At 31.1% G+C, this 55,449-nt stretch overlaps 2 protein-coding genes across 6 annotated transcripts; both read left to right on the top strand.

The window, feature by feature from the left end:
- The first annotated feature begins 4,545 nt into the window (after positions 1-4,545).
- LOC142333964 (uncharacterized) lies at positions 4,546-33,113 on the top strand. Of its 4 annotated transcripts, none has more exons than XM_075381614.1 (5): positions 4,546-4,626; positions 8,040-8,116; positions 9,382-9,771; positions 13,356-13,775; positions 32,919-33,113. In XM_075381614.1, the coding sequence occupies exons 1-5, from the start codon at positions 4,568-4,570 to the stop codon at positions 32,990-32,992; spliced, it is 1,020 nt and encodes a 339-aa protein (XP_075237729.1). In that variant the 5' UTR covers positions 4,546-4,567; the 3' UTR covers positions 32,993-33,113. The 4 variants fall into 4 exon arrangements, with proteins under 4 accessions (XP_075237729.1, XP_075237727.1, XP_075237730.1 ...); XM_075381612.1 differs by lacking the exon at positions 32,919-33,113 and adding an exon at positions 16,657-16,851; XM_075381615.1 differs by lacking the exons at positions 4,546-4,626; positions 8,040-8,116; positions 9,382-9,771; positions 13,356-13,775 and adding exons at positions 21,417-21,559; positions 24,936-25,012; positions 26,260-26,310; positions 29,663-30,082 and having other exon boundaries at positions 32,889-33,113.
- A 5,367-nt stretch (positions 33,114-38,480) lies between these two features.
- On the top strand, positions 38,481-51,851 carry LOC142333965 (uncharacterized). 2 transcript variants are annotated; one of them, XM_075381617.1, is made up of 5 exons: positions 38,481-38,593; positions 41,931-42,007; positions 44,931-45,320; positions 49,325-49,744; positions 51,618-51,851. In XM_075381617.1, exons 2-5 carry the CDS (start codon positions 41,950-41,952, stop codon positions 51,716-51,718), a joined length of 969 nt encoding a protein of 322 aa, XP_075237732.1. In that variant the 5' UTR covers positions 38,481-38,593; positions 41,931-41,949; the 3' UTR covers positions 51,719-51,851. The 2 variants fall into 2 exon arrangements, with proteins under 2 accessions (XP_075237732.1, XP_075237733.1); XM_075381618.1 differs by having other exon boundaries at positions 38,575-38,593; positions 45,158-45,320.
- The last annotated feature ends 3,598 nt before the right edge of the window (positions 51,852-55,449 follow it).

The raw sequence follows: 55,449 nt of genomic DNA, 5'->3' as shown, positions 1-55,449 counted from the left end.
TCAAAGAGTTGGTTAAGATTTAATTTCAACAATCGATAAGATTTTAAAACCGGGTGAAAGAAAAATAATCGCAACCGGCATTGCTATTTCACTGCATAAAAAATATAAAGCGCAAATAATACCTAGATTGGTTATGGCGATAAGCTATAGCTTTACAGATGTCAATTCACCAGGTACAGTCGATGCTGATTACCGTGGCGAAATTAAAGTCTGTCTTATTAATTTGGGCTATAAGGATTTTACAGTGCAGTGGGGAATGAGAATCGCGCAAATGATAATATCTAAATAAAAACGCCTATCGTTGACGGAAAAGTGAAACACTAGATGAAACTGAACGTAATAACAATGGTTTTGGTTCGACTGATTTTATATTTAGAGGGAGTGAGCGAGGCTTAGGTCACCTGATCAAAATACTGGTCTCTGATTGGCTAATGTGCGTCAAGCGGTCATCTGCATCTGTTGTCCCTGGATTTGATTCTTGTTCTGTCCGGTTGTTAGGGTGTTTGTGTCCGCATACTGACGAAAGTGGTTTTGCCTACTTTTTTAACTGTTTGTTGGAACGTGTTAATCTCAAAATTCTCTTCAAAGTTGGTGACAAGAACCTCGTTCTGATTTTTTACATGCCATTGACGCTCTTGCCAGTAGTTGGTAATGTTTTAGATAAGGTACTGTACTTCTGTTTGAATGAGCGTTAAAAAAAAAAAAAAAAATTGCTGATTGACTATCAGTATGGATTTGGTTCAGCCATGGGCACAGAGGGTGCTATTATATGTGCAAGGTATTTTTTGGATATATCAGGGTCTTTAAAAATTTTTCGATGCCAACTCCTTTTTTTCAATTACAAAGGCCAGGTTGCATGGGAATTAAGATCGAGGTACTCGAAAGTTATTTCGGAAACAAAGTCGTTCTTCTTGGGAGTGACGCTGGAATAGAAAACACTCAGTGTAAACATCTCTGCAGTGCAGTGTATTATCAATCCACCTCTGGATATTCCAATTCAAATCGCTGATGCGGTTGAGATTGCTCAGTCGTTGTAAAATCACTGCTTATAGATTTTCTGGTCGAATGAAACTTAAGGAAACAGATCGAGTTATGAAAACGTAACAATTTTTCGGGTACGGAAACTATCTTTTCTTTTTCTTGTTTAGCCTCCGGTAACTACCGTTTAGATAATTCTTCAGAGGATGAACGGAAACTATCTAATTTTTGGATTCCACACGTAATAACCACTAGCAAAAAAATAAAAGTTCCGGCGCGATATTAAGTCTTTCCCTTAATATGAACTTTCTGACATATCGGGGTTTTATTCTGATGAGAATCTTTGATTCGAGTAGTACTCTCAGTACTATCCATATGGTAGCAGGCGTGAATTTTAGAACCATATATGAAGGTATTTTCGAGACCATAATTCATTTTAAACATTACAGAAATACTTTTTTATGAAACCAGTGTCTTCTTTTTGTTCATTCGTCACCTGTGATTAAAGAACTGTTTCACGTGACGCTGTTCAGGTTATTTCTTGTCCGATAGCTGTCGATATCTTTACCACTAACCCAATTTGAGTTATATTGCCTGCAACACAATTGAAATAATTTTAATTACATTTATGTAATATGTATGTAAATTATTCTCACTTGCGTAAGATTATCACTGTTCCGTTCCTAGCTGAGGCGACTTATGATGCTTTTTGGTGTCTACTAGTACTGGCACGAGAGTCAAGCTAATACATTCACTCAAGTAAGAATGCCGCTGGGTGCGCTCATACACATTTAGTCGAAGGCGACTTACTGGTCTAATGTGACCGTTCTAGAGTCGGATCCCACTTGGAGCGGTCATGATTTGTTTAAAGTAACATTTCATTCTAGTGCAGAATAGTTTTATTTTGTAGTATGAAGTCTCATGTGGCTTACAGTATTTATTGATAATGTTCAATTGTATAATTTTGACTAATGTGTCAATTTATTCATCAGTCGAATGTGACTTTTATTTTCGATATTCAAAAAATTTCTTATGTGACAAATTAAAATTTAACGGTTCAAGAAGAATATGTTATAGTTCATTTCATCATCTGCACCACACGATTCCTTAATACTTTCCGTACTCGTTCTACAACTTAATAATGACATTTAAAGGTAAATGGCCCGTACGCTCGAAAATAATCTTGGAAGAACAGTTCTTGGAACAAGTACGAGTTTTTAATAATCTTGTTATTGATATCTTATACGACAGAAATACAAATGTCGATAAGAAGGTGAGCCAATTTGAGTTAGTCTGTGGTTCAGTACGCAGAATGTTCGGGAAACAGGCCAAAGAGGATACTCAGTTAAGATTCTAAAAAACAATGGCCGTGTCTATTCTTATCTAAATTAGTGAAGTGTGAATTCTGCTAAGTTGGGATGAGTCACGTATTCAGGCTCCTGAGATGACGTTTTTGAGAGCGGTCAAAAAATGTACTCGAGTAGACCGAATACGGCAATATCATAAATAACAAATATCATAAATGATGGAGTGATCATTTGATTCGTATGCCTCTTTGCAACTTCCTTCTCAAGTATGGAGATACAAACCGAGGGGTAGAAGAGATATAAAATGCCCAAGAAAGCGATGATGCAGGAACAAGCCAGTGAGCCTAATCCATGACGTATGAAAACGATGACATTTAGGTTATTAAATTCTGGTATGAAATATTCATTTTGATTCTACAAAATTTAAACTGATATTTTTTAACTCTTCTTCATGGTTCTGTATTCCGAGTCATCACAATACTGGCACAGTTCTGTGTGCCTCTTTCTGATCTTACAACTCGATTGCGCCCTGAGGGGATAAGATACCGCCTCGTAGCGTGTCTAGTCGCTACACCACTCCGTCCATATCTTACCAGTTGTGGCTAACGGAGGACACCTTCTTGCCCACAAACTGATCATATTCCACAGCGCTCAGACCGGCCTCTTGAGATGAAACCGATCCAAATGCCCCGAGGTATATCTACATCAGCAATTTCGCTCCAGTAAACGTTTTTTTGCCTTCTGAAGAAAGCAACAGACACCCAATATTACAACGCAGCCCTCAGGAACAACGCTAGAAGTCTACCCGCGGAAGATCGAAGACTCCGCGCCTACCACCACTTTAAAGGCTTAAATTATTAATACCCAATTCGTATAGAAGCAACAAGTATACCAGGAAAGCATATCAATCAGCAAAATTCAGTCTAACAGCAACAAGATATTGTTAATTATGGGAATTATGGGACCTCAGGTCTGGTCCGTCCGGAGCTGAGTACTATTTCTAGTTTCCCACTACAGCTCGACTTTTGAGGACCGTTCCGATTAACACTAGACAAATGAACTCTTGATTAAATTGTCGTCATAACTGTAGGTTTTTCTTTGACTTACGATCATATCATATATTTTTCCTGTAAGTTGCTATTACAGTACTTTTCCTTATACTTGATCCGTTTTTTCAATTATTTTAATTAATAAACAATTACGTATGACACTATTCGGGGTTACATGTAAGTATAATGGATCCTGAAGCGATTCCTTTGTACTATATATTGGGAAGCTTTCTGTAGACAAAACTGAAGATGCTGCGTCTTTATCTTACATCTAATTATATATTGGTTATATCTTCATAATTATAAAATAAATCTACCAGCAGAGGTTTTTACGGGTAAATCGGGTATTTTCGAGTTAAAGATAAAACTCAAAAAGAGCTTTTATTATAGAGTAAAACCTAAGCGCATCAAATTTCAAGTATATTGTGTTAAGTTTTTTAAACCACTTTTGGTCTCTACTCGGGAAGAAAATATTTTTAAAATGTATATATTTTTCTAATTTTAAGTGCCATAACTTTAAAAGTTTGTAAGTTAATCGTACAAGAGTCACTCACAACAATAATATAGCCTTCTGTAAGAATAACAAACATCGTTCCAGGTTTACTAGCAATCGCGACGAATGAATTCATTCAAATATATAATTACATTTCCCAATTCTAAGGCAATCGAAAGGCAGATAATATTTACCATTACAAACCTTAATTCGGTTCACCAATAATATCAAAGGAAGCCACTTAACTTTTACTTCACCTTACTTTATTTGCTTCACATTCATAAGAATGAACGTTATAAGGGAAGAAAAATATTTTTCGACGATTCAACAATACAAGTTCGAAGTTTGTCCATGCGGATTAGAAATGGAAAAAAAGTGAAAATTTTCCGTAAAGTGATTGTTGAGACAAATACTAAGTTTTCTTTCCTGTATGTCACAATTGAGTAATATAGTATAATAAAATATTTGGGGTTTTGTAAATAATAAGAAAAAAATATTTTTTTTTAAATTGTACAATATAGTGACATTAAAACGAAATACGTTGTTTTCATCAACAGTCTATTTTTATCTTCTTTAATGCAGGTACGCTTTTAATTATGCGAAATACACGTCAGTATATACGTTCTGACGTCACACAGAAACTATTCAAAATGGATATAGGGATATTTAATATGTACCTATCTTTTACGTAAGAAACGTACTTTATTTTCACAAAAATCAGTATAAAAGGAGGTGCTGCAATGATTAATTTACGATTTGCATCTGCTGCGGCTTACTACTTAAGTGTATTGGATTTCACGTAATTATTATTTTTATTATGTTACTGCTAATATTACACATATTTAATATACAAAATTTATTAATATTATTGCAATAATAAAATATGATTTTATTTCATAATAATTTAATATTTAAGTTAACATGATTATTTAATTTATATCTTATTATTTTTTTTGTAAATGTTTGATGAACATTGAAACGAATATATAAACTTATATATATATATATATATATATATACATACAAAGTTTATATATTAAAGAAAACAATGAATATTCTAAACTTAAATTTTTTATTAGTCTTTATTTTTATCAAACGATATTTTATTTCATGAAATATGAAGTAGTTCTTTGAAAGCAAAATTACTTCTTATTTTATTTCCTTATACCAAGTAAAAATGTATGTGATCGGAAAAATTACGGTTTTCAGAATTCAACGGTAATATGCGTTTTGACCATCCCTATATCCATTTTGAATAGTTTCGGTATGAGGTCAGAACGTATGTACTGACGTGTATCTCGCATGACTGGGTGTATCTCACATAATTAAAAAAGGATTAGCCGTAGAATGTTGAAATGTTGTATTTAGGGCTGCTGTAGCATCTAGTTTTGCAGCTTCCTTTTTTGATTGCAATCGAGTGCACAAAAAGTTTCCAATAAAGGCAAAACTAAAAAAATTAGGAGTTTAGAATTTTTCGTACCTTCAGTAATGCTTTTCAACGATAATTGGTTCCGGAGTTATAACCAAATAAAAAATTTAATTAATGAAATATTTGGATTTTACAAAGGGAAGGCACATAGGTTCGAATCCGACTTCATTTTTTTTCTTTTAATTTTTTTTTTAGATGTAAAATTAAGAAGTTATTTATGAAATTTAATGGTGGTTGGTATGAAATTCCACCACATCTCACCCCTATTACCAATTAACTGTAAACGCTTACTTTATTCATCCTTGTTTGAATCTGTTATTCGATACGGCTTGACAGCATGGAGATCAGCCGCCGAATATCTCATAAATAAAATAAATTTAATACAAAATAGGGCCCTAAAAGATATTGCTCGTTATTATTCTGATAAAAATTATGACACCAATTTAAATAATCTTACAAGGTTTCTGTTAGCTAGAGGTCTATTTAAATTCTTAATTATTTTTAAAACTTTTACAACCGCGAATACCTCTGTATTCGCGGTGTAGAAATGTAGAAAGTGGATACAATGGTAAACGATTAATGAAGTATGTTGTTCCTGCATTACTTAATTCATTACCGAATCACCTCAATAATGTAAAAATGAAAAAAATCATTTAAAAAACTTCTCCTTGAGTGGATATTAACTATACCGTAATTAGGAACTAATAGGATTCATGTTGGATTTATACTGGCAGTCCAGATAATTATATCATAATTGTCTGGACTGCCAGTATAAATTATAGTTATTATTTTAATGTTGATAATTATTATAAATCAATATAAATGTATAGTTGAATGGTTAAAGCTTAGTTATTTATTTTCTGCATGTAATTGTTGCAACAAGATATTAATTGTGTTATTAGTTGTTGTAATTAAGTATAGTTTTGTTTCTTAAATATAGTTTTAGTTACTAAACCTAATACATAACAAATATTTAAGAAATAATTTGTTCATTAGTTTTTAAATATATATTTTAATTTTGTTAAATTAATTTTTATAATTGTACTACTATTATAACTATTAGAAAAAAAAAACCTAATAATATCTTTAGTTGTTACATAAAAATTGGTTATTGTATTAACCACTTAATAATAAAATAAATAAAAAAATATATATATATAAATATAATAAAATAAAATTTTTTGTACTTTCGTTAAAAAAAATAAATATATATATACATTATTTGTTGAAAATCTATCGATAAACAAACGAATTACTGAAAAAACTTGGGAACATACTTTTCTGCCGGATTTCACCTACGTCGTTTTTAAAAAATATAATAATTAATATTTTTAAAAAATTTTATTTTATTAATATTTAAAAAATATTTTAATAGATAAATAAATTTATCTAATATTATTATTTATTTAAACAAAATAATACAATATACGTTTATACATTGCTTTTCTCAATATAATTATTTAAAACATATTTTAATTATACACTTGAAAAAATATACAACTATTTGATTTTGAAATATGTAGCATAAAATAAAAATATTATTTATTGGATATTACGAAGAATTATGAGAAAACAATAAACAATTATTGATGTAAACAATACTAATTAGTGAAAAAGAGTTAAAAGAAACATACCATTTAAAGATAGAAAATTCCTTTGAGCATAATAAAATAAATGCCGTGATGAGTTGGAAAGGATTTATATATATTTAAGTTATGTCTATTCATAAAAATGAATATTATTAAAAAAATACTTTTAATTTATTGTACTTCTAAATTTTACTAAAATAGATGTAAATGGTTTTATATTAATAATTATTATTACTGGAAATGCCTTCCAATAAACTTTATATACAACGGGTCGTGTACGACAAAGAGACGAACAATAATTGTACAAAGGACAGAAATTACCCTAATATTAACAATGAAAAAACATTAACAAAATGAACATTACGGATCTTCAAAAAATTTAACTAACTTTTTACTTTCCATTTACCCCTTTTCAATTTCCCAATTTTCAGATTTACCATATTCCTTTCCCACGTTTTCCCTCTTCCGGCCCATTTCATTCCAACATATCTCATTCTATTATTTCTTTTTAACATTTCCTTTTCCCACCTATCCGCTTTTCTTTTTCTCTTCCTCCTTTCCATTTTGTCATTTTGTTTTCCTTGTTTTCCCTTTTTTTTCTTTCCCATTTTTCCTTCTTCTCTTTTTACCTTCTTCCCGTTTACTTTTTTTATTGCATTTACCTCTTACAAATAGCACTGTTTTTCAAAAAAAAGCATAAGCTTACCTGTCTCGGATGTATTAACTTAGGTATGCAAATAGTAGGCATATAAAAACACGCGCGTATTCGAATACAACTTTGTTCAAAAATTTAAATACAATTCGTGAAGAACGTTCGGAGATTTAAATTTTGACAAACGAATATTTTTATTTTTATTTATGTAGATGATCAACTTATTACTGAATTCTTTTAAACTTTCTTGTATTAAAATTAACTGGTTTATTGATTAATTAATTTATCTATATTAAGAAAATATTAATTATTAATTTGATGTAAACAATCATGCTGTTTATAATTATTTATTACGATTAATGATTTATGCGGTTGTTTAGCGGCAGTTTATACTTTATACAGAATCGCTTTATTTTTTCTCGATGAACCGGTAAATCTACGCGCATACGTATCTAGTTTACTTTATGCTACATTTATATAAATTAAAAGATTATAAAAACGAAAATAAAATACAAAATGTCTGTTTTTTTGTTTTTTTTTAGATTTTTAAACGAAGAGAAAATGGTTTACATTAAATTGGTGTTAATAATATTACTTTCTGTCGTTTACTATAATGAAGGTAAATAATTTTAATTTATATTACAAAAATTGAACCGTGGGAAAGAAAACCTTTTATCCCGCAACACAAAATCAAAGGAACGGAACAATTATTATTTCCTTCTATCATAGTTCTAGAAGAGCGATCTCAAAACGATTTTGATCGCGAACCCCAAACACGCAAATAATTATTAATTTTACCCCATATAATATAATATAAATATATATATATATATATATATATATTTAAATGTGTTGTCAGGAACCCAGCTATTTATTTATTTGAAACAATATAGCAACATTGAAATTACATTTCAAATTTATATTTTGCGCCATTTGAAATTTAATGTGAGCATTTGATTGTATTTGTTTGGCAACATCAAAAAATGTGGTTTGATGTCCTCTGTTACTGCAATTTGAAGATCTGGTTTTAAATTTAATTTTTTTCTATATTTGGTATTAATTGCTGTTATTACAAAGAAAGCTATTTGCAATTCTACCCACCAATTAGAAAGACATTTTCCTTCAAAATTCAGATTCTAATATTGTTTTTTCTTTCGTGTCGATTATATACGACCATTACGGCCGTATATATAAATCGTATACTAATATACGTAATGGGTTTAGTTTTGGCTGGGATTGAGGAATAGACTTTATATTTTTGAATTTTATTTAAGGGAAAATGATTTTCTCAATTAATTTGATTTCTCTTAGTCATAAATTACATTTTCTCATTTTCACCATACTCTAATTCCCATAAAATGTTTTTTTTTTCATTTCTTTATTCATATTCTATTCCTTGTAATTCGATGATTTCATTACATTAAAATTAACCATTGGTTTTGCATTTAGGAAATTTCATTTAATAGTGAGAAATAATAAGCTCAATTTCTTTATATTTTCTTCTTCAGTATTCTTTTTTTTTTAATACCTACGGCTTAGTTTAACCGATTTGTATAGAACGTTGAATAATTACTTTTGATTACGATGCATTGATTTTATTTAATTTCGGTTATAATTTGTCAATCCCGACACCATATGTTCCGTATCTCATATATTTATTTTGATAGAATAATATTTTACACAACTCTTTTTTGTACGCATACATACTCTATTGATGCATTTAATTTTCCACCTAAATTATGGTCTGTAGAGAGCCAAACCGTCATTAGCCAGTTAGTTACATATTTTTCTCGGCAAACTGGAGTCTATGGTAGTTACAATCGAAGAATCTAATAGTTTTTTCTTAGCGAAATGAACTTATTGATGTATTTTTTTTGCTTTTAGCTGAAGACAAATTTTCTCTCGATAAAAACGATTGGAAGAGCTATTATTTAACAAAAAAAAAAGATATTACTGACGTAATTTACACACAGGATTTATATCATACACAGAGAAGCTGTTATCTTTGTATACTCAATGAAATAAATAGACAGTTAGAATTAATTAAAATTTTATATTATGAACAATCAGGAACTGTTGAAAAATTTAAAACTGACATGGAAAACCTTAAGAATAATTACAGACGTTACGTATTATCATGTGAAAAAGGCATGCCGACTGATATTACACTAACATTTTTTCAAATTCATTCTACAGCACATTACAAAAAATCATTTCAAAAAAATTACTCGTTCAATGTTAGTTCATGCATAAAAACATTTTCTAGTAATATAAGTAAGTATTCTTTTTCTATAACTGTATTTCTATTATTAAGCATATTATTATATTATTATTATCCTATCGAATGGAAATTTCTTCTTAATTTACCTACAGAACCAGTTAAATAATATATACATTATGGTAATTCTGATTAATTTTGGTGTTTATGCGTAAAAACGGATGAATTTCATTGATCATAATCAAATTTTGGAGAATTTAATACCGGTCTCTTTACATAAACTCCATATTAATATATTTTACATATTAAAATAACAACCATAAAGGGGTTCCGAGGGGTTCCGAGTAAATTCCTCGGTTATGCCTTGTTAAGTTTGACCTGGTTCCAACTTCAGGTCACTAAACGGACTGGATTTTTGGCTACCTGCAGGAAATGGAATAACAAACGATTTTGGAAATGGATTCATACCACTCTTAGAGCTGGCGATGTGGCGGCCAGGGTCAATGTTATTGCAGGTGTAACGGAGACCCTTCCGTTGTCCATATGCCCCCTGCGATGGCAAGCATGTAGCAATGGTGCCCATGTATGTCGGTGCATGGGAGCTCTGAAAGCTTCGGTGAGTAGGAGCCTGGAGTCAGTGCAGAGACTGCGCATCCGCTCTCTGTCAGGACATATGCCGGTTCCACCGGAGTACCGGATAGGACCTCCAAGGTTAGTAGCCCTGGAGTGGGGGTGTACCCCGGCGGCTAGCCTTGCTACAGAAGGGATCCACTGTTCATGAACATTGAACATTCAAACGTGGCAGAGGGTGCACGTAAACACCCTCGTTTAGAAACCTCCGATTCGCCGCAAGCGAAGAGGAAAAAAGTAAAGAATCTGATAGGATAATGAAAGATGCTGATAGGATCAGTAAAGAATTAAAGAAAAGTCTATTTGGCTATAGCGCACCAAAGCCAAGATTTTTAATTATTACAAGGGAGAATGGAAACTTTCAAAAAGTTAGTCCATTCCTTATCGCAAGAGAAGTTAACAATTTGTGCTGGTGGTCCTGTCAAGGATATTCGTAAAACTTTTAATGGATTGCATGTCGAAACCATCAACGACATGCAAAGCCAGAAAGTTTTGGCGTTGAAGAAGATCGGTGAGTTTGCGGGTTCTGTCCAACCGCATAGCACACTGAACTCATCCAGAGGAGTTGTTGTTTGTCGCGATCTTCTTAATTGTACAGAAGAAGAAATTGTACAAGAAATGTCGAGTCAGGGAGTAACTCAATGTCGCAGACTTACTATGAGAAGAAATGGTGAGATTCTTCCTTCGGCCTCGCATGTTTTGACATTTAATAGGCCGAATCTTCCTGAAAAGGTACGAGCTGGCATCCATCGGCTTGATGTACGAGCTTTCATCCCGCAGCCGATGAGATGTTTTAAGTGTCAACGTTTCGGACACACAGCAGCAAGATGTGAAGCGCAGGAAATATGTATATGTGGAGAGAAAACACATGAGGGTTACCCATGTAAAGACCCTCCAAACTGCGTTAACTGTAAAGGGCATCACAATTGTCGTTCAAGAAACTGCCCTACATATAAATTAGAAACAGCAATTCAGGAAGTTAAAACGCTTCAGAAGGTAAGCTATCCTGAAGCAAAGAAGATTGTTAATAAGCGTACACCACGACCATCGACTTCTTATGCAGAAGCAGCGGCTGCCCCTTCCACATCTAAAATTAATGTGGAGCAGTTGCTTAACACGATGGCACCAAGTCTTGCGACGATGATTGAAAGAATCATTGATTCAAAGATTGAGTCGACTCATCAGAGAAAACAAAGTAAAGATGAGAAGGCTCATCCCCGGACTGACGCCGTTGACATGAGAGACACACCAGCGCCGTTTAAAAAACCAGCTAAATCTGCGATTGTAATGTCACCAACTTGTGTAAGAATTAAAAATCTTGATTTATCTGACAAAGAGAAACAGATCGCTCCGTCGTGTAGTCACAAATCTAAAGAAATTGTGACAAGAAAACCTGAATCTGCGGAAACAGAGGTGCAAGTTATTATAGAAAAAGCACCAGGCGCAGATGAAATAAAACCTGTACCGATAGAGCCTCCCAAAGCGCAAAGACCAGCTTCGGTGAGAGCATCTATTTCAGCCGGACCCAGTACTGCAGTAGAGATAGAGTCCGGCTCATCCGCCGCGGAGACATCATCGCACATTAATTTAGATTCTTTAGCAAAGATGCTAACAGCGCCGGCGAAAGTTTCATCAACTGACGTCAGCCGAAGAACGTCACTGGCATCCGAAATAGAGGAAGACGATGCCATGTCTGAGGCCTCAGATACGCTGTCATCAGAGGTCGAGGCCGTCAGAAGAATGGAGAAACGAAAAAAAGGTTGGCCGAAAGGAAAGCCTAGAAAGTAATTTTATTGGATCAGAAGTTATAAGAAAAGTAAAATTTTGATCATTTTTTTGACACATGAAAATGTGAAATTTTGAACCCTTTTTTATTTTTTTTTTTTGAAGTGGGATGGGGCTAATGACCAAAGTAGTCGATGCCCCTAAAAACCTCAAAAAAAAAAAAAAAAAAAAAAACAACCATAAATAGTAATTAGTGAATTTAATATTTAAATAATCAAAACATTACTGTTAATTAGTTGAAGTAAGCGAGCGAAGTGTGGCGGGTTATGTTATGTTAGATAATCATAATCTAAACAAACAGAACCTACGAAAGCTAATATCGGCTAATTAATGTTAAATATACAAATTATATATATATATTATTCTCAAAAATAGGAGGTGATTGATCATATTCAACGGTAATTACGCGTAATCAGCGGATTAATAATCAAATATATCGTAACGTGTACACCTGGAAGTCGTTACATTCAGATGTATATATAATTTTAATATATAAAGGAAGATTTAGGATAGAATTGAAAAAATAAAACATGAATGATGCATTACGTAAAATTTTGTTTGGGTTTCAAACGGATGATTTTCACGTACGGCTAAAAATCATAAATTCTCTCTGTTAAAAATTCTATTTCGTTATACTAAAAGGGACCTGGTTGATTTGTATTTAACGGCTGTTTTTAAATAAAAAACAAAAAAATAAATAAAGAACATAAATAAATTAAAAATAAATGATTAAAACGTCAGGAAAAAGGCAAATATTTATATTAGGAATCACAAAAAAAAGTAATAATTGCAATATTTACACCAGTAATATTACAAATGAAGGTTTAACTAATATACAAATCCAAACAACGCCGGTACAAGCGTGGAAATAGTTGTTGCAGAAAAAAATTCGGCTGTATCAAATATCGAAATGAGATTTACCGTCATAATCATAAAAACATTTCCGTGGGGTTTAACGAGTGTTAAGCGACCAGATTTTTGGGTAACACAGGAAATACGTGGATATTCAATATTTTGTAATTCTTTGAAATTTTCTCAACCAAATATTGTTAATGGAATCTTTTCAGGCGTTCATTCAAAGAATCAGTAGTGGCATCAGTTGTTTTTCCCTTACCGCCTCTTCGTTCTAAGTTACTTACCACTGAAATGACTGAGGATTATAAGTCTCGTTTAAAATTTTAGATGTTATTGTACTTTATATAAATACATATTTTTTATTTTGCAGCCACATATATACAATTTGTAAGAATAAGACAACGTTATGAAGATGATTATCTTAGTTACACGATTTTTCAAACTCAACCTGAAGTAAATAAATTGAATAAAAATTGTTTGATTTGTATTCGAGATTTTGTAGAGTATGAAATAGGAAGGTTGATAGAAATTGAGGCAAAACTACCTCCTAGGTATGAGGGTGACATTACATCACATGTAGAGTATTGGGCCGTATTGACAGATATATATAGAAATTACAAAAGGTATATTAAAAAAGTGCAGCCATGGATTACTACATGTTTGAGTAATTCAACAAACGATGTTACGGAAAAATTTGAAACAGGACCTGAAATTCAAAAAAAAAAACCATTAATATCAAAGGGAAAAAGTGAAGGAATGGAGGAATGCATACATTATTATATTGCTAAAGGTAAGTAAAATTAAACGTAACGTTTAGATTATATTTCAAAGAATAGAAAGTTCATTTGGTCCGCAGATGTTGACTGATCTCGACAGGCGACTGAAACGACCTGTCTACCCAGTTCATTTTTCCGTTAACTAAACCATAAGCGGTGTCAATCGTACTTTAGACGCTGTAGGAAGTACTACATCGCATTTGTATTTCTGTTTATTCATTCTTAGCTTTACCGTGTAACAACAAAGCGATACGCACAATTTACTTAGCTACCTGAACTTCAGTTTAATGTTTTGGATCTCAGCTCTTAGATAAGGTTCAATCTGAATTTATATATATTTTCCAGTTACACCAGTAATTATCTAAAATTGATAAATTCTGAATATTTTCATGATTTCGGTACTTTATACACCGTACTTATTAATAAAATCGGATCTAAAGTTTTGGACTCGTGTCGTGCAAAAATACAAATAATTAAATTCATTTAACAAATATTAAAATTAAAATTCTATAATACATTATCGGATAGTACTTCAGCAAAGCTATTGACGCTTAATCAGAAAAACAAATAATTTGTCAGAGCCATCTCGTCAAAAAAAAAATCTGGTTTAAAAATTACCTAAATAAGAATCCTGAACTTCAAATTCGTTGACTGAACTATCACTTAAAATATTAGAATTTATTTTCAGCTAAGAGTAATTAATAATGTAAAAGACAATCCCATTTTGGAAGTCGTTGGCATTCTAATACTACTGGTAAATAACATTTTGGATGGATTTCGAGGCTAGGAAGACAATTTAGGTTTGAGAGAGACGTCATCGTTTTTATCTTCAAATTTGTTGATTATGAAAAAGTACATTGAACGGTGAATTCGTACTGTGAATATTTTACGGGTAAACAGGATTTTAATAAGTTTCATTAGCGATCAATCAATAAATTCCGTCCCAGAATATTTATATAACAGAATTTCCAACCTACACTAGAAAGATGCTACTAGTAAAATATTAATTATAAAAGAATCGTGGGTTGCGTTTTTAGTGCTGTGATTAATTATTGCTCATCCTGACCACTGTACCGGAACATATCCGCCTTCTGAAAATCCCCGTCATCACTTTACCCACCCAGTTACTATCTGTAACAGACTTTATGAAAGATCGACTTTTCGATTACCAAACCTGATTACCTACCGCAGACATCAATCTAGCATCTTTCACGATGCCAAAGATGCAAATGTCTGGACAGGTATTTCCATCAGTGTGTTCTTTCCCCTTTACTGCCGCCTTTGTTTTAGGCTTCTTGGAATTTCGAACATCTACTTTAATTTGTGGCTCTCTCAACTAACTCAACTAACTTAAATTTTTAAATAATAAAAAATTTTTCGTGTACAAATATTATTCGGCATGAAACCGTTATTTTCACGATTGAAATTAATTAAATTATTATCAATAAAATGAATTTATAACGACATACTTTTCATACCCGATTTAATTACGTTTACCTATCTTGAATATATTTTTCAGGTATATTGATTCTCTTTGGCGCGAGTGGTAGCGTCGGGCTTTCAATCCGGCGATCAGGGGTTCGAATCCCGGTCAGGCACGGCATTTTTGCACGCTCTACAAATAATTCATCTAATCCTCTTAAGCAATATCTAAACGTTTAGTGATTTTAAAATTATTATACAGAATAATTGAATATTAGAGTGAAAATTATAGTGTATCCTTAAAAACGGTAACGTCTTTTTTTTATTTATCGGAATATATGTACATTTGATAATTTTTAAACATTCTCTACTAATATCGATGTCATGATCGATTCTGATGAGACGAGATCGGTTATATTTACGTGTACTGATTTAGAAATCGATACGTATAATAAAATAATGACTCGGTTTGACCCTTTGAGTGCTTTAAGAAATATCACTGGATCGATTTTAATTAAACTTTGCAGATTTGTTACTTAAATCTGTTTGGTTATTAATTCCGATTAGAATTATAACGATGTTGTTAATGAGGTTTATGATATTAAAGAAATTTAACTCATTAAATCTTTGTTACCTTGGTAACAGGAAAACAATGATGTAAAATGATTTATTTTGTTTTTTAATGCTTATAAGTAAAATATTTAATATTTTATTTTTATTAATATTAACTTTACTTAGCATATTTAGCCAATATTTAAGGATGTTGATTATTCATTTTTATTTTAGAGATAAGAATATTATAAAGTATCAAATATTAAAAATAATGCCATCAAAAAATTATAATATTTTTCCTTATTATTTAATTTCTGCTTAAAAAAAGAATTTATCTCGATCCTCTAACTGCGTAAATGAGTGATTGTCAGTCAACACTGAACGAACGCTTCAGCTGTATCTGCGTCTACAGTAGGGGTGTATTATCTCAGGAAAACGTTGCAGGAAAGAGATCCTTTCAGGCTTTAATAGTTACTTAGCAATATTATTCTTATAATAATGAGAATAACGAACAAAGCGTGGTCCAGTAGTGGAGGGCCTTGACTAGACGGTGTAGAGCTGATGTACATATCGAACATCGGTTATCCTGTAACAATTTAACACCAGATAAATTTTTTAATTTATATCCTGTTCGTTTTTTTTATGTAATAGTAATTCGTTTTACGCATTGTTGAAATTTTTAACTACTCTTTAAAAAACAGTTTAGTTAATTTAACCAAATTACATTATGTCGGTGTGAACAAGTGTTATCGAACATCGATAATCTCCAGACAATCATCTGTCGTCGAAAATATGAAAATAAAATTTGTATCTTTCTATTTAACATAATTAGTCTCTTTAAACTGTATTTATATTTTTTTTTTATAAATTATACTTTTCTTTGCTTTTCAGTAAAGTACAGTAATTTATTTGCTTTTACAGGGAAAACAGTAACGGCTGTTGATCAAGTTGATTTTAAGCCAACTGACCTCATTAAGCTAATGAATGATTTATAAGTAACTCTACGTGGAATCTCGATTTTATGAAAAATACGAATTAAAAGTTTAATTAATAATTCAAATTACTTGTTAAATGTGTAATATTAAAATGATAATAAATAGAAAGTAAAAAATGAAATTAGCTATTTTAATGTATTTATCAACTTTCCTGATTATTAATAATGTAGCTTTCAATCTGTTTTGTTTACATTTTCTTCTGTTCTTGAAAAAAAAATAAGAACCTTTTTACCGATTTGTTTATTATTATTTTTTTTTCAATATATATATATTTAGAAATGTAAGTTTTTAAAATAAAGAAATTGAATAATTTCGTTGATTTTTCTTAACATGCGACCGATCAAAGCGCTGATTTAGATTTAATTTCAACATAAGATACGATTTAAAAACATGGTGTAATAAAAATAATCGCAACCGGCATTCCTACATCACTGCCTAAAATATACGAACCGCAAATAAGACCTAGATTGCGTATGGCGATAAGCTATTGCTTTAGAGTTGCGAATTCACCAGGTACAGTTGATGCCGATTACCGAGGTAAAATTAAAGTAGGTGTTATTAATTTGGGCGATAAAGATTTTACAGTGCAGTGGGGAATGTGAATCGCTCTAATGATAATATCTAAATACAAACGCCTATCCTTGACGGAAAGCGAAACACTAGATGAAACTGAAACGTAATAGTAAAGGAATTGGTTCGACTGGTCTGTGACCTATACAGATAAATTTATCATCAAGGCCGAGTCGAATATAATCTTCATTTATATAAAACCAAGATCTTGATTTTTATTCTATTTAACATTAACAACAATTATAATGTTTATTTATATAAAACAATGAATATATTTTCTTTGCAAATATTTGTACAGAAAAGAATCATTAATGGCGCTCGGGAAAGACGGCAAAATATGTGAATCTTGTTTGTAAAAGGCTGTTTAGTGCATGAATTTTATATATTAGAGCGAGTGAGCGGGGCTTAGGTCACCTGATCAGAATGCTGGTCTCTGATTGGCTGCTGTGCGTCAAGCGGTCATCTATATCTGCTGTCCCTGGATTTGATTCTTGTTCTATCCGCTTGTTAGGGTGTTTGTGTCCGCATACTGACAAAAGCGGTTTTTGGCTATTTTTTAACTGTTTGTTGGAACGTGTTAATCTAAAAATTCTCTTCAATGTTGGTGACAAGAACCTCGTTCTGAGTTTTTATATGCCTTTCACGCTCTTGCCAGTAGTTGGTAATGTTTTAGATAAGGTAATGTACTTCCGTTTGAATGAGCGTTTTTAAAAAAAAAAAATTTCCTAATTGACTATCAGTTTGGCTTTGGTTCTGCCATGGGCAAACAGGGTGCTACTATATGCGCAAGGTATTATCAATCCTCCTCTGAATATTCCAATTCAAATTGCTAATGCGGTTGCAATTGCTCAGTCGTTGTAAAATCACTGCTTATGGATTTTATGGTCGAATGAAACTCAAGGAAACAGATCGAGTTATGAAAAGGTAACAATTTTTCGGGTACGGAAACTATCTAATTTGTGGATTCCACACGTAATAACCATCAACAATAAAAAGAAATGTTCCGGCACGATACTAAGTGTTTCCATTAATATGTCCTTTTTGACATATCGGGGTTTTATTCTGATGAGAATCTTTGATTCGAGTAGTACTCTCAGTATATTGCAAAGAAGACGTTTAATGCGTTCTTTGGTGTAGGGTTTATCCATTTGGTAGCAGGGGTGAATTTTAGAACCATGCACTCATTTATGAAGGTATTTTCGAGGCCATAATTCATTTTAAACATTATAGTAATACTTTTTTATGAAACCAGTGTCTTCTTTTTATTCATGTGATTAAAGAACTGTCTCACGAGACGCTGTTCAGGTTATCTGTTGTCCGATAGCTGTCTTTTTACACTAACCCAATTTGCGTTATATTGCCAGAAACAAAATTGAAATAATTTTAATTACATTTATGTAATAGGTATGTAAATTAGCTTCATTTACTTAAGATTATCACTGTTCCGTTCCTATTTGAGGCGACTTATGATGCTCTATGGTGTCTACTAGCGCTGGCACGAGAGTCAGGCTCATACATTCACTCAAGTAAGAATGTCGCCGGGTGCAGTCATGCACATTTAGTCTAAGGTGACTTACTGGTCAAATGTGACCGTTCTAGAGTCCCATTTGGAGCGGTCATGATTTGTTTAATGTAACATTTCATTCTAGTGCAGAATAGTTTTATTTTGTATTCTGAAGTCTAATGTGGCTTACAGTATTAATTGATAATGTTCTATTGTATAATTTTGATTAATGTGTCATATTATTCGTTAGTCGAATGTGACTTTTATTTTCGATATTCAAAAAATTTCTTATGTGACAAATTAAACGAAACATGAAAAATTTTGCGAAATACAGGAATCAATAAAGCCTATGATTAGAAATAAAGATGGCGGATTTTGTGAAAATAATTTCCATGAAAAAATTTTATGAAAAAAATCAGGTCGAGTAGTCGTAAAAAGTCGCTCCGTTTATATCATGAGGCGTTGGAAAAGTCACTGTCAAACGTTGATTCGCGGCTTCTAAACAAGGAAAGTAAGGTAAAAGAAAAGCAGAGGTCTAACGTAAAAATATGTCAGATTCATGAAATAATACACTGGTCTTGGCCATATATGACGCACTGGAGACTTACAATCGACTGGGTGGAAACCATGATAACCACCCAATCATCTTCACAGAACTGGAATGTATATATATATATATATATATATATATATATATATATATATATATATATATACAATACGTATATATATATATTGTAAAGGTTTCCTAAACAAGGTCAAGGAATTAATATCCATGATGGAATGAAGGATTTAAAGGAGAACGGCTCTCTTTCTCGGAATAGTCCAGTGTCTTCTTTGTATCTGCTTCATGATAATAACGCTCGCATTACGTTCGGTCGTCGCCTCAATTATCATTTTAAAGATGAATTGATTTTTCTACTGAAGGAAAATCGGTTTTTATCGATGCTTAAAGTTATTTTCTTAAGGTTAACGTATCCAATCCACTGATGATCCGATTACCTAGGAAGTTTGTTCTTGGAACTCTCATCTTTGTTAATGTGGTTGTTGATTAAACAGAGCCGTTTACTGTTTACTGTTGACATATTAGACGAACTAGTAAGATGACAGCTAATGCTTACGAAGCAATAATTATTAGTCTAGAAATCAACATTCATATAGATTTAACCGGGGCCTTAAGCGGAAAATTGATTTGGCTGTTCTGTGACAATATATTTCAAAGTGATGTTTGTTTTTAAATATATAAGGTGAAAATCATCACAAGTGTTCAACTTTTTCATGTTTTGTTTTGTTTCTAGTGAGGAAATTTGTTGGTTCTTTATTCCATCTTCCTCCCTCATTTTGGAGGGCTTCAGAGGGAGGCTCGATTGTAATTCCTGAAATATCTTTTGTGTAGATTTGCTACAAAATCTTCCTATCCTTTGAAGAACTAAATACAATTCTTGGACAACTAAACTCTTGGTTAAATTATCATTTTAACTGTAGGTTTTTCTTTGACTTTCGCTCATTCTATAATATGTTCCGTTGTCCCATATATTTTTCCTATAAGTTGTTATTACAGTACTTTTTGTTACACTTTATTCGTTTTTTTCTATTATTTTAGTTAATAAAAGATTAACTATGACGCTATTAGGGGTTACATGTAAGTATAATGGATCCTGAAGCGATTCTTTGTACTATATATTGGGAAGCTTTCTGTAGGCAAAAATGAAGATGATCTTACATATAATCATATATTGGTTATATACATATATCTTCATGTTTGTAAAATAAATCTACCGGTAGAGGGTTTAAGGATAAATCGGGTATTTTCGAGTTAAAGACAATACTCAAAAAGAGTTTTATTTAAATAGAAATCAAAATGGTAAAACGTAAGCGCATGAAATTTCAAGTATATTGTGTTGAGTTTATTAAACCGCTTTTCCGGATAGAAAATATTTAAAAATGTATATATTTTTCTAATTTCAAGCGATATTACTTTAAAAGTTTGTAAGTTAATCGTACAAGAGTCACACACCATAATAATATAGCTTTCCGTAAGAATAACAAACATCGTTCCAGGTTTACTAGCAAAAGCGACGAATGAATTCATTCAAATATATAATTACATTTCAGAATTCTACGGCAATCGAAATGCAGTTAATATTTAGCACTACAAGCCTTAATTCGGTTCACCAATAATGTCAAAAGAAAGCCACCCTAACTTTTACTTCAACTGACATTATTTGCTTCACATTCATAAGAATAAACGGGATAGATAATGTAAAGTAAGAAAACTTTTTTTCGATAATTCAACCATACAAGTTCGAAGTTTGTCCATGAGGATTAGATATGGAAAAAAATTGAAAATTTTCCGTAAAGTGATTGTTGAAACAAATACTAAGTTTTCTTTCCTGTGTGTCACAATTATAATAAAATATTTGGGGTTTTGTAAATAATAAGAAAAAAACATTTTTTTTTTAAATTGCACAATATAGCGAAATTTAAACGATTTACGTTGTTTTCATCAAACGTCTATTTTTATCTTCTTTAATGCAGGTACGCTTTTAATTATGCGAAATACACGTCAGTACGTACGTTCTGACGTCACACAGAAACTATTCAAAATGGATATAGAGATATTTAATATGTACATATCTTTTACGTAAGAAACGTACTTTATTTTCACAAAAATCAGTATAAAAGGAGGTGCTGCAATAATTAATTTACGATTTGCATCTGCTGCGGCTAACTACTGAAGTGTATTGGATTTCACGTAATTATTATTTTTATTACGTTACTGCTAATATTAAACATATTTAATATACAAAATTTATTAATATTATTGCAATAATAAAATATGATTTTATTTCATAATAATTTAATATTTAAGTTAACATGATTATTTAATTTATATCTTATTATTTTTTTAAAATGTTTGATGAACATTGAAACGAATACATAAACTTATATATATATATACATACAAAGTTTATATATTAAAGAAAACAATGAAGCGGAATATACACAAGAGTAAAAAAATTAAAATGGCTGACACGTCAATATTGCAATCTTAAATTTTTTATTAGTCCTCAGTTTTATCAAACGATATTTTATTTCATGAAATATGAAGTTGTTCTTTGAAAGTTAAATTACTTCTTATTTTATTTCCTTATACGAAGTAAAAAAGTATGTGATCGGAATAATTTCGGTTTTCAGAAATCAACGGTAATATGCGTTTTGACCATCCCTATATCCATTTTGAATAGTTTCGGTATGACGTCAGAACGTATGTACTGACGTGTATCTCGCATGACTGGGTGTATCTCACATAATTAAAAAAGGATTAGCCGTAGAATGTTGAAATGTTGTATTTAGGGCTGCTTTAAAATCTAGTTCAGCACTTTCATTTTTTGATTGCAATCGAGTGCACAAAAAGTGTCCAATAAAGGCAAAACAAAAAAAAATTGGATTTTAGAATTTTTCGTAACTGCAGTAATGCTTTTCAACGATAATTGCTTCCGGAGTTATAACCAAATAAAAAATTTAATTAATGAAATATTTGGATTTTACAAAGGGAAGGCACATCGGTTCGAATCCGACTTCATTTTTTTTCTTTTACCTTTTTTTTTAGATGGAAAATTAAGAAGTTATTTATGAAATTTTTATGGTGGTTGCTATGAAATTCCACCACATCTCACCCCTATTACCAATTCACTGTAAACGATTACCTTATTCATCCTTGTTTGAATCTGTTATTCGATACGGCTTGACAACATGGAGATCAGCCGCCGAATATCTCATAAATAAAATAAATTTTATACAAAATAGGGCCCTAAAAGATATTGCTCGTTATTATTCTGATAAAAATTATGACACCAATTTAAATAATCTTACAAGGTTTCTGTTAGCTAGAGGTCTATTTAAATTCTTAATTATTTTTAAAACTTTTACAACAGCGAATACAGGGTAAATCTAGAAAGTGGATACAACTAGTTAATATCCACTCCTTGAGTGGATATCCACATGAATATCCACTCCTTGAGTGGATATTAACTATACCGTAATTAGGTACTAATAGGATTCATGTTGGATTTATACTGGCAGTCCAGATAATTAAATCATAATTGTCTGGACTGCCAGTATAAATTGTAGTTATTATTTTAATGTTGATAATTATTATAAATCAATATAAATGTATAGTTGAATGGTTAATGCTTAGTTATTTATTTTCTGCATGTAATTGTTGCAACAAGATATTAATTGTGTTATTAGTTGTTGTAATTAAGTATAGTTTTGTTTCTTAAATATAGTTTTAGTTACTAAACCTAATAAATAACAAATATTTAAGAAATAATTTGTTCATTAGTTTTTTAATATATATTTTAAATTTGTTAAATTAATTTTTATAATTGTACTACTATTATAACTATTAGAAAAAAAAAACCTAATAATATCTTTAGTTGTTACATAAAAATTGGTTATTGTATTAACCACTTAATAATAAAATAAATAAAAAAATATATATATATAAATATAATAAAATAAAATTTTATGTACTTTCGTTAAAAAAAAGTAAATATATATATATACATTATTTGTTGAAAATCTATCGATAAATAAACGAATTACTGAAAAAAACATGGGAACATACTTTTCTGCCGGATTTCACCTACGTCGTTTCTAAAAAATATAACAATTAATATTTTTAAAAAAATTTTATTTTATTAATATTTTAAAAATATTTTAATAGATAAACAAATTTATCTAATATTATTATTTATTTAAATAAAATAGTTCAATATAGGTTTATACATTGCTTTTCTCAATATAATTATTTAAAACATATTTTAATTATACACTTGAAAAAATATACAACTATTTGATTTTGAAATATGTAGAATAAAAATATTATTTATTGCTGATTACGAAGAAGTATGAGAAAACAATAAACAATTATTGATCTAAACAATACTAATTATTGAAAAAGAGTTAAAAGAAACATACCATTTAAAGATAGAAAATTCCTTTGAGCATAATAAAATAAATGCCGTGATGAGTTGGAAAGGATTTATATATATTTAAGTTATGTCTATTCATAAAAATGAATATTATTAAAAAAATACTTTTAATTTATTGTACTTCTAAATTTTACTAAAATAGATGTACATGGTTTTATATTAATAATTATTATTACTGGAAATGCCTTCCAATAAACTTTATATACAACGGGTCGTGTACTACAAAGAGACGAACAATAATTGTACAAAGGACAGAAATTACCCTAATATTAACAATGAAAAATCATTAACAAAATGAACATTACGGAACTTCAAAAAATTTAACTAACTTTTAACTTTCCATTTACCCCTTTTCAATTTCCCAATTTTCAGATTTACCATATTCCTTTCCCACGTTTTCCCTCTTCCGGCCCATTTCATTCCAACATATCTCATTCTATTATTTCTTTTTAACATTTCCTTTTCCCACCTATCCGCTTTTCTTTTTCTCTTCCTCCTTTCCATTTTGTTTTCCTTGTTTTCCCTTTTTTTTTCTTTCCCATTTTTCCTTCTTCTCTTTTTACCTTCTTCCCGTTTACTTTTTTTATTGCATTTACGTCTTACAGATAGCACTGTTTTTCAAAAAAGCATAAGTTTACCTGTTTCAGATGTATTAACTTAGGTATGCAAATAGTAGGCATATAAAAACACGCGCGTATTCGAATACAACTTCGATTCAAAAATTTCAATACAGTTGGTTAAGAACGTTCGGAGATTTAAATTTTGACAAACGAATATTTTTATTTTTATTTATGTAGATGATCAATTTATTACTGAATTCTTTAAAACTTTCTTGTATTAAAATTAACTGCTTTATTGATTAATTAATTATACCTATATTAACAAAGTATTGATTATTAATTTCACTTAAAATATCATGCTGTTTATAATTATTTATTACGATTAATGATTTATGCGGTTGTTTAGCGGCAGTTTATACTTTATACCGAATCGCTTTATTTTATCTCGAAGAACCGGTAAATCTATGAGCATACGTATCTTAGATTAATTTATGCTACAATTATATAAATTAAAAGATTATAAATACAAAAATAAAATACAATATGTCTGTTTTTTTGTTTTTTTTTTTAGATTTTTAAACGAAGAGAAAATGGTTTACATTAAATTGGTGTTAATAATATTACTTTCTGTCGTTTACTATAATGAAGGTAAATAATTCTAATTTATATTAAAAAAATTTAAATAGTAGGAAAGAAAACCTTTAATCCCGCAACACAAAATCAAAGGAACGGAACAATTATTAATTTCTTCTATCATAGTTCTAGAAGAGCGATCTCATAACGATTTTGATCGCGAACCCCAAACACGCAAATAATTATTAATTTTATCCCATATAATATAATATAAATATATATATATTTAAATGTGTTGTCAAGAACCCAGCTATTTATTTATTTGAAACAATATAGCAACATTGAAATTACATTTCAAATTTATATTTTGCGCCATTTGAAATTTAATGTGACCATTTGATTGTATTTGTTTGGCAACATCAAAAAATGTGGTTTGATGTCCTCGTTACTGCAATTTGAAGATCTGGTTTTAAATTTAATTTTTTTCTATATTTGGTATTAATTGCTGTTATTACAAAAAATATTTCCAATTCTACCCACCAATTAGATAGACATTTTCCTTCAAAATTCAGATTCTAATATTGTTTTTTCTTTCGTGTCGATTATATACGACCATTACGGCGTATACATAAATCGTATACTCGTATACGTAATGGGTTTAGTTTTCGCTGGGATTGAGGAATAGACTTTATATTTTTGAATTTTATTTAAGGGAAAATGATTTCCTCAATTAATTTGATTTCTCTTAGTCATAAATTACATTTTCTCATTTTCACCATACTCTAATTCCCGTAAAATGTTTTTTTTTTCGTTTCTTTATTCATATTCTATTCCTTGTAATTCGATGTTTTCATTACATTAAAATTAACCATTGGTTTTGCATTTAGGAAATTTCATTTAATAGTGAGAAATAATAAGCTCAATTTCTTTAGATTTTCTTCTTCAGTATTCTTTTTTTTTTAATACCTACGTCTTAGTTTAACCGATTTGTATAGAACGTTGAATGATTACTTTTGATTACGATGCATTGCATTTTATTTAATTTCGGTTATAATTTGTCAACCCGGACACCATATGTTCCGTATCTCATATATTTATTTTGATAGAATAATATTTTACACAACTCTTTTTTGTACGCATACATACTCTATTGATGCATTTAATTTTCCACCTAAATTACGGTCTGTAGAGAGCCAAACCGTCATTAGCCAGTTAGTTACATATTTTTCTCGGCAAACTCGAGTCTATGGTAGTTACAATTGAAGAATCTAATAGTTTTTCTTTGCGAAATGAATTTATTGATGTATTTTGTTTGGTTTCAGCTAAAGACCAAATTGCTATCGATATAAAAGAAACATTTTCTAGTAAAATAAGTAAGTATTCTTTTTCTATAACTGTATTTCAATTATTAAGCATATTATTTTATTACTATTATCCTATCGACAGGAAATTTCTTCTTTATTTACCTACAGAACCAATTAAATAATATATATGTTATGGTGATTTTGATTAATTTTGGTGTTTATGCGTAAAAACGGATGAATTTGATTAATCATAAACAAATTTTGGAGAATTTAATACCAGTCTCTTTACATACTCTCCATATTAATATATTTTACATATTAAAATAACAACCATAAATAGTAATTACTGAATTTAATATTTAAATAATCAAAACATTACTGTTAATTAGTTGAAGTAAGCGAGCGAAGTGTGGCGGGTTATGTTATGTTAGATAATCATAATCTAAACAAACAGAACCTACGAAAGTTAATATCGGCTAATTAATGTTAAATATACAAATTATATATATATATATATATATTATTCTCAAAAATAGGAGGTGATTGATTATATTCAACAGTAATTATGCGTAATCAGCGGATTAATAATCAAATATATCGTAACGTGTACACCTGGAAGTCGTTACATTCAGATGTATATATAATTTTAATATATAAAGAAAGATTTAGGATAGAATTGAAAAAATAAAATATGAATGATGCATTACGTAAAATTTTGTTTGGGTTTCAAACGGATGATTTTCACGTACGGCTAAAAATTATAAATTCTATATGTTAAAAATTCTATTTCGTTTTACTAAAAGGGACCGGGTTGATTTGTATTTACCGGCTGTTTTTAAATAAACAACAAAAAAATAAATAAAGAACATAAATAAATTAAAAACAAATGATTAAAACGTCAGGAAAAAGGCAAATATTTATATTAGGAATCACAAAAAAAGTAATAATTGCAATATTTACCCCAGTAATATTACCAAAGAAGGTTGAACTAATATACAAATCCAAACAACGCCGGTACAAGCATGGAAATAGTTGTTGCAGAAAAACAATTCGGCTGTATCAAATATCGAAATGAGATTTACCGTCATAATCATAAAAACATTGCCGTGGGGTTTAAGGAGTGTTAAGCGACCAGATTTTTGGGAAACACAGGAAATACGTGGATATTCAATATTTTATAATTCTTTGTAATCTTGTCTTATTTAAAAGGAACGACTTCTACCCACAGTAAAAATGAGAAAATCTCGTCCTTTCGTTTCCCAACCAAATATTGTTAATGGAATCTTTTCAGGCGTTCATTCAAAGAATCAGTAGTGGCATCAAGTAATCGTCGCGTTTATGTTTCTAGACGATGAACTACTCGTGCGAAATCTAATGTAAATCTAGTGAACATGTGTGAGCACTCCCGCCAGATCTGTGGACGATCCGCTTAATGACGAATTCAACTGTGTGGACTTTTTGAAACCGCAGCTCGAACATCTTCAATATTTTATGGAATACCTATTCACCTTACAACGTCTGTAATATTTTTTTTTAACCTATATCTTCATAATTGCCTACCCACGATATTATTGCAAACGTCGTATTATCACGATTACATGAAAATGAACGTCACCCGGGTAGCTGTTCGTTTATAAAAGTAAGGCTATTATAATCTATTTCCAAGCGACCGACATTCTTTTCAAAATTTCCTATTTCATGGGAACATTGTGATCTCCGATTCCAAAATCCCAAAGCGATCAGATCTTCAGAGTAACGCAGGAAATACCTGGATGTTCAATCTTTTGTAATTCTTTATAATCGTGTCGTTTCAAAACATTCTCCTACTTATTGAAATGAAACAACTTCTACCCACACAAATAAAAATTTAATAAAAAAAACATTTAATATTCTGATGGGTACTTCTTACATGAGAAAGAGTATTATCGCTTATAAAAGTATAGTGTCAAGTCGCTAATCGATTACATCACCCGTTCTAATGAGATTAATAACAAACTTTATATTTTGCAGTTTCATGCAACTATATATTTATGTTGACATAATCTAAACATATAAATAAATTTACTGTACCAGATAAAACAATAAAATAAATAGTTTTTAATTAATAAAGCTACTGGATTTCTTATTCTTTAACGTGGGAAAAGATTGCAACAATTCTTCTTCTAGAAAAAAGTAAATCTTTAAAATAATTTTAAGACCATGTCTTTTTAAAATTTCGTATTTTTGAACTGAATCCACGAGCATACGAGGAAAGATTTTTTCTTCCGTGTACAAAATTCTGAATTTCCAACTAAATTAATCCATAATTGCACCTCACATTTATTCCTTCTGATAAATTATTTAAAAACAACTTGTTTACTGTTTGTTTCTCTTTAGCACATTTTTTAATCTTCATCATTTCATATTTTTAATGCTTACTTTGGGTTTTACCTCGGGTTTTAATTTGACGACATTATGCAAATTACTGAGCAGATTTTTTTCCTTCTTATAGTGGATGTTTTGTATTGTAATGGCGTCGCCTTTTTTAATTCTTCGAAATTAAAAATGATTAGATTTCCTTTTTTAAGCTCGAGTTAGAGGAAATCTGTTCAGTTAAGATAATCTATATGCATAAAACGATAATAAAGAACATAAAATTTACCGCGAAAATTGTAGGCTATATACGAATAATGGAAACCATTTTCTAGAAAAACAATTTTCTGCCGGTATCGAACGATGAATTCTTTGTTAGGTTCTTCTACAATGGCCTCTTTAAACATGTGAATCTGTAAAATTAACAAATTCAGAAATGAATCTAATTTATCATCCTGCGAATGAAATCAAATATGTTACTTGCTGTGATCGATAGGATATATCACTATGTTTTCACAAACAGCTCTTTTTAGGAAACAGATTGTTTCTCCTGTAGCAGGGCCTATCTAAGGTGGCTGCGGCGTCGTTGAATCTATCTCCTAGATGCCGTCAAAGTGTACTTTTTCATTTATTGTTATTTATTCAAATGACCGCTCGCGAAAAGACTACAAAAACGATCACATGACTGAAAATCTGATCGTTTATTTAGAAAAGATTTTCAGTTTGAAATGAAATGAAAAGAACCGTATTTTGCTTAAAAAAGTCATTGGTAATAACTATTTCAGGTAATTTTGAATAGAAAATGAAATTTCTAATTTTTCCCCTATGTAAAAACAAAGTTTATTGCAGTTTTATCCGCATTAAAGATAAACCGGACACATTATCCTTGTTATGTCAATAATGTTTTTTGTCAAAAAAGAAGAAACAGATTAATAAAATAGTTTTCGTTTTTCCCTTACCGCCTTTTTGTTCTAAGTTACTTACCACTGAAATGACTGAGGATTATAAGTCTGTTTAAAATTTTAGATGTTATTGTACTTTATGTAAATACATATTTTTTATTTTGCAGCCACATATATACAATTTGAAAAAATAAGTCAACGTTATGAAGATGATTATCTTAGTTACATGATTTTTCAAACTCAACCTGAAGTAAATAAATTGAATAAAAATTGTTTGAATTGTATTCGAGATTTTGTAGAGTATGAAATAGGAAGGTGGATAGAAATTGAGCCACACCTACGTCCTAAGGTTGCGACTGACACGATATCAATAGGACAATATTGGCCCGTATTGACAGATATATATACAAACTATCAAAGGTATACTAAAAAAGTGCAGACATGGATCACAACATGTTTGAGTACTTCAACAAACGATGTTACGAAAGAATTTGAATCAGGACCTTCATTTCAAAAAAAAAAACCATTAATATCAAAGCGAAAAAGTGAAAGAATGGAGGAATGTATATATCATTATATTAATAAAGGTAAGTATAATTAAACGTAACGTTAAGATTATTTGTCAAAGAATAGAGAGATCATTTGGTCCGCAGATGTTGACTGATCTCGATAGGCGACTGAAACGACCTGTCTACCCAGTTCACTCTTCCGTTAACTAAACCATATGCGGTGTCGATCGTACTTTAGACGCTGTAGGCAGTAATACAGCGCGTTTGTATTTCTGTTTATTCATTCTTAGCTTTACCGTGTAACAACAAAGCGATACGCACAATTTACTTAGCTACCTGAACTTCAGTTTAATGTTTTGGATCTCAGCCCTTAGATAAGGTTCAATCTGAATTTATATATATTTTCCAGTTACACCAGTAATTATCTAAAATTTATAAATTCTGAATATTTTCATGATTTCGGTACTTTATACACCGTACTTATTAATAAAATCGGATCTAAAGTTTTGGACTCGTGTCGTGCAAAAATACAAATAATTAAATTCATTTAACAAATATTAAAATTAAAATTCTATAATACATAATCGGATAGTACTTCAGCAAAGCTATTGACGCTTAATCAGAAAAACAAATAATTTGTCAGAGCCATCTCGTCAAAAAAAAAATCTGGTTTAAAAATTACCTAAATAAGAATCCTGAACTTCAAATTCGTTGACTGAACTATCACTTAAAATATTAGAATTTATTTTCAGCTAAGAGTAATTAATAATGTAAAAGACCATCCCATTTTGGAAGTCGTTGGCATTCTAATACTACTGGTAAATAACATTTTGGATGGATTTCGAGGCTAGGAAGACAATTTAGGTTTGAGAGAGACGTCATCGTTTTTATCTTCAAATTTGTTGATTATGAAAAAGTACATTGAACGGTGAATTCGTACTGTGAATATTTTACCCGTAAGCAGGATTTTAATAAGTTTCATTAGCGATCAATCAATAAATTCCGTCCCAGAATATTTATATAACAGAAATTCTAACCTATAATAGAAAGATGCTACTAGTAAAATATTAATTATAAAAGAATCGTGGGTTGCGTTTTTAGTGCTGTGATTAATTATTGCTCATCCTGACCTCCGTAACGGAACATATCCGCCTTCTGAAAATCCTCGTCTTCACTTTACCCACTCAGTTACTAGCTGTAACAGACTTTATGAAAGATCGACTTTTCGATTACCAAACCTGATTACCTACCGCAGACATCAATCTAGCATCTTTCACGATGCCAAAGATGCAAATGTCTGGACAGGTATTTCCATCAGTGTATTCTTTCCCCTTTACTGCCCCCCTTGTTTTAAGCTTCTTGGAATTTCGAACATCTACTTTAATTTGTGGCTCTCTCAACTAACTCAACTAACTTAAATTTTTAAATAATAAAAAATTTTTCGTGTACAAATTTTATTCGGCATGAAACCGTTATTTTCACGATTGAAATTAATTAAATTATTATCAATAAAATGAATTTATAACGACATACTTTTCATACCCGATTTAATTACGTTTACCTATCTTGAATATATTTTTCAGGTATATTGATTCTCTTTGGCGCGAGTGGTAGCGTCGGGCATTCAATCCGGCGATCAGGGGTTCGAATCCCGGTCAGGCACGGCATTTTTGCACGCTCTACAAATAATTCATCTAATCCTCTTAAGCAATATCTAAACATTTAGTGATTTTAAAATTATTATACGGAATAATTGAATATTATAGTGAAAATTATAGTGTATCCTTAAAAACGGCAACGTCTTTTTTTATTTATCGGAATATATGTACATTTGATAATTTTTTAACATTCTCTACTAATATCGATTTCATGATCGATTCTGATGAGACGAGATCGGTTATATTTACGTGTACTGATTTAGAAATGTATACGTATAATAAAATAATAACTCGGTTTGACCCTTTGAGTGCATTAAGAAATACCACTGCATCGATTTTAATTAAACTTTGCAGATTTGTTACTTAAATTTGTTTGGTTATTAATTCCGATTAGAATTATAACGATGTTGTTAATGAGCTTTATGATATTAAAGAAATTTAACTCATTAAATCTTTGTTACCTTGGTAACAGGAAAACAATGATGTAAAATTATTGATTTTGTTTTTTAATACTTATAAGTAAAATATTTTATTTTTATTAATATTAACTTTACTTAGCATATTTAGCCAATATTTAAGGATGTTGATTATTCATTTTTATTTTAGAGATAAGAATATTGTAAAGTATCAAATATTAAAAATAATGCCATCAAAAAATTAAAATATTTTTCCTTATTTAATTTCTGCTTAAAAAAGAATTTATCTCAATCCTCTAACTGCTTAAATGAGTGATTGTCAGTCAACACTGAACGAATCGCTTCAGCTGTATCAGCGTCTACAGTACGGGTGTATTATCTCAAGAAGCGTTGCAGGAAAGAGATCCTTTATAATAATGAGAATAACGAACAAAGCGTGGTCCGGTGGTGGAGGGCCTTGACTAGACGGTGTAGAGCTGATGTAGGTATCGATCATCGGTTACCGTGTAACAATTTAACACCAGATAAATGTTTAAATTTATATCCTGTTCGTTCTTTTTTATGTAATAGTAATTCGTTTTACGCATTGTTGAAATTTTTAACTACTCTTTAAAAAACAGTTTCGTTAATTTAACCAAATTACATTATATCGGTGTGAACAAGTGTTATCGAACATCGATAATCTCCAGACAATCATCTATCGTCGAAAATATGAAAATAAAATTAGTATCTTTCTATTTAACATAATTAGTCTCTTTAAACTGTATTTAGATATTTTTTTTAAAAATTATACTTTTCTTTGCTTTTCAGTAAAGTACAGTAATTTATTTGCATTTACAGGGAAAACAGTAACGGTTGTTGATCAAGTTGATTTTAAGCCAACTGACCTCATTAAGCTAATGAATGATTTATAAGTAACTCTACGTGGAATCTCGATTTTATGAAAAATACGTATTAAAAGTTTAATTAAGAATTCAAATTACTTGTTAAATGTGTAATATTAAAATGATAATAAATAGAAAGTAAAAAATGAAATTAGCTATTTTAATGTATTTATCAACTTTCCTGATTATTAATAATATAGCTTTCAATCTGTTTTGTTTACATTTTATTCTGCACTTAAAAAAAAAAATAAGAACCTGTTTTTAATTATTTATTTTTACAATAAAGATATTTAGAAATGTAAGTTTTTAAAATTAAGAAATTGAATAATTTCGTTGATTTTCCTTAACATGCGACCGATCAAAGCGCCGCTTTAGATTTAATTTCAACAATCGATACGATTTTAAAACAGGATCATATAAAAATAATCGCAACCGGCATTGATATATTACTGTCTAAAAAATACAGAGCGCAAATAAGACCTAGATTGCGTATGGCGATAAGCTATGGCTTTACAGATGTGAATTCACCAGGTACAGTCGATGCTGATTACCGAGGTGAAATTAAAGTCGGACTTATTAATTTGGGCGGTAAGGATTTTACAGTGCAGAGGGGAATGAGAATCGAGCAAACGATAATATCTAAATACAAACGCATATTCCGGACGGAAAGTGAATTACTAGATGAAACTGAACGTAATGATAAGGGTTTTGGTTCGACTGCTGTGACCTATACTGATAAATTTATCATCAAGGCGGCGTCAAATACAATGTTTATAAATGTAAAACCAAGATCTTGATTTTTATTTTATTTAACATTAACAACTATTATAATATTTATTTATAAAAATTGATTAATATATTTTATTTGCAAATGTTTATATAATAAAGAATCATTAATGGCGCTCGGGAAAGCGGGCTAAATATGGGAAGTTTGCTTGTAAAAGGCTATCTATTAGAGTGAGTGATCGGGGTTTAGAACACGTGATCAGAATGCTGCTCTCTGCACACTGATAAAAGTGGTTTGGTGCGCTTTGGTGTCTACTAGCACTGGCACGTCAGTCAAGCCCATACATTCACTCAAGTAAGAATACCGCCGGGTGCGGTCATGTACATTTAGTCTAAGGTGACTTATTGGTCTAATGTGACCATTCTAGAGTCGGATTCCACTTGGATCGGTCATGATTTGTTTAATGTAACATTTCATTCCAGTGCAGAATAGTTTTATTTTGTAGTCTGAAGTCTAATGTGGCTTACAGTATTTATTGATAATGTTCAATTGTATAATTTTGACTAATGTGTCATATTATTCGTTAATCGAATGTGACTTTTATTTTCCATATTCAAAAAATGTCTTATGTTACAAATTAAACGAAACATGAAAAATTTTGCGAAATACAGGAATCAATAAAGCGTATATTTAGAAATAAAGATGACGAATTTTGTGAAAATAATTCCCATGAAAACATTTTTTAAAAAAATCAGGTCGAGTAGTCGTAAGAAATCGATCCGTTTATATCACGAGGCGTTGGAAAAGTCACTATCAAACGTTGATTCGCGGCTTCTAAACTAGGAAAGTAAGTTAAAGAAAAGCAAAGGTCTAACGTAAAAATATGTCAGATTCATGAAATAATAAACTAGTCTTAGTCATATACGACGCACTGGAGATTTACAATCGACCGGGTGGAAACCATGATAACCGCCCAATCATCTCCACAGAACTGGAATGTATATATATATATATATTGTAAAGGTTTCCTAAACAAGGTCAAGGAATTATTATCCATGATGGAATGAAGGATTTAAAGGAGAACGGCTCTCTTTCTCGGAATAGTCCAGTGTCTTTTTTGTATCTGCTTCATGATAATAACGCTCGCATTACGTTCGGTGGTCGCCTTTATTATGATTTTAAAGACGAATTGATTTTTCTACTGAAGGAAAATCGGTTTTTATCGATGCTTAAAGTTATTTTCTTAAGGTTAACGTATCCAATCCACTGATGATCCGATTTTCTACTGAAGGAAAATTTAATAGAACTTATATTCAAGGAAGAATATGAGCGGGTACAACATGGCGGCCTTCAACCGATACGTTCATCTTGTTTTGACAATGACACTGTATTGTCATTGTAATAACGACAGGTAGATCGGTTTTTATCGATGCTTAAAGTTATTTTCTTACAAACAACTGATATCTTCCATTGTTCCAAACAACTGATGATCCGATTACCTAGGAAGTTTGTTCTTGTTACTCGCATCATTGTTATGTGGTTGTTGATTAAACTGATCCGTTTACTGTTTACTGTTGACATAGTAGATGACCTAGGAAGATGACAGATAATGCTTACGAAGCAATATTTATTAGTCTAGAAATCAACATTCATATAGATTTAGCCGGGGCCTTGAGCGGAAAATTCATATGCCTGTTCTGTGACAATATATTTCAAAGTGATGTTTGTTTTTAAATATATAAGGTGATAATGATCATGAAATGATAATGGTTAATATTGTGTCGAACTTTTTACAGTAATATGATCAAATTTCGATAAATTATAAAGTGAAGATAAATGAGATAACCTATGTTTTGCTTCTAGTGAGGAAATTTATTGGTTCTTTATTCCAACTTCCTCCCTCATTTTGGAGGTCTTCAGAGGGAGGCTCAATTAAAATTCGTGAAATATAATTTGTGTAGAATTGCTAGAAAATCCTATCAACTGGACAAAGAAACTGTTGGTTAAATTATAGTCTTAACTGTTGGTTTTTCTTTGACTCATTCGCTCATTCTATAACATGTTCCGCTGTCCTATATATTTTTCCTATAAGTTATTATTATTGTACTTTTCGTTATACTTGATCCGTTTTTCCAATTATTTTAATTAATAAAAGAATAACTACGACACTATTCGGGGTTAGATGCAAGTATAAAGGATCCTGAAGCGATTCCTTAGTATTATATATTGGGAAGCTTTCTGTAGACAAAAATGAAGATGATCTTACATATAATCATATATTGGTTATATACATATATCTTCATATTTGTAAAATAAATCTACCGGTAGAGGGTTTTACGGATAAATCGGGTATTTTCGAGTTAAAGACAATACTCAAAAAGAGTTTTATTTAAATAAAAATCAAAATGGTTAAACCTAAGCGCATGAAATTTCAAGTATATTGTGTTGAGTTTATTAAACCGCTTTTCCGGGAAGAAAATATTTAAAAATGTATTTTTTTTTTTTTGTCTTCAGTCATTTGACTGGATTGATGCAGCTCTCCAAGATTCCCTATCTAGTGCTAGTCGTTTCATTTCAGTATACCCTCTACATCCTACATCCCTAACAATTTGTTTTACATACTCCAAGCGTGGCCTACCTACACAATTTTTCCCTTCTACCTGTCCTTCCAATATTAAAGCGACTATTCCAGGATGCTTAGTATGTGGCCTATAAGTCTGTCTCTTCTTTTAACTATATTTTTCCAAATGCTTCTTTCTTCATCTATTTGCCGCAATACCTCTTGATTTGTCACTTTATCCACCCATCTGATTTTTAACATTCTCCTATAGCACCGCATTTCAAAAGCTTCTAATCTTTTCTTCTCAGATACTCCGATTGTCCAAGTTTCACTTCCATATAAAGCGACACTCCAAACATACACTTTCAAAAATCTTTTCCTGAGATCTAAATTAATTTTTGATGTAAACAAATTATATTTCTTACTGAAGGCTCGTTTAGCTTGTGCTATTCGGCATTTTATATCGCTCCTGCTTCGTCCATCTTTAGTAATTTAGTTCCCAAATAACAAAATTCTTCTACCTCCATAATCTTTTCTCCTCCTATTTTCACATTCAGCGGTCCATCTTTGTTATTTCTACTACATTTCATTACTTTTGTTTTGTTCTTGTTTATTTTCATGCGATAGTTCTTGCGTAGGACTTCATCTATGCCGTTCATTGTTTCTTCTAAATCCTTTTTACTCTCGGCTAGAATTACTATATCATCAGCAAATCGTAGCATCTTTATCTTTTCACCTTGTACTGTTACTCCGAATCTAAATTGTTCTTTAACATCATTAACTGCTAGTTCCATGTAAAGATTAAAAAGTAACGGAGATAGGGAACATCCTTGTCGGACTCCCTTTCTTATTAGGGCTTCTTTCTTATGTTCTTCAATTGTTATTGTTGCTGTTTGGTTCCTGTACATGTTAGCAATTGTTCTTCTATCTCTGTATTTGAACCCTAATTTTTTTAAAATGCTGAACATTTTATTCCAATCTATGTTATCGAAAGCCTTTTCTAGGTCTATAAACGCCAAGGATGTTGGTTTGTTTTTCTTTAATCTTTCTTCTACTATTAATCTGAGGCCTAAAATTGCTTCCCTTGTCCCTATACTTTTCCTGAAACCAAATTGGTCTTCTAACACTTCTTCCACTCTCCTCTCAATTCTTCTGTATAAAATTCTAGTTAAGATTTTTGATGCATGACTAGTTAAACTAATTGTTCTATATCCTTCACATTTTTCTGCCCCTGCTTTCTTTGGTATCATAACTATAACACTTTTTTTGAAGTCTGACGGAAATTCCCCTTTTTCATAAATATTACACACCAGTTTGTATAATCTATCAATCGCTTCCTCACCTGCACTGCGCAGTAATTCTACAGGTATTCCGTCTATTCCAGGAGCCTTTCTGCCATTTAAATCTTTTAATGCTCTCTTAAATTCAGATCTCAGTATTGTTTCTCCCATTTCATCCTCCTCAACTTCCTCTTCTTCCTCTATAACACCATGTATATATTTTTATAATTTTTTTAAAATGTATATATTTTTTAATTTTAAGCGCCATAACTTTAACAGTTTGTAAGTTAATCGTACAAGAGTCGCACACCATAATAATATAGCTTTCTTTAAGATTAACAAACATTGTTCCAGGTTTACTAGCAAAAGCGACGAATGAATTCATTCAAATATATAATTACATTTCACAATTCTACAGCAATCGAAATGCAGTTAATATTTAGCACTACAAGCCTTAATTCGGTTCACCAATAATGTCAAAGGAAGGCACACTAACTTTTACTTCAACTGAATTTATTTGCTCCACATTCATAAGAATGAACGGGGTAGATAATGTAAGGGAAGAAAAATATTTTTCAATGATTCAACAATACAAGTTCGACGTCCATGCGGATTACAAATGGGAAAAAAGTCAAAATTTTCCGTAAAGTGATTGTTGAAACAATTACTAAATTTTCTTTCCTGTGTATCACAATTGAATAATATAATATAATAAAAAATTTGGGTTTTTTTTAAATAATAAGAAAAAATTATTCTTTTTAAAATTGTACAATATAGCAACATTTAAACGAAATACGTTGTTTTCATCAAACGTCTATTTTTATCTTCTTTAATGCAGGCAAAGTAAGTACCTTTTTAATTATGCAAAATACACGTCAGTATATATGTTCTGACGTCACACAGAAACTATTCAAAATGGATATAGGGATGTTTAATAGGTACATATCTTTTACGTAAGAAACGTACTTTATTTTCACAAAAATCAGTATAAAAGGAGGTGCTGCAATGATTACTTTACGATTTGCATCTGTTCCGGCTAACTACTGAAGTGTATTAGAGTTCACGTAATTATTATTTTTATTATGTTACTGCTAATATTCAACATATTTAATTTATAAAATTTATTAACATTATCGCAATAATAAAATATGTTTTTATTTCATAATAATTTAATATTTAAGTTAACATGATTTACTATTATTTAATTTATATCTTATTATTTTTTAATGTTTTATTTACATTGTAACGAATAAATAAACTTATATATATATATATATATATATATATACATACATACAAAGTTTCTATATTAAAGAAAACAATTAAGCGGAATATACACAAGAGAGTAAAAATTAAAATGGCTGACACGTCAATATTTTAATCTTAAATTTTTTATTATTCCTTAGTTTTATCAAACGATATTTTATTTCCTAAATTGCGAAGTATTTCTTTGAAAGCAAAATGACTTCTTATATTACTTCTTTATACGAAGTAAAAGAAGTATTGCGATCGGAAAAATTTAGGTTTTCAGAATTCAACGGTAATATGCGTTTTGACCATCCCTATATCCATTTTGAATAGTTTCGGTATGACGTCAGAACGTATGTACTGACGTATATCTCGCATGACTGGGTGTATCTCGCATAATTAAAAAACAATTAGCCGTAGAATGTTGAAATTTTGTATTCAGGGCTGCTGTAATATCTAATTGTGCACCTTCCTGTGACGAATTGGAAAGGATTTTTTTGTTTATAGAATATATATATTTATATGTTATTCGTTAGAAAATTCCTTCAAAATATAAAAATTCTAGCATAATAAAATAAATGCCGTGATGAATTGGAAAGGATTTATATATATATATAAGTTATGTCTATTAATAAAAATGAATATTATTAAAAACTTACTTTTAATTTATTATACTTCTAAATTTTACTAAAATAGATATATATGGTTATATATTAATAATAATTAATATTGGATATGTCTTCCAAAAAACTTTATATACAACGGATCGTGTACTACAAAGAGACGAACAATAATTGTGCAAAGGACTGAAATTACACTAAGACAATTATTAGAATTAATGTATTTCAAGGAACAATACACCTAATACCCCAAATAAAATATTCGGCGGCTGCTGATTTGCAGTCACAGGTATTTCTTAATTGAGTATTTTACAATACGATTACTAAAAGTAAATACAATTATAAATGCCGTATAGATATTTCATTAGCAACAGCATATTGTTTTTTTAACGGGTCACAAATTATTAAAATCCATTTTATCTAAATCAAATTTTTTTTTGAAGTTTGTAAACAATTCTGACTGTTGATCCTTGTCAAAAATTAACTCATTAATATCTAAAAATTTGGGATACCCGAAACTTTAGGACATATTAGGATTTTAGGGTTATCCCTACAATTAATCTATACTATTATTTAAGACAAATGTTTTTTTTTGTTCCGGAAAAAAAAAATTACATGGTCAATAGCAACCTAATTTTTACCCCTGTTTGTCATTATTGATAAGGTTTTTAGATATATTTCATCTTAAAAATTTGGAAAAAAGTATATATATAACTTCAATGAATTGAATTAATAAATTGTGAACTGTAAATGTGTATCCTTGTGTGAGCTGGGTTTGAACAGAATGACTGATTATGAGTATCTAAAACCCAATTTCTAGATTATTTGAAATTCCAAGTTCGAAAGGTTAAAATAATTTTTTTTTGAAATTCCGATTTAAAAGGATTAAAAATAGATTTTTGAATTTTTCCGAAAACCTGATATTTTTTAATTTCAATGGTTGCACTCACCATTGAAATTTCGTCGCGAAACTGCCACAAAGAGTAGTAATATATTGTCCTTGAAACGTTTTCGCTATTTTTTTCTTCTAATTTACAATTTTTCTTTTTTCTTTTTGAGGCAAAATTTTCAAAAGATATTATACTACTGGTATTCACTTAATCAAATTTTGATTAACTTCTAAAAGTACATAATTTCAAATATTATCAGTATTACTAGATTGAATAAATTTTTGATAATTTATTTCTTGATGCGATATTAATTTAGTATAGATAATATCAATATATTTACTACTTAGACCAATAATTTTTGACTTTTGTAATTCTAATATTTGCTGTAACATGTTCGTCGTTCACTTTTGATATAATATTAATATATTCTGCATCTCTTTTTCCCGGAACAGAAAATAAGTTATAAAAAAGTATTGTCTATTTGTTCTACGACTGGCGATTTAAGTAAATAAATTATGTCCTTAAAACTATTTTTAATAAATTCTAAAATTCACCAATTTTCACCAATTTTTTCTTTGTTCCAGTGAAAATCCACTTACATATTATTTGGAATCTTTATCTATTTCACTGATTAACTCCTAATCGATACAATACTAGGTTTCAGCGTTACTAGTCTACAAAATGTTATCGATTTCTCAATATCTTAAACGACGTTTAAAATATTATTACACAAATTATTTCACCGATTAATAAAATCTATTAAATTTCCTAATTCGGTAAAAAAATTCTTCAAATATTTATTCGTTTCTGGCTGACCAAACAATGCTTCTATATTGCTAGAATTGAATATATAAATGAACACAATTGAAAGTTTGATAAAACAATAACAAAATGAATATTACGGACTTCACAAAATTTAACCACCTTTTCACTTTCCCATTCCCACTTTTCAATTTCCCAATTTTCAGTTTTACCATATTCCTTTCCCACGTTTCCCCCCATTTCTCCTTCTATTATTTCTCTTTACCATTTCCTTTTCCCACCTTTCCGCTTTTCTTTTTTCTCTTTCATCTTTCCATTTCGTTTTCCTTGTTTTCCCATTTTTCCTTCTTCTCTTTTTACCTTCTTAATCTTCTTAATACCTTCTTAAGCATCTGTTTACCTGTCTCGGATGAATTACCTTCACTATATAAATAGTAGGCATATAAAAACACGTGCGTATTCAAATACAACGTTGTTTAAAAATTTCTATACAGTTGGTGAAGAACCTTTAGAGATTTAAGTTTTTGAACAAACGAACGTTTATATTTTTATTTATGTATTTCTTTAAAACTACCTTCCAGCAGTTAATAAATAGCAGTTAATTAAAATTAACTGCTTTATTGAATTAATTAATAATATCTATATTAACAAAGTATTTGTTATTTATTTGACTTAAAATATCATGCTGTTTATAATTATTTATTACGATTAATAATTTATGCGGTTGTTTAGCAGCAGTTTATACTTTCAACCGAATCTCTTTATTTTTTCTCGAAGTAACGGTAAATCTGTATCGTAGTTTAATTTATGCTACAGTTATATAAATTAAAAGATTATAAAAACAAAAAAAATATATAAAACGTCTGTTATTTTTTTTTTAGATTTTTCAATGAAGAGAAAATGTTTCACATTAAATTGGTGTCAATAATATTACTTTGTGTCGTTTACTATAATGAAGGTAAATATTTCTTATTTATATTACAAAAATTTTAAAAGTAGTAAAGAGAACGTTTAACCCCGTAACACAAAATCTGAACGGAACAATTATTACTTTCCTGCTATCATAGATCTAGAAGAGCGATCTCAGTACGATTTTGATCGCGAACCCCAAAGACGCAAATAATTATTCATTTTACCCCATAAAATATAATATAAATATATATATATAATCCAGCTATTTATTTATTTGAAACAATATAGCTTCATTCAAATTACATTTATAATTTATTTTTTGCACTGGAATTTAACGAGAACATTTGATTGTATTTGTTTAGCAACATCAAAAAATCTGGTTTGATGTCCTCTGTTACTGCAAATTAATGATGTGGTTTTAAATCTAATTCAATTCTGTATTTTGTTTTAATTGCTGTTATTACAGAAAAGACTATTTATACACGTATGTAGGATCAAAAAAAAAGGTTACATTCTTCGCAACGCTTACTAGTTAACTTACTTCGTACCTAATTCAAGTACCACATGAATCACACCCGGTTGATTATACTGTTAGTCTCTACTACTGTCAGTTGTTTAATCTGTTTATTAAGGGGAGCATCTTTTTGTAGATGAAACTTCGTTTAATTTGAGTAGTTAATAGTTGGAACGATGCCTAATGGTGATCCAAAAATCCTCACACCTTCTATTTACGATCAGTACAACCACAGAAAATTGGTGAGTGATATGCAATTTCCAGGCGAAGATTAATCGGCCCATATTCCTTAAAAATACTCTTACAGCAGTCCTCTACCAAAAAATTGTTAACCAACTTACTAACAATTTATAATTAAATGAGAAATTTGTTGATTCAAGAGGAGGGGGTTACATGGAAGACGGAAAGAGCAACGATGGACGTTCTGAGAAAGAGAAATATCGACATATGGAGAGCTACGTCATCCGATCATTCTCCTGCAGATATTTTTTGTGGGATATCTGAATGTTTGTGTATTGAAACATAATCCACACCCCATTGAAGAACTGAACCCAGCATGACAAAAGAATTCCGAGAAATTAGAAGAAATACACTTGGAACGGTTACACGAAATATGAAATATGTTAAAGAGCTTGTAATGCTGAAAATGGTGGTTATTTCAATGCTTGTTATAAAATCATTTGACCTCAAAATTGTCTTTTACAAATAGATGTAGTATTTAATAATAACTGCATTAAATACACATTAAACATTGTTTTTCTTTAAATTGGTTTCTTTTTTTGGGTTGCGTTTCAAATGAAATTGGAATTACTGCGTCCACTGATATTGAACATTTTTATATTTTCAAGCCGAGAAGGACCTAAGGAGAAATTTTCATAAAGAATACCAAATTTTTTTGTGACTTATCTGATAGTTGTGTTATCAAATATAATCAACACAAAATTAAAGAACTGAAAGCCAATATATATCAAGAATTACGAGAAAACGGAAGGTGTACGGTTCAAAAGTTGACTTTCCTGTCTTCTTTATATATATTTAAAGGCATGCATTGGTGAAGATCGTGGACACTTTCAAAAATTGTTATAAAAATACTTGATGTAAATATTGTTTTGCACAAATAGTGGTAATATTTATAATAAATTGCACTAAATATAGCACATCAGTTTTGTTTAAATGGGTTGTTTTTGTTGGGTTGCGTTTTACATGAAAATGGAATTACTACAACAAGTAATAATGAAAATTGAGACATTTTAAAGATCTATTCAAGAAGTACAAATGGGTAGAATTTTCGGTAATGATAACGATAGAATTTCTGTTCCATGTACTCCAAAATTTCTGGGTGTTTTATACCATGGTAAATGCTCTCAGATGAAAAAATTGACGTAATAATCTTATAAAAAATTCAAACCGTACTGTTTTCCCTTGAATCATCATAATACAAAACTATGCCTTAATATTTTTTTTTTAAGTATGAATTATGCTTACGTGAATTCCGTCCAAAGTGTGTATCACCTCATTCAAGCCGTCAAAGAGACAGAAAGATATTTCAAAACGGGAAACAGGCTGCCAGAATATTTTTACTTTTATAATAAAAAAAAAAATATTATTTTTACTTTGTCAACTATATAATTATAAATTGTTCTTTGTATATAAAGTAAACTAGTCCAATCCAATCTGGATTTCTGCTGCCTTGATTATTCATGACTTCCTTGTAATAAAAAAAAGTTTTAGCGCTAAAACAGAGTGGAAGGATCTATGACGGTTTTACTTATTTTCTTTGTGTTTTCAGAGTAACCGAATTATGATATATGTACACGGCCATTACGGCCGTATACATAAATCGTATACATAATGGGTTTAGTTTTGGCTGAGATTGAGGAAGAGACTTTATATTTTTGAATTTTATCAAAGGGAAAATGATTTCCTCAGTTAATTTGATTTCTCTTAGTTTTAAAATATATTTTCTCATTTTCACCTTACTCTTATTCCCAAAAAATTAATTTTTTTTGTTTCTTTATTCAAACTCATTTCCTTGTAATTAGATTACTTCATTACATTAAAATTAACCATTGGTTTTGCATTTAGGATATGTCATTTAATAGTGAGAAATAATAAGCTATGGAACGTTGAATGATTACGTTTTAATTACGATGCATTGATTTTATTTAATTTCGGTTGTAATTTGTCAATCCGGACATAAACATCATATGTTCCGAATCTCATATTTTTATTTTAATAAAATAATATTTTACACGATTCTTTTTTGCACGCTTACATACTGTATTGATTCATTTAATTTTCCACGTAAATTATAATCGGTAGAGGGCGAAATTGTAATTAGACGGTCAGTTACACATTTTTCTCGGCAAACACGGGTTGATGGTAGTTACAACCGAAGAATCTAATAGTTTTTCTCAGCGAAATGAATTTATTGATGTATTTTGTTTGCTTTCAGCTACAGTCCTATCTGCTATCGATAAAGCCCAGTGGAAGTTATATTTTTTAAATGTAAAACAACATATAACTGACTTATTAAACAGGTCGCATTTATATCATACACAGATAAGCTGTTATCTTTGTATAGATGCTGAAATAAACAAAAAATTAGAATTAATTAATATTTTATCAAATGATCAGAGAGAAAAAGTTAAGAAATTTAAATCTGACATGACATTTTTTAAGGAGAGATTCGAATATTGGCGCAATTTATGTGATAAAGGCATGCCGACTAATACCAGAAAGACATTTTATGAGATTTATACTACAACACATTACAAAGCATCACTTCAACCAAATAAACCTTTGAATGTTGAAGAATGCATGAGTTTATTTACTAGAGCAGAATGTAAGTATTCTTTTTGTATAACGGGGATTATTTATTAAGCATATTTTTATATTACTATTATCCTATCGACCAAAACTTTCTTCTTAATTTACCTACAGAACCCATTAATTAATATATATGGTATGGAAAATTTGATTAATTTTGGTGTTTATGCATAAAAACGGATGAATTTGATTAATCATAATCAAATTTTGGAGAATTTAATAAACATACCGGTCACTTTACATACTCTGAAGACTCTGTTGAGAAGTGAACGTGATAGGTTGTGTTAAATAGTGCTCCTGCGTTAATGTGTGTTAGTGTTCTGCTTCGTTTCCCGCCACCTGTGTCCTTCACCATGTGACTTTATCAACATCCCTTTAGGACATCTAACCACGCCCTCAACCACATAACAAAGCTATTCCCAACGACCGCGTAAGTTTTAAACAATGGTTTAATAACTTTCTACTTTTATTTGTATCTATAAGTTAATACTTGTAATACTTGTTTGTTATTTATAAATTAATATTTTATTGGTGAATATAATTGAACTTTTACAAGTAATTTTACTGCTAGATTAACCTTTTTACTTTTATTTTAAATTTTATACGACAGATCTTTCATCGAAGTCAAAAATAGTTAATTAACTTAATATTAATTTAAATTTTAGCAGTACTCTTCAGACGATTCTTTCTTAATTGAAAGCTATCTAATCCGAACTTGTCCTTCTCTCTCTCGTTCTCCCGCCCGGAGTTTTCTGATGGAGGAGAGGATTACGGTGTGAAAACAAGAACACTTTTAAGCGTAGGTCGGTAACCACGGGTGATCAACCCTCTGAGGAGCCGAACACTACGAGGGCCAGCTCTGAAACGACAGTTGCCACATGGAGGTTAGCGATGGAAGTTCCTCGCAACCGCCGGTACTAGGCGGGAGAAAATGCCACCTATAATTTTAGACTGCTGCAAGGAGTGGGCAACGCTGCCGAGAGCAATCTCCGCCATAAGAGGGCGCCTAGTAGCCAAAAGTACCGGGCTCTCTGTAAGGCTGCAGCTAAGCAGCGAAGGCGACATCAGAGAAGTACAGCGTTTTCTGCATTCTAAGGGAGTCGCCTTTCACTCCTTTCAGCTCCCAAAAGATAGGTAGCTCAAAGTGGTTATCCGGGGCATCCATTATGGGGCCACCCCGGAAGAGGTAAAAGAGGAGCTGACCTCGTTCAGTTACGAGGCAGTTTCAATTAAAAACCTGATGAAGAGGGACGGAAGGGAGACCACCACGTGCCTCGTCGCCTTAAAATGAACGAAGCCACCAGAGGCATTTATCACTTGAAAAACTTATTCTATCGTAGAATTAAGATGACCGCATTTGTGTCTCGCGGGGGTCCGCCCCAAATGCCACAGATGCCATAAGTTCGGCCACTCGTTGAACTATTGCCGCAGAACACAGCTCTGCGTGAAATGTGGGCGAGACCACGACACGACGACGTGTTTGAAGCCGCGCGAAGAGCATGCCTCGTATGCAAACTGTAAAAGGCCGCACCCGGCAAAATACAGCGGCTATCCTTATTATAAGGAGCAGCTGAACGAGCAAAAGGGCGAAGGGCCACGATGACGGTGGATAAAGGACAATCACCTACCCCGAATAATATTCACGTCAATTTTCTACGATGGATATATTCCGAATTGCTGGAAAACTGGAAAGGTAGTATGCGTACCCAAACCTGGGAAAAGTCTGCTCTTTTCCCAGAGTTGCAGGCCGATTCCCTTATTACTTATTTTGTTGTCAAAGCCTATTCGAAAGAATTTTTCTGGAGAGACATAGGCGACATTTTGGAAAACGAGTACGGCCTGAGCAATTTTGGTTGAGGGAGGGCCACTCGTGACCCTCCAACTGGTTAAAATAATCGACAATCTTGTCGGAGGCCTAAATAGAAAAGCGGTAACTGCAACCGTATTTCTAGATGTGGCTACAGCCTTGATAAAGTTTGGCATAGCGGCTTGCTATATAAAATCCCACATACAACGATTCCCTGCCGCTATGAAAGATTGATACTGTCTTATTTAATAGACCGACAATTTGTTGTACTCGTAGGGGGGACAGTCTTCTCCACCAGAGACGTAGTCGCTGTAGTCCCCCAAGGAGCAGTGCTTTCGCCGTTCTTGTACACGGCCTACGTTAACGTTATGCCGTTGTCGGAAAGAATCAATACAGCTCTACACGCAGACAACACGGCATATTATCTGAATCCGGAAGTGTAGTTAACGCGATCGAGAGACTCCAACGGCAACTGGATCTATTAGGTACGTGGGCTCGATATGTGGAGAATCAAGGTCAACGGTAAAAAATCGGTGGCAGTGATGTTCACGTACAAGACATGTGCTACAGCCAGGCAGCTGGAAAACTCAGGAGAGAAAATCCTCTTTGGGAAAACAGTTAAGTACCTGGGAACAGTCCTGGACAAACGGCTTACCTTAGGAGGACATGTTAAATATGTGACCCAAAGGGCAAAGGCCGTATGGGTCTAATTATACCCAGTAATGAACAGTGCCAGCCCATATCCACTGGCCACAAATTGCTCATTTTTCGGCTATACGTCCTGCCAATTCTAACATATGCTTACCCGGCATAGCAATCTTTGTTGAACTGCACGCTTCAAAAGAAATTAGCACCCACACCGTCCCACGAAGAGACCATAATTTCATTTAGTCAGCATATGCGACTCCATACGCAGAACGGGGCGCATTTCTCCCTCCAAAACACTAGAGCTCTGGTAGGCGTACTCCTGCTAGCCCATAGGTCCTGGTACCGAAAGTACTCCAGCAGATGAACTGAAGGGGAATTACTCCGAAAGAACACCATGCCTTCTTAAAATTTCGTATATTTAAACTGAATCAACGAGCATACGAAGAAAGAATTTTAGTTCCGTGTACAAAATTCTGAATTTCCAACTAAATTATTCCATAAATGCACCTCAGATTTATTATTTCTGATAAATGATTTAAAAACTTCCTGTTTACTGTTTGTTTTTCTTTAGCACATTTTTGAATCTTCAACATTTCATATTTTTAATGCTTACTTGGGGTTTTATCTCGGGTTTTAATTTGAGGACATTATGCAAATTACTGAGCAGATTCTTTTCCTTCTTATAGTGGATGTTTTGTATTGTAATGGCGTCGCCTTTTTTAATTCTTCGAAATTAAAAATGATCAGATTTTCGTTTTTATGCTCGTGTGAGAGGAAATCTGTTCAGATAACATAATCGTTATGCAATTTACTGGTTTACAGGAGAAGAGAACGTAGTGCAGAATGCTAGACATGGAAGGTAAAACTCTTTTCCAAAGTATATATAAAACCAGGACATACTTTTAAAACAATAATGAAGAATGTACTGTAAAAATAGCTGACTATATATGAATAATGGAAAGCAGTTTCTAGAAAAGAAAATTTTCTGCCGGTATCGATCGATGAATTCTTTGTTAGGTTCCTCTACAATGGCCTCTTTAAACATGTGAATCTGTAAAAGTAAGAAATTCACAAATGAATCTAATTTATCATCCTCCGAATGAAGTCAAATATGTTACTTGCTGCGATCGGTAGGATGTACCACTGTGTGTTCACAAACGGCCCTTTTTAGGAAACAAGTTTTTTGTCCTCTAGCAGGGCATATCTAAGTTGGCTGCGGCGTCGTTGAATCTATCTCCTACATGTCGTCAAAGTTTACTTTTTCATTTATTATTATTTATTCAAAATACGGCTCGCGAAAAGACTACAAAAACGATCAGATGACTGAAAGTCTGATCGTTTAATTAGAAAATATTTTCAGTATGAAATGAAATGAAAATACTCTTAAAAAAGTGATTGATAATAACTATTTCAGGTTATATTGAAAACGAAAATGGAATTTCCTTTAGTTTTTCCCTCATCGTCTCTTTGTTCTAAGTTATTTACCACTGAAATGACTGAGGATTATAAGTCTCGTTTAAAATTTTAGATGTACTTTATATAAATACATATTTTTTATTTTGCAGTAAAATATATTGAATTTGATAAAATAAGACAACGTTATGAAGATGATTATCTGAGTCACATGATTTTTCAAAAACAAGTTGATGCAAATATTTCGAATAAAAATTGTATGAATTGTATTAAAGATTTTGTAAATTATGAACTACAAAGTTGGAATGAAATTGAACCAACAGTACGTTATTTTATATTTTCCGGTAAAAAGATAACAGGTGAACTCCGGGACACCATAAGAGATATATTTATAAACTATAACAGGTATATTGATGCAGTGCAGTCATGGATCACTACATGTTCGAGTACTTCAACATACGATGTTACGAAAAATTTTAAATCAGGACCTAAATTTCAAGAAATAAACCCATTAATATCAAACGGAAAAAGTGAAAGAATGGAGGAATGTATATATCATTATATTAATGAAAGTAAGTAAAATTAAACGTAACGTTAAGATTATATTTCAAAGAATAGAGTTCATTTGGTTCGCAGATGTTGACTGATATTGACAGGCGACTGAAAAGTCCTGTCTACCCAGTTCATTCTTCCGTTAACTATACCATAAGCGCTGTACTTTAGACGGTGCAGGCAGTAATACAGCGCGTTTGTATTTCTGTTTACTCATTCTTAGCTTTACCGTGTAACAACAAAGCGATACGCACAATTTATTTAGCTACATGAACTTCAGTTTAATGTTTTAGATTACAGCCATAAGAGAAGGCTCAAACTGAATTTATATTCTTATAATATTTTCCAGTTACACCAGTAAATTACTAAAATTGATAAATTGTGATAAATTTCATGATTCGGATTAATTAAACCATACTGATTAACAAAATCATATCAAAGGTTACGGACTCGTGTCGTACAAAATTACAAATTATTAAATTCATTTAATAAAAATTAAAATTAAAATTCTATAATACATTATCGGATACATTGAAGGGTGAATTAATACTGTGAATATTTGACGTGAAAAACAGGATTTGAATAAGTTTCATTAGCGATAAATTAATAATGTCCGCCCAGAATATTCATAGAATATTATTCTAACCTATACTAGAAAGATGCTACTAGTAAAATATTAAATAAAAAAGAATCCTCGGCTGCGTTTTCAGTGCTGTGATTAATTATTGGTCATCCTGACCCCGGTAAGGCAACATATCCGCCTTCTGAAAATCCCCGTCATCACTTTACCCAATCAGTTACTAGCTGTAACAGACTTTATGAAAGATGGACTTTTCGACTGCCAAACCTCATTAGCTACCAGAGTCATCAATCTGGCATCTGTCACGATGCCAAAGATGCAGGTGTCTGGACAGGTATTTCCATCAGTTTGTTCTTTCCCCTTTACTGCCGCCTTTGTTTTAGGCTTCTTGGAATTTCGAACATCTACTTTAATTTGTGGCACTCCCAACTGACTCGCTGATCCTTTCGCGGAATCGCGATACCCGTGTCTATCTATAAAATCAAATTACTCGAAAATAGTTAATTTCCTTAACAACATTTTAAACTAAACTGCAATATCAAATATTTATTTAATTGAGTCTACTGAAAATATACAAATTCTATTTTCTTATCCATTAACAAAAGTGTTTTTCGTAAACACGTAAGTTTTATCCTGCGGATTTACAAATTCATTCGTACTATGTCAAAAACAATCTAGTGATTCCATCGACACACCGCAGCTCTATCACACAGTTCTTAATACAATCTACTTCTATTCTGAAAACTAATAGATAAACTAGTCGGGTCTAGATGCCAAAACGCCTATCTTGGGGAAGCAAGCGCCCAACCAGACCCCTACCCAAACGGGTAGTCGGTTAGATTAAAACCATTACAGTCATTAAAACTTGTACTACCGCCAAACTAACACAATTTTTCATTTCTATCAAACAACGGCTAGTCGGTAACAGGAAAACAATGATGTAAAATGATGGATTTTGTTTTTTAACGCTTATAAGTAAAATATTTAATATTTTAGTTTTAATAATATTTTTTTAACTAAAGATAAGAAAAAAAATGCCTTCACAAAAGAAAAGTATTCTTCCTTATAGTTTTTTTTTATTCGTCTTAGCATTGATTAAATGTTTTACTTCTCTTTAATAAACAGTTACGTTAATTTTACCAAATTTCATCATGTTGGTGTGAACAAGTGTTATCGGAAATTGATAATCTCCAGATAATCTTCTATCGTCGAGATATGAAAATAAAATTAGTATCTCCCTATTTAGCATAATTAGAGTCTTTCAATTTTATTAATATTTTTTTTTATAAATAATATTTTTCTCTACTTTTCAGAGAGATACAGAAATTTATTAGCTTCTACAGGGAAAAAGGTAAACTCTCAAAATGAAGTTGAAACTAAGGTAACTGAGCTCATACGCCAAATTACTTATTAATAAGTAACTCTACGTGGAAACTCGATTATATGAAAAATTCGAATTAAATATTTTATTAGTAATTCGAATTTCTTGTTAAATAAATAATATGAAATCGATAATAAATAAAAAGTAAAAAAAAAATAAAACGAAATTTTCTAATTTAATGTATTTTTCACCTTTCCTGATTTATCATAAAATAGCTTTCAATCTGTTTTGTTTGCATTTTCTACTGCTCTTAAAAAAATGAAGGTTTTTCGGATTTGTTTTTTTAATTTTTTAGAAATATATGATATTTAGAAATGTAAGTTTTTAAAATTTAGAAATTTTATAATTTCGTTGATTATCCTAAATATACGACCGATCAAAGAGTTGGTTAAGATTTAATTTCAACAATCGATAAGATTTTAAAACCGGGTGAAAGAAAAATAATCGCAACCGGCATTGCTATTTCACTGCATAAAAAATATAAAGCGCAAATAATACCTAGATTGGTTATGGCGATAAGCTATAGCTTTACAGATGTCAATTCACCAGGTACAGTCGATGCTGATTACCGTGGCGAAATTAAAGTCTGTCTTATTAATTTGGGCTATAAGGATTTTACAGTGCAGTGGGGAATGAGAATCGCGCAAATGATAATATCTAAATAAAAACGCCTATCGTTGACGGAAAAGTGAAACACTAGATGAAACTGAACGTAATAACAATGGTTTTGGTTCGACTGATTTTATATTTAGAGGGAGTGAGCGAGGCTTAGGTCACCTGATCAAAATACTGGTCTCTGATTGGCTAATGTGCGTCAAGCGGTCATCTGCATCTGTTGTCCCTGGATTTGATTCTTGTTCTGTCCGGTTGTTAGGGTGTTTGTGTCCGCATACTGACGAAAGTGGTTTTTGCCTACTTTTTTAACTGTTTGTTGGAACGTGTTAATCTCAAAATTCTCTTCAAAGTTGGTGACAAGAACCTCGTTCTGATTTTTTACATGCCATTGACGCTCTTGCCAGTAGTTGGTAATGTTTTAGATAAGGTACTGTACTTCTGTTTGAATGAGCGTTTAAAAAAAAAAAAACATTTGCTGATTGACTATCAGTATGGATTTGGTTCAGCCATTGGGCAGAGAGGGTGCTATTATATGTGCAAGGTATTTTTTGGATATATCAGGGTCTTTAAAAATTTTTCGATGCCAACTCCTTTATTTCAATTATAGAGGCCAGGTTGCATGCGGATTATGATCGAGGTACTCTAAAGTAATTTCAGACACAAAGTCGTTCTTCTTTGGAGTGACGCAGGAATAGAAAACACACGGTCTAAACATTGTCTGCAGTGCAGTGTATTATCAATCCTCCTCTGGATATTCCAATTCAAATTGCTGATGCGGTTGCAATTGCTCAGTCGTTGTAAAATCACTGCTTATGGATTTTATGGTCGAATGAAACTCAAGGAAACAGATCAAGTTATGAAATGCTAACCATTTTTCGGGTGCGGAAACTATTTAATTTGTGGATTCCACACGTAATAACCGCCAGCAATAAAAAGAAAAGTTCCTGCGCGATAATAAGTCTTTCCATTAATATGTCCTTTCTGACATATCGGGGTTTTATTCTGATGAGAATCTTTGATTCGAGTAGTACTCTCAGTATAATGCAAAGAAGACGTTTAATGCGTTCTTTGGTGTATGGGTTATCCATATGGTAGCAGGAGGGAATTTTAGAACCATGCACTGATTTATGAAGGGATTTTCTATGCCATTATTCATTTTAAACATTACAGTAATACTTTTTTATGAAACCAGTGTCTTCTTTTTATTCATTCGTCACCTGTGATTAATGAATTGTTTCACGAGACGCTGTTCAGGTTATCTCTTGTCCGATAGCTGTCGATATCTTTACCACTAACCCAATTTGCGTTATATTGCCAGAAACACAATTGAAATAATTTTAATTACATTTATGTAATAGGTATGTAAATTAGCTTCATTTACGTAAGATTATCACTGTTCCGTTTCTAGTTGAGGGGACTTATGATACTCTTTGGTGTCTACTAGCACTGGCACGAGAATCAGGCTCATACATTCACTCAAGTAAGAATGCCGCCGGGTGCAGTCATGCACATTTAGTCTAAGGTGACTTACTGGTCTAATGTGACAATTCTAGAGTCGGATTTCACTTAGAGCGGTCATGATTTGTTTAATGTAACATTTCGTTCTAGTGCAGAATAGTTTTATTTTGTAGCCTGAAGTCTAACGTGGCTTACAGTATTTATTGATAATATTACTTTTGATGATTACACTATTGATGATAATAATACAATTGTATAAATTTGATTAATGTGTCAATTTATTCATCAGTCGAATGTGACCTTTATTTTCGATATTTAAAAAAGTCTTATGTTACAAATTAAACTAAACATGAAAAATTTACGAAATACAGGAATCAATAAAGCGTATATTTAGAAATAAAGATGACGAATTTTGTGAAAATAATTTCCATGAAAATATTTTTTTAAAAAATCAGGTCGAGTAGTCGTAAAAAATCGTCCCGTTTATATCACAAGGCGTTGGAAAAGACACATATTTGAAAGTGATGTTTGTTTTTAAATATATAAGGTGATAATGATCATGAAATGATAATGCTTAATATTGTGTCGATCGGTTTGCCGTAATACGATCAAATTTTGATAATTTATTAGGTGAAGATAAATGAGATATCGTACGTTTTGTTTCTAGTAAGGAAATTTATTGCTTCTTTATTCCATCTTCCTCCCTCATTTTGGAAAGCTTCTGAGGGACGGTCGATTAAAATTCGTATAATATCATTTGTGTAGAATTGCTAAATAATCTTCCTATCCTTTGAAGAACTAAATACGATTCTTGGACAAATAAAATCTTCGTTAAATTATCATTTTAACTGTAGGTTTTGCTTTGACTTACGCTCATTCTATAATATGTTCCGCTGTCCTATATATTTTTCCTATAAATTGTTATTACAGTACTTTTCGTTATACTTGATTAGTTTTTTCAATTATTTTAGTTAATAAAAGATTAACTATGACAATATTCGGGGTTAGATGTAAGTATAATGGATCCTGAAGCGATTCCTTTGTAGGATATATTTGGTAGCTTTCTGTAGACAATAATGATGATCCTGCATCTTCGTCATACATATAATCATATATTGGTTATATACATATATCTTAATATTTGTTAAATAAACCTAACGGTAGAGGGTTTTACGGATAAATCGGATATTTTCGAGTTAAAGACAATACTCAAAAAGAGTTTTATTTAAATAGAAATCAAAATGGTAAAACCTAAGCGCATGAAATTTCAAGTATATTGTGTTGAGTTTATTAAACCGCTTTTCCGGGAAGAAAATATTTAAAAATGTACATATTTTTGTAATTTTAAGCGCCATAAGTATAACAATTTGTAAGTTAATCGTACAAGATTCACACACCATAATAATATAGCTTTCTGTAAGAATAACAAACATCGTTCTAGGTTTACTAGCAAAAGCGACGAATGAATTCATTCAAATATATAATTACATTTCAGAATTCTACGGCAATCGAAATGCAGTTAATATTTAGCACTACAAGCCTTAATTCGGTTCACCAATAATGTCAAAGGAAGCCACCCTAACTGTTAATTCACCTGCCTTTATTTGCTTCACATTCATAGGAATGAACGGGGTAGATAATGTAAGGGAAGAAAAATATTTTTCAATGATTCAACAATACAAGTTCGAAGT

The sequence above is a fragment of the Lycorma delicatula genome, chromosome 13 (genome assembly GCF_047948215.1).
Source record: "Lycorma delicatula isolate Av1 chromosome 13, ASM4794821v1, whole genome shotgun sequence".
In the NCBI taxonomy this organism is placed as follows: Eukaryota; Metazoa; Arthropoda; class Insecta; order Hemiptera; family Fulgoridae; genus Lycorma; species Lycorma delicatula.
The sequence above is the reverse complement of the archived record's forward strand: the minus strand, read 5'-3'. Positions and strand labels throughout refer to the sequence as shown.

Excerpts from the sequence above, each read along its gene's own strand:
- LOC142333964 (XM_075381614.1), top strand. The coding sequence starts at position 4,568 with ATGATTAATTTACGATTTGCATCTGCTGCGGCTTACTACTTAAGTGTA. Across the intron at positions 8,117-9,381 it reads TGTCGTTTACTATAATGAAG|CTGAAGACAAATTTTCTCTC; the intron begins GTAAATAATTTT and ends TTTTGCTTTTAG. Across the intron at positions 13,776-32,918 it reads ACATTATTATATTGCTAAAG|GGAAAACAGTAACGGTTGTT; the intron begins GTAAGTAAAATT and ends TTGCATTTACAG.
- LOC142333965 (XM_075381617.1), top strand. The coding sequence starts at position 41,950 with ATGTTTCACATTAAATTGGTGTCAATAATATTACTTTGTGTCGTTTAC. Across the intron at positions 42,008-44,930 it reads TGTCGTTTACTATAATGAAG|CTACAGTCCTATCTGCTATC; the intron begins GTAAATATTTCT and ends GTTTGCTTTCAG. Across the intron at positions 45,321-49,324 it reads TTTATTTACTAGAGCAGAAT|TAAAATATATTGAATTTGAT; the intron begins GTAAGTATTCTT and ends TTTATTTTGCAG.